Source organism: Lemur catta, chromosome 6 (assembly GCF_020740605.2).
Source record: "Lemur catta isolate mLemCat1 chromosome 6, mLemCat1.pri, whole genome shotgun sequence".
Lineage (NCBI taxonomy): Eukaryota > Metazoa > Chordata > Mammalia > Primates > Lemuridae > Lemur > Lemur catta.
Window position 1 is genome coordinate 89,532,137 of NC_059133.1, and position 72,089 is coordinate 89,604,225.

A 72,089-nucleotide genomic window follows, 5' to 3' on the forward strand; every position below is an offset into this window, starting at 1 on the left:
GTTATTTTCTAAGTTTTTGATTGTAGTCATTCTAGTGTATGTGAAGTGATATTTCAAAATTGTGGGCTTTTTTTTTTAAGATTGGATCTCACTCTGTCACCCAGGCTGGAGTACAGTGGTACAATCATAGCAGCCTTGAAATCCTGGGTTCAACCTCCCAAGTAGCTGAGACTTATAGGCACATGACACCACGCCCAGCTAATTTTTTTATTTTTTGTAGAGTCTTGTTATGTTGCCTAGGCTGGTCTCGAACTCCTTGTCTCAAGCTATACTCACACCTAAGCCTCTCTAAATGTTGGGATTACAGGCATGAGTCACAGCATCTGGCTTCATTGTAGTTTTGATTTGCATTGCCCCCGTGATTAATGATGCTCACTATTTTTACATGGGCATATTGGACTTTTGTAAATATTTGAAGAAGTGCCTATTCAGGTGCTTTGCCCATTTTTAAATTGGATCGTCTTGTTTTGCTGAGTTGTAGTTCTCTACACGTTCTGCATATTAAGCCCTTCTCAGATATATGATCTGCAAATATTTTCTCCCATTTGTTAGGTTATTCTTTCACTTTCTTATAATGGCTTTTGATGCACAAAAGTTTTTATTTTGAATGAAGTTCCATTTATCCATGATTTCTTTTGCTTATGTTTTTCATGTCATACCTAAGAATCCATTGTCAAATCCAAGATCATTAAGATTAACATTAGATTTTCCTCTAGGTGCTTATAGTTTTAGTTCTTACATTAAATATTTAGGTCATTGATCCATATTGAGTTAAGTTTTGTACATGGTGTGAGGTAGGTCTACAACTTCATTCTCTTGCATGTGGATATCCAGAAGTCCCAGCTCCATTTGTTAAAAAGACACTTCTTGTCCTACTGAATTTTTGACACTTGTCAAAAGCAATTGATCATAAGGATATAGGTTTATTTCAAGACTCTCAATTCTATTCCATTGGTCTATATGTGTATCCTTATGCCAGCACAACACATGCTAAATTACTATAGCTTTGTTGTAAGTTTCACCCTTGATCCTAGCCAAAAAGGTTGAGAAACTAGGTAGTAAGTTTTAAAAATATTAATTGTGAGTCCTCCAACTTTGTTCTCCTTTAAAAATTGTTTTGGAGCTTCATATAATTTCATATAAATTTGAGAATCAGTTTTTCTTTTTCTGAAAAAATATCTGTAGGAATTTTTCATAGGAATTTCATTGAATCTGGAGATTGTTTTGGGTAGCATTCACATCAAAACAATATTAAGTCATCTTATCCTTGGACATGGGATGTCTTTCTACTTACTTGTGTCTTCTTTATTGATAATTTGTTTCAGCAATATTTCCTAGTTTTTAGTGTATAAGACTTTTGCCTCCTTGGTTAAATTTATTCCTAGTTATTTTATTCTTTTGGATGTGATTGCAAATATATTTTTTTCAATTTACTTTTCAGATTTATTATTCAGATTGCTGATGTGCAGAAACACAACAGATTTTTGTGTGTTGATCTTGTACCCGGCACCTGAAGCTTTAAGTTTTATTTTCAGAGTATACTGATGTTCTTTTCTTAGATTTTTAAACTTTAGGCATAAAAACTTTAAAAAATACCTCATAGACTTTGCTTCACATATGTCATATAGGTTTCTCTACACTCCATTTCAGTTTTAGCTATTGCATCCTCCAAAACTTTGAAAAAGTTCCACGTATAGTTCACATTCTGAACCTATATACCTGAGGACATTTTTATATAACCTGAACATTAAGAAGAGCTATGAAATAGATGTATTTTATTGTGTTTAAATACTATTGGAATCATTTTATTTCTGCCTTGCAGAGGAAAACAAAACAGCCCCCTGTCTGTCTATATTAGAAGATACACTGGGCATTGATACTGAATAAAGAAAAGAACTACATATAAAGAGAGATAAAACCAATAAGTCCATTGTAAGTTTGTTTATATCTTCAGTGAATAATAAAAATAAACAGTTAAACCATCACTATGTATTATGCTGCCATATTTTATAATTTCATAAACTATAATTGTCTTCATCCATTTGTGCTGCTATAACAAAATATCTGAGATGGGGTCATTTACAAATAACAGTTTATTTTCTCATCGTTCTGAAAGCTGGGAAGCCTAAGATTAAGGCACTGACAGGTTCAGTATCTAGTGAGGGCCTGGTCCCTGCTTCCAAGATGGGTCCTTGAACACTGTATCCTCATGTGGCAGAAAGGATGAAAGAATAAAAGGCCTAGTTAGTTCCCCTGAGCCATTTTATAAGGCATTAATCCTATCCATGATGGCAGAGCCATCATAATCACCTCCTAAAATACCCTACCTCTTAATGCTGTGGCATTGGGAAATAAGTTTCAACATGAATTTTGAAGGGGATTCAAACATTCAAACTATAGCAAGCAAGAAGCTTGAAATTTGTGCAAACCTTATATATAGGGAATTGTAATTAAGATCCATTAAGAAAGGCTCTGTAGGAAAACAATTTAATAAGAGAGCCATGATTTCTTGAATTGAATGCCAGAAATTCAATAACAATAGTACCTAAATTTGATTGACTATGTGTGGTAAGCACTGATTTAAGTGCTTTAAATATAAGGGTTCATTTAATCACAACACTTCTATGAGGTAGATAGTATCGTAGTCAATATTTCACACATGAAAAAAAGTTGAACACAACATAAGTCACACACACGACCAGGAAAAAGTGGGAACAAAATTGAACTCCAGCTGCCTGGCACTAGAGCAGAAGCTCTTAACTATTACACAGACTGTACCTTTTCAACACAGTAGATTGGAACTATAATCTGAGATAAGAAAAGAACAAAGTCAAATTAAATATATTTCAAACTTTACCCTAACTCTATTATTTAGCAAGTTCATCATTTGTCTCCATATATTCCAAATAGTCTATATACTTCACCATTTTTATACACACAGAGAAGTCAATTTACAATACAGTATCATAATAAACAAAGTGTTTTATGTTTCAATTACTGCTTTTATACTCCTCTATTAATTAAGACTTTCTCTTCCTAAAGAGACAATAGTATTTCTGAGTCATGATATCCTTCTTAACAGGACCTTTTTTATAGTATTCTGTTTTCATATGGTTCAAGTTATTTTTCTTCATCGTATCGATGCACTTAATTATTGTCTTCTCCATACAAAGCCAAGAAGTATGATATCTGTTTGAAACTCATATCTTTAGAAGTGTCTTATATTTTCTATCAGGAAGCTTTCAGACTTTTTTCTTTGATTATATTTATTTCCCTTAATATGTTGAATGTATAGGGCTTTTAAAAGTCTCTCCCATATAACAATGATGCCCATCCTTATTTCTACATTGGCACACATAGAAATTATAACATTTATATGTCACTCTAGTTAAACTGACTTGGTTGGTGAATATAGACACACAATTTGATGTTTTTAAATTCCTACATTTTCGTTATCCAACTATGATAATACAAATAAAATACAAAATATTAAGAATGATACTAAGTGCTGGATTTTTATAAAACCTGTAATGTATTTTTTCAAATTTTTGACAGAAAATTGAAATGTTCTTCGAAGTGTTATTATGTTTAAAATAACATCAAATACCTATCTTTAAGCTGTTTTAAATGATTAACTTTTCAAATTCTTAATATTTGCCATTTGCACAGGAGAATGATAACATCACAAACACTTTTAGGTTTTTTTTCTCTGAATGGTGTAAATCCCATTCTTCTCATTGACTATAACTTGGATAACTCAATCTCTTTAAATTACATTTCAAATTGTGGCCATTTAGAAAATGTCATATCTTTCTTTTTCATTGAAGATAAAATATGACTGAATTTCAAATTCAACAAAATATTTCACATTAAGTATTGCCATAGAATTATGAATTTTTTTCTCAAGTACATGCATTTTGTATTATTAGTATAAATAATTCCTTATGATTAAAATTTTGATATCAGCTAATTATCACCAGTAAGACATGTAGGTGCTCAGAAATATCATTTACAAAAATCATCTTTTGACACTGACTATCCTTTAGCAAGTATGCAAAGGACACTAATTCTCACAAAAAATATTTTTTCAAATACTCTCATTTCACAAACTATTGAAAAAACTTTGGTCAATCAATACCTTTCAATATGAAACAGCAAAGGATGATATTCTGATCCAATTATTTCAAAGAAAGCTGAAAGTAAATGAGGCCATTTCAATTGTTTTGATTCTATTTTTAGGTCTATTCTTAGAATATACATTTAACTTCTGTATATAAGAGTTTCTAAATTAATAAAAATGTATACTATTTAATCTCAGCGTTTGCCAAATAAATTCTTGATGTGAAATCTTTGGTCACCAGGGCTGGGGAACCTGCAGCCTTAAGGCCACATGTGGCCTTCTATGTCCTTAAGTGCGGCCTTTGACTAAATCCAAATTTTACAGGATGAGTCTTTCTATGTTTATTAATACATTTTTGTTTGTCTTTTATATTTTTATTTTATTATTTAAATGGATGCATTTAAAATACCAAAGAATAAAATAAGTTTCAATGAAATAATCCTCCCAGATTGACTGGCACTATTAGAACATTAGTAAACCATACCTGAAACTGTGGACCTCCAAGCTGCAACCAAACAGTCAAACGCTTCACAACAAAAAGCAGACACAACAAAGTCATTACAAGGTTAGTTAACTTTAAAATTAACAAATAGTTTTCATTTTTTGAAATTATTAAGTACATAGTTAGATTTTTACAAAATAATGTACATTTTTAAGTATATCTAATTGAAGTTTCTTGAATGTGGCCTTATTGGATTACAGCTAAATTGATGCAACCTTCCAACATGAAAAGGTTGCCATTCTGGGTTAAATCTTCTCTCTTTTCAGCCATAGTACACAAATTTACAGTGTTTTCATAACATCTTATTTTTTTCTAAAATATTTCTGCAAGATTTTGACTATTTCACTTGTATTTTGTTAATTTTAGAGAATTAAAAAATTATATTTGTCTAAGCTTTTCTTATCAAGATTTTAATTAATGCTATCAACTGAGCACATTTTTAAGTATCTCCATAATTATCAATCTGAAATACAGATTCTTATTTAATAATAATGTTTTATACACCTAACCAGTACAGTATGCAATGTGTGGGGGTTGGGCACGCTTGTAGTTCTGACTCGGGCAGCGAAAAGGCAGTATATGTAGCCAATGTGTTTGTACCCCAGTAATATTCTGAAGTTAAAAAATATATATTTCATATCTTGTCATAAGGCATCATTATCAGCTAATTGATTTGGAAGATCTCAGTCTGAATTAAAGTAGACGGCTCTGAAAACGTCTGGCAAGCTGCTACTCTTCTCCAGAAGATCTGAAACATCCCCACCATCTCTGTCTGCGGTGCTAAAATATCTGCTTCTCAGACTGCTGTGATTCTCCCTTCTAGTCACACATCTGGCTGCAACTGCTTCTGGAGAGTGAAGGTTTCTCCTTTTCTTCTACTTTCCAAAATTCACAAGAGTTCCCCTTATGACCAAGTTATACCCTGATCCTATTGGGAAGGGGATTTTGGAAGATATACTTTCTGGATTTTTCTTTCAAAGGAGATCTTAGGAGGAGTTGATTGTGTTATCAAGTTGTCAGCATATAATCCATCTCACGCAAATAGTATCAGACTTAAAGTCACCTTTCTAGGTCTATCAGAGCTCACGTGGAAAAAATAATTAAAGATACTTTTAAAATCAACAAATAGTATAGTAATTAAAGTAGATTTGATGGATATTTATAAAACTATGTACTCAAAAACGGAAACATTTCTTTTATATAAGATCCTATAAAACATGCACAAAAATTGACTGTATGTTAACACAGAAAGTAAAATCAATAAATTCCAATACAGAAGAAGCAAAAGAAAAAGAAATTGCCTCTGACCACAGTGTAAAAAATTATTAGATATTCCATTTCAACTAAAAATTGATAATGTCTCTTTAAAACGCTTGAGTCCAAAAGGAAACAGTAACCAACATTAGAGAATCTCTAGGGAAGAATGGTAATAAGATTACTATAGTAAGAATCCATAGGATGCTTTGTTGGGTTGTCAAAGGCAGTCCCCTGTTTGATGATTTGCTAGGAAGACTCACAGGGCTGGTCATATAGTCATACTCACAGCTAAGATTTATTATAATGAAAGGATACAAAGCAAAATCAGCAAAGTGAAAGGGTGAAGTTCAGAAGAAACAAGAAGCCAGCTTCCAAGAGTCTTCTCCCAGTGGAGTCACAAGGGACGTGTTTACTCTCTCCTCCAATACATTGTGACAAATGTCTACCAGCGCAACTCACCAGAAACTCACAGTACCAAGGATGTTAATTGGAGGCTAGTCACATAAGAATCCTCTGCATAGCATATACCAAAATTCCAGACTCTCAGAAGGACTGCATGTGTTCAGCATAATCCACATTGTTTATAAACACAATTTGAGCACCTTGAGGCACACTTACCAGGGAATGGTGACCACTGTCCCAAAATCTAAGATCCCAGATTTTGCAGTTCATAATTTCTCAAGCAGTACTTTCTAAGAATATCAGTCTCAGGCCTGCTATGTTAATTCTTTTCTCCAGAAATGCAGCTAAAACAATGATCAGGAGACAGTTCATATACTTAATAACATATATCAGAAAATATCCAACTCAGAAAAGTTAGGAAAAGGAAAACAAAGTAAACTAAAAGAAAGCAGAAAGAATGATCAGAGGAAAAAAGTATATGCTGAAATTTATGAGTTTGATGACACACTTTTTTGAGAGGTTAAAAAATTGACATTAATATAAGGCAATAAGTAATCTAATCAATTAAAAAATAGTCTGACAGGGAACAAATAAGAAATGCATAAGCTTAATTCTTGACAAATAAACTTTTAAACTTCTATGCAATAGATAGGAAAATATATGTTAACATTGAAATCTACAAAGATTAGAAAACATAAATATGCTGATTTCCATAAGCATAAAGGAATGAGAGAAAATATAACCAATAAGAAAAAAAAAAAGAAAGAAAAGCCTCAAGCTCACATGAAAAACAAATTCTATTAAACCTTTAAAGAACAAATAATTTCAACACTATTTAAGCTGTTCTAGAGTATTAAAGAAGAAAAAAGCTTTAAAAAAGTTTTTGAAGATTTATGTTGATATCAGAACCTATCAGACTAAATAATAACAACAACAAAAAACTACAGTCTAATTCTGTATTTTGGCTTAGGGATATAAATATCAATATAAAAATTATAAATACAATATTAGCAAGCAAATATAGTGGCAATTTTTCTAAAATAATAGAAAAAGAAGACCAAGTAGAGTTTATATCTTGGATGCAAGAATAATAAGTTAATATTAGAAATTTTGTACAAATAATTGACTATGTGTTTCCGAGTGGAATAACTATTGCAGGACAACACTTTTTATGTGTTTCCCACAAAACACATGTAAAATAAAAGTTTTGACAGTGGATCTTTTTAAACGTCTATTTTAGTGATATTCAAGTTTCTGCATAGGTCATGACTCTGTCTGAATTCTTTTCAAAGTTACTTAAAATTTTCCTTTCCAAAGTAGTTTTCTGGTGCCTGAGATTCAGTTACCATGAAAGCTTTCTCTACTTTACATAAAATTTTGGTTCCTGGTAAAATGGAAATTCTGTTTATGTTAGTACATGATGTTTGCATCTTAGTTTGTGTGGTAACACTGAAAGTGAGTTTTCCTTGCAAAGACAGTAGAGAAAATCTGAGAACTTTGGAAAATATTCTAAAATAAAATGCTCCAGTAGCCAGAAAAAAATAAAATATTTGAATTAATGAACATAAAGTATAGAAATAGTTATTAAAGCTGCACAACTTAAAGAAATATTTTTCTACTTATTTCCTATATTAGAGAACTCAGCATGATGTTAAGGTTTAATAAATATTGCTAGATGATTAGAAAAGAGAAGATATTCTCATTTATATTAACCTCTATGCCGTGTGAAGTTTCCACAAATAAAAAGAATTACTCAGATTAATAGTTAATACTCAGAAGATGACTCAAAATGCAGTGCATTAGCATATGCAGCATGAACCTGTCATAGAAATGTGCTTATATTATCAGTATTTGGGGGCAACATACCAGTTAGGGATTTTTTAACTATAAATAAGAGAAAACTTTGTCTCAAACTCTCATACACTGTTTTCAGAAAGATAAGAAAAGCTTTGTTTCACAGCAGACCTGGCTGCCTTCTGATTTTAAAAAAAGTATCCAAAACAGAAACAACAGAAGAAAATCATCCTGTCTACCACCAGATAATTTGAAATCAGTCTGTTAGTAGGGCTATTAGAGACAGAGAATTTCTCTCTCCAAGCACACCAGATGCTCTGGAAGCATCTTAATGCTGTCAGCAACTGGGAAATTCATGGGGCAATTTTGGTGAAAGGACCAAGTGGGCTGGTTAATTGAACTGGTGGGATCACAATCAAAATTCTCATTTGCCTTTATCCTCACCAGCTTGGCCATAACCAGAATCTATTTGCTGTGAATAGTACTAATGCATGATTTTCAATTAGTGCTTTATCCAGATATTCAAGTGCCGAATTTAAAAAATACATGTGTGTACACATGTGTGCATGTGTGTAGGACATTGCTTGGTATTACCAGGCCTTTGATTAAAGTCAATGGAAAACTACAATAACCCAATTTAGGCAGGACTACTAATGACCCAGGCACTTTGGGAATGAAGGTTTTTGTCACTCAACCAAGTAAAAAGAAACACAACGAGCTGAAGTGCTTGCTGAGGGCCAAGAGAATACATACAGAATGGGTAGTAGAAGAATATAGTTATAAATACCAGCTACAATCACATGACCAGTTTCAGAAAAAATAAATATGATTGTTTTATTACTATTATTATGATACATTTAGGGGGCACAAGTACAGTTTTGTTACATGGACGTATTGTGTAGTGCCAAAGTCTCGGTTTTTTGTGTATCCATTACCCAATTAGTGTACATAGCACTCACTGGGCAATTTCACATCCCACACTCCCCTCCCAACCTCTTACCCTTATGCCCTTCTGAGTCTTCAGTGTCTATTACTCCACTCTCCAGGTCCTTGTGTACTCATTATTTAGCTCCCAATTATAAGTAAGAACGTGCAGTTTTTCTTTTTCTATTTCTGAGTTATTTCACTTAAGCTAATGGCCTCCAGTGCCATCCATGTGGCTGCAAAAGACAAGATTCCATTCCGTTTTATAGCTGAGTAAAAGTCCATGGTTTACATCTATCACATTTTCTTTATCCAGTCATCTGTCAATAGACACTTAGGTTGAATCCATATCTTTGTTATTGTGAATAGTGCTATGGTAAAAGGAAAATGTACAAATGCAGGTATCTTTTTGGTATAATGACTTTTTTCCTTTGAGAGATACTTAGTAGTGGGACTGCTGGATCGAATGGTAGAACTACTTTTCAGGTCTTTGAGACATCTCCCCATCGTCTTCTGTGGAGGTTGTACCAATTTTTACATTTCCATCAATAGTATGTAAGTGATTCCTTTTCTCTGCATTGGCCTAGGCAAAGAATTTATGACTAAGATCTCAAAAGCAAATGCAACAAAACAAAAATAGAAAATTGGTGCTCAATTAGACTAAAAATCTTCTGCACAGCAAAAGAAATAATTAACAGAATGAATAGCCTACAGAATGGGAGGAAAATATTTGTAAACTGTGCAACTGACAAAGGCCTAATATCTAGAATCTACAAAGAACTCAAACAACAAGAAAAATCAAGTAACTCCACTAAAAAGGGAGCAATGGACAAGAATAGACATTTTTCAAAAGAAGACATACAGATGGGCAAGAAATGTAAAATTCTCAACATCACTAATCATCAGAGAAATTCAAATTAAAACCACCATGAGATACCATCTTATGCCAATTACAATGGTCATTATATTAAAAGTTAAGAAAAGCTATAATTATTATGAATATTTCCCCTTTATTTTCTTATGAATATCTATACAAACATATTCATATATGTGTATATATATCCAATATCTTTGCTTTTTCCCTCTTTTATCCCCTTATCATATAACGTATGTATTAAGTTATAAAATATGCAGGGATAGGATAAGCATCACCCAAGGGCTTTGTATCCTTTTCCAGGGAAAGTTGAGTGTGTTTTCAGTTGTACTCAGGACAGTTATATTATGTTAGGCAGAACTATGACTGTTATTTCGTTTATTTGAAGATTAAATACGGTATAAGGGAAAGTGTACAGGTGCCAACCTGGCAACAAACAGACTATGAGGATTAATTTTATGTATCAACGCAACCAGGCTACAGTGCCCAGTTGTTTCAACAAACACCTGTCTAGATGTTGATAAAAAAGTATTTTTTTAGATATGATAAAAATGTAAATCAGTGGATTTTGAGTAAAGCAGATTATGTTCCATAATGTGGGTGGACCATAATATGGTTGAGGTGTAAAGGCAAAGACACAGGTTTCTCAAAGAAAAAGAAATTCTGCCTTCAGACCACAATATACAAATATTGCCTGAATGTCTAGCCTTTGCCTAACTCAAGACTGCAACATCACCTCTTAACAGAATTTCCAGCCTGCTGGCCTACCTGGCAGGTTCCAAATTTGCCTGACCCCTCAAATGCAAGAGCCAATTCCTTGAAAAATATCTCTCTCTCTCTCCTACTTCTTTCTTTCTCTTTCTATAGATATATAGATGTAGATATCGATAGAAATGTGATATAGATATCTCCTGTTTTTCTTGAGAACCCTGAATAACGCAACTGTTTGGCACTGCTGCTTGACAGACATGTGCAGCAGAGCTGTGCTGCACACACAAACAGGGTATTGTGAACAGAGGTTCGAAACACTCAGGAATGAAGGTCCAGATCATCTCATCAGGTAAGCCACCTAGACCAGAAAAAGTTCTAGTTAAGGATCAGGAGAACGTAGCTTTCTTGCAAATTTTCTCAGAAAAAGAGACCAACTAGACCCAAGGGGTAGCTGCACCCATATAGGGTACAGTTTACACTATGAAGCAAGTGGATCTAAGAGGCACAAAGAGTGGACTCTGGTAGGTGAGGCCAGATCCCATGCTGTGACAGAGGAACTAACATTATAGCCATCAGGAATTTTGTTGATGCTCACAGCCATGACTCTTTCCAGAAAGTTCCCCTGATTGAAGGGCACTGCCTCATCAAAGTTGACATCCCTCCCAGAAACAGTCTATACCCAAAGGGTGGTTAATATGGAGATGAAAAGTTCTAGCCCTTTCCTTAATATGGGACATTTCCTAAGCTGTTTCCAATTTCAAATTTTCCCATCAAATTTCAGTTTCTTCCTGTGTCCAATTTTGAGTATCTAATCCATCACCAGTGCTGTTCTCAAGAGAACTTCCCCAGTAAATATTCTCCATGCAAATCTGAGAGTCTCAGAGTTTTTATTTTGGGAAACCGAAACTGAAACTCCTGAAGCCCAACTCCAGACATACTTTGTTTGGTGTATCTAGCGTTTCTTCATGCAGAGTCAAGTAAATTTGAATATATATTCTCATTTTCAACATTTTTAATAAGAAAGCTATATGGAATAATTATATGTTCTAATCTTCATGCAAGTTTAATGGAAACAAATATATGACCTAGTATTATGATAGTTTTCTGATTTATCAAAGAATTTAAAAATCTAACATAAATAGTTATATCTAGATTCTGGTATAGTCTACAGAATGTCTCAGTACCATTCATAGTAATTAATTCCATGACATTGATATTAAAAATACAAATAACAAAAATTTCAGTGAAATTTTTATTTACTAGCAAAAGAGTTCTTCATCAAACAAAATCATCAGGAAATATCTATTGATGTTCTTAATCACCAATTGAAAAAACATTAAAGTTTATCTTATTCTTATCACTTAATAAATTTTATCTTTTCAGAAGAACATAAGAAACATTTTGATGTGTAAATTACTATGCTCTATAGAAAAAAGAATCCACTTTCCACTTGTTTTATTTGTGTGAGAGTACAAAAAAGGTATTTTGACCCAATTTATGACCCAATTAATTAAGCCTTTACCTTGGTCTGTAAGTCTCTGTTAGAACAAGTCCTCAGGGAAAAAAAAGAGTCTGAAGCAAGGATTAATGTGTTAATTAAGGGACTGTTTTAAACTTAGTCTCACTGCTCTTATTGCTTAGATTATATTCACCCTAGTAGTAAGAGATTCACCATATAGCATCTGATAATGACAGAGCAGTTAAAAAATTGCCAATAGAGTAATTGTTCTTACATTAAATATGTCAAATGAAGAGAAACTGCCTTGGAAATTCTCCTTAGTGCTAAGGCATAGTTGATTTTAAAATAGATAAGACAGAAAACAATGTCTGTATGATAAATTTGAGTCTACATGTCTTAATTATAGGTACTCTGTTTCTTATAGAAGTCAAACCATAACTCTAACAATGCTAACTAAATATAAATTCAGTACTCTTCAGCCATTGCCTTTGTTTTCTATGTAAAGGGGTTTTAACTATAACAATTCTTTGAGATCTTCTCACCAAAGAAGTGTTATGCAGCTGGGCTAAGAAAATCCAAACTATCTGAAAATCTGGATATACTCTGCTGTTTGCTATGGCCACATCTATACCACGATTTTTGCATTGTGTGGTAACTAGATGATACCCACAGATTATTAGCTTCCAAAAATAAATTTTAATTCTCTGATTTTTTTTCATTTAGTAGTGCTGGGTAAATAAGCATTGTTCACTAAGCTTGTTCACTTTACAAGTTCTGAAGCCAGAGAAGCTATCTCCTCACATCGAGTCTACCGTGATCCAACTTCATACCCCAGATAATAATTACTTGATTGTTATTTTCTAGTATATTTCCCTATAATGATTCTTTTTGCCCTGCCTCCTAACCCAAGACAGTACCTCTTTGCTCCATCGGTTCAGATCCAACAAAATCCTATTTTTCCTAAATACAATCATTCCTGAAATCAAAACCTTAGAGACTTAAAACATATGAAAACTCATAATTTAATTTTAATGTAGTCATTGGTTCATTTTTAGAAATTATGATGCTTTTAGCGTTCTTACTTTACGCATAGTCATACCTAGCCAAAAAAATCCTCCAGATCGTATCCATAACAGATTTTTCAAAAAAGTTCCAGACAGAAATTGCATACCATTTAAGCATTTATTTATTCATTCTTTTTCATTTACAGCACTTCTTTGATTGCTATTTGGAATATAGCAGTGAACAAACAGATAAAATGTCTTGCCTTTATGTAACTTGCAGATGAACAGTAATAAAAGTAAATAAGCTGTATTAGTGACAGTTACCTTAAAGGAAAATAAAACATGAAAATGGAAATGTTGTAATTTTATATAAGGGTCAAGAAAAACATGAGTGAAAAGGTAGCATTTGAACAAGGTTGTCAATGGGTCCAGAAGCAAACCATGTGACTGTCTTGACAAGGATGTTGAAGAAAGAAGGGGCCAGAGCAAAGGAGGACTCTGCAGCAGGGCCAAGCTGGAGAGGGGTTTTGAAATCTTCGCTATGTCTGTGTCTTTCTTTAGTCCTATTAATTTTGCTTTATTTGAGTCCCAATTAGTCATCTCATACACATTTAAGATTATTAAGTCTTTTTGATAAATCGGCTATTTTATCATGAAACATCCCTATTTTCTACGGCTTATCTTGATTATGTGGCCACTTTGATAACTTAACCACTCCTGCTTCTATGTGGTTATAATTTCCATGAGTATAGCTTTTCCTATGCTTTTACATTCAACTTATGTCTTTATTTTTAAATTTTTTTCTTGTAGGCATAACATCTAATTATGCTTTTACTTAATCAATCTGATGATCTCTACCTTTTAGAGTGTTTAGTCAAACTATTAATATGTTTAATGTAATTATCAATATGGTTGGCTTTAAGTCTACCATTTTGTTCTATGTTTTTGATTTACATCATTTATTTTTGCCTGTGTCCTTTTATCTGGCTTTCTTTTGTGTCAATTGAATATATCTTCAGGTATTCCATTTTAATCTCACAATTAGCTTTTAAAATTCCATTTGTTATAATGAATTATTCTTTTTATATATCATAGAAGTCTATTTATTAACATTTTGTTTGGAATTTTTGTATCTATATACAGATTATACTAACCTGTAATTTTCTTGAAGTGTCATTGTTGAAATTTTATGTAAAGTTGTTTATACCTTATCATATTTTTATATCTGTAATACCTGTAGTAATTTGTATCTTCTTTCTATTTCTTTGGACCAACATGGGTCTATTATTTTAACTAATTGTTTTCTATTTTATTGATTTCTGATGTTACTATAAATTCTTTGCTTTAATTTTCTTACTTTTAATTTTCTAGCTGCTAGAGATGGAAACAAGATTTATTTATTTTTAGTCTTTCTTCTTTTCTAAGAGATGCATTTATGACTGTATATTCCATCAAAGACTGGCTTCAACTGAAATATGCCAACTTTAATAGATCATTTCTTCATAACAGGTTGAGCATCTCTAATCCAAAAGTGCAAAATCTGAAATACTTCAAAATCTAAAACTTTTTGAGCACCAACCTGATGCTCAATGGAAATGCATATTGGGGCTTTTTGAATTTCAGATTTGTGAATTAAGGATGCTTAACCAGTATAATGCAAATATTCCGAAATCAAAAGACATCCAAAATCCAAAACATGTATGATTCCAAACATTTAAAATAAGGGAAGCTCAATATGTATTATTTACTTCAAAATATTTTTCTAATTTTTGTTTTTATTTCTTCCTCAACTCAAATAGAATTCAGAATATTTTTGACTATTGTAGTAAGCAGTGTTTTTTTTTAGTCATCTTTTTGCTATTGAATTTTATATTTTCCTTTGTACTCAGATAACATATTTAGAAAGCTTTTAGTCATTTCACATTTGTGAGATCCTATTTTGGACTCACATATCACTAATGTTGCTAAAAATAGTTCATGTACACTTGAAAAGAATATGAATTATTCTATCGTTCGACACATCAACTTTGCTGATTGTGTTTTTCAGGTATTCTCTCTCTTTATTGATTTTTGGTCTTTTTCTATTATGACCCATTCAGTTATATATTTTATAGTCTTTCATTATGATTGTAGATTTGCTTTACTGTTTTCCTTTTAGTTCTGTAAATGTTTTCTAGATTATTTGGTGCATAAATTTTAGAATTGTTATATCTCCCTGCTAAATTGAGCATTTTTATCATTATAAAATATACTTCCCCTTTGTTCTCTCATGTAGCTTTTTATCTTAAAGTCTACTTTACATGATATTATTATAACTATACCAGATTTCTGTTGGGGAATGTTTGCTTGGTCTATGTTTTCATCATTTTGAGTTCAAGGTTTCCATGTTTTTATGTTTAAATTGTTTTGCTTGTAAGCAGTATATTGTTGGAGTTTTAAAATCTTGGCTTTCAATATTAGTTTTGTACTTAAAATATTTAGTCCATTTACATTTAAGATAATTATATTTTTCTTTCTAGAAATTTTGTCCCCAAATGTTCCCATTATTTTCTGACAGTCTCTTGTTGCTGCCCTTTTCTGAAATTGCATCCTATTTTTTTAAACAGTGTATATATATAGTTAATAAATCTATACATAATCTTAACTGGTTGTTCTAGTCTGTGCAGCCTATGTGAATTCTAAGTTTGCTGCTTGCTTTTTATTTGTTTGTTTGTTTGCTTTGTTTTGCTGACCATAATATATAATCTGTCCCTATGCTTGCTGATACTTCATTGTGAATTCATTGTGTAATTTTATTTATGGGAGTCATGCCACCATAAATGGGAAGAAGCTCTTCCATAAAGTCTATTCATTTTTTAAATAAAAACAAATATAGTACCTATCTTAAGGGCTTGAGTTTTCTTTCTGTGACGTTAAAGTGAGAAAATGATCATAAAGTTGTTAACATAGTGCTGGGAACACAATAAAGAATCAGTAAATGTTAGATTTCATTTCAATTTTTTCATCAATATATTGATTTACCTGATTGTTTCCTGCTTCCTTCATTAGAATGTAAACTCCATAAATGACAAAAGCTTTGAGATCCTGTCTACCACTATTTTTCTCAGTGAGCTAAAGAGAAATTAGTATATTTAGACATTTAGTAAACACTTATTGACAAAATGAATAAATGGGTGCCATCAACGTAAAATATGTTAAATGAAGAGACTATTCCTAAGAGCCTTTCATGTCAATAGTGGTCAATATACTCTTCTGCATTCATGAATGTAATGAGTATAAAAACCACAGCAAAAATTTTGTGAGATAATATTTTAGAAAGTTGCCATACCCAGAGTTGAGCTTAAATTTTAATTAAAACTTAAACTAATCATTCAGAGTGTCTGCAACGGCTAAGTTTATTTATTACTTCTACATAGTAGTTTTCACTTATATATCTAAACTCTGATTATAAACAACATAAATGATGATTTGATTTTCAAAAATATGAAGTCAAATTTTTATTTCTATTGTGTTTTGTATCCTGTAGGTACTTCTTTGACATCCGTTCTCTACAATTCAATGTAATAAATGCAAAATAGTCTCAGGAGGACAGGTAAAATCCATGAAACAGAAACTTTCATTTGCATCTGAACAAACTGTAGCCAGGCATTCACTCTGGACATGCACTTTCTAAACAAGCCACGTTTTATAGATGTAATTGGAGGGGTCTCCATGAAGATATTTCTTATTCCATCACAAGGCTTTACTGGGGCACTTTTTTAGTCTTTATATAACGAAAGAGAAGAAAATCACTCTTCCATCAAGCAGCCAATATATGCCTCAGTCTGCAGCAGGTAATCTAAAACAGATATAAGAGAAGCAAAGTTAAGGATTGGCAGATATGCTAAGCGTAGTGGAAGGCATCTTCCTTTTCGTTGCAATTATTGAGTCAATACTGGGAGTTTTAGGGAATGGGATTATTGGATTGGTAAACTGCACTGACTGTGTGAAGAATAAGTTCTCTATGCTTAGCTTTATTCTCACTGGCCTAGCTATTTCTAGAATTTGTCTGATATGGCTGATAATAATAAATGGATTTATGCAGTTATTCTCTCCAGATACGTATTCGTCTGGTAAACTAATTGAATATATTAGTTACATGTGGGCAATTATCAATCAATCAAGTATCTGGTTTGCCACAAGCCTTAACATCTTCTATTTCCTGAAGATAGCAAATTTTTCCCACTATGTATTTCTCTGGTTGAAAAGCAGAATCAATAGAATTCTTCTTCTTCTGGTGGGATCCTTGCTTATTTCGTGGTTACTTACTTTTCCACAACTTGTGAAGAGTTTTAATGATCATAAAATGAAGACTAGAAACACAACCTGCCCATTCAAGACCGTTAAAAGTGAATACTTTATTCATCAGGTTTTGCTAAATCTCGGAGTCATTTTCTTCTTTATACTATCCTTAATTACATGTTTCTTGTTAATCATTTCCCTCTGGAGACACAATAGACAAATGCAATCGAATGCCACAGGATTCAGAGACCCCAGCACAGAAGCTCATGTGAAGGCAATGAAAGTTTTGATATCTTTCATCATTCTCTTTATCTTGTATTTTATAGGCTTTGCCATACTAATGTCATATTTTGCTGCTCCAGAAAACAAACTGCTGGTGATTTTTGGAATGATAACCACAACCATCTATCCCTGGGGTCACTCATTTATCCTAATCCTAGGAAACAGCAAACTAAAGCAAGCCTCTTTGAGGCTACTGCAGCAATTAAAGTGTTGTGAGAAAGAGGAAAGTCTCAGAGCCACATAGACAAGCTTGGGGAGAAATGGATGTTCTAGGAGAATAATCCAGTGAAGACATCCTTGAAGATCTATTTCACTTGCATCGCATTCTTATATTGCTTTTTAACTGTGTTATTGAGCATCACTGAAATCTTCCATCATGGGTTTGACTACATCTTAGGGAATCCCACTGTATGAGGAGATTTTAATCTCACATCCAAATTCAGTGGTTTAGTCAGATTCCTGCCCTGCAAGTTCTGGCCACATACCTCCCTAAGGGAAAACATACACTTAGAGACTGTTCACTGGAAAGATATGACAGTGAGAATAAGCATCTAAAACAAGACTTTTCTCTAAGCACAGCACTCGGGGGGGGGGGGGGATAAAAAGAAAAAGAAATTTAAAAAAATCAAACAAGACTTTTCATTGTGTTTTACCTGATTTCCCTGAAGAACTGACATCCATTCTCCAAGAAGACCCAAAGAAAAAGAAAGTAAGACCAAGAAAATTATGATCTATCTTGACATTTAGAACATGGAAGTGAGGGACAGACGGGGGTGCTTCTTCTGTCTATGCTAGTTCAATTCTTTAGAAAGGTTGCTTTGACTTTCACTGTTTAAAATCTAACATCCTTTTTCACTAGTGCATGTTTGATGTAGTAGCAGCAATCATAGCAGTAGATACAGTTTGGTGAAAAATAGCGAGGGAAACGGAGTATCCTGGGGGGAGATTGGGTCAGAGCACTGATGAAATGAATCTTTATACTCTTCAGATACAATGATTTGAGATGCAGCAAGGTCATGAACCCATTAGAGTTAGAGTTGAGTAAAGATTATACTACGAGTACCGATGCAAAGGACTCGACATAGTCCCTGACCAAGGGACACAAGATTGAACCCGGGATAATATCTGTGTGAAGTATGAAATGTTCTGCTCTAGAGTTTCATACACACACACACACACACACACACACACACACACACACACTCACACACACATTCATAAAGACTTGCACTCACAGACATATTTCAAATGTGGATTTTTAAAATATATTTTTATGCCCAACCCAGGATATGAACTGAGTGAAATTTTGGCAACTTGCAAAACTGCCTGATAGCTAGAATATACCTAAATATAAAGGCTTAATCCATGTTCTACGTGAGATTTCCAAATCAATACTTTTTATATTTTTAAACTAATAAGTTTGGAGTGTACAGACAGTTAATAGATAATAGAAAAAAATAATGCTACTACCCAATTTCAACCAAACATACAAGGTTGGCTTATTTGAAATTATATCATATAAATAATTATGTCCTCTATGTAGATTACATTAGAATGTATCCATTTTTCCATAAAAATGATTTGTAATCATCATTTTTGAGAATGAGTAATAGCTCATAATACAGATGTATAATAATATATTTAATCTTTATCATATTGTTTATATTTCTGTTGTCTTCAGTTCTCCACTGATACAAATAAGCGTAATATGAGTATTGTAGAACATGAATACTATTCATTCATTCAGGAAATTTTTTTTTAATGCTAAGTCTACTACATGATTGGGACATAGTACTGAACAAGGCACCAATATAATGAATAATATATTCTAGTAGTAAAACAAAGAAACAGCAAAATTGTATTTAGAGTATTGAGGCAGAAAAACTAAAGGATGCTAAGCGAATGACTTGACTTGGTCCTAAGAGAAGAGAAGGTGTCACTGAGGTTAAGATGGTTTAATTTGAAATCTGCAGTATGTGTAGGAGTTATGATGGGCAGAGCAGGAGAAATTGGGGGTGGGAAAGCAGCATGTGCAGAGGTCTCGTGTCAAGAAGGGCTAGAGGACGTTCCAGGAACTGAAGATCCAGTATGAGTAGTATATAGAGAGAGCAGAATAGTAATTACATTTTTAAGGGAAATTCCAATGGGGAGGAATTTGATCAATCTCTTGCAGAACTGATGAATTTCCTTGCAGAAATAGTGAACCAAAACTTTAATTGGGAAGAAATGACCATCTTATTCTAATCACAAAATCAAGCACGGTTATTATTTTCAATGCTGTTACTTTAATTGCAAAAACATCTCTTTAATTCTCATATATTTGATTACTAGTGAGGTAAAGCATTTTTAGAGGATTATTAACCAATAGCATATGCTTTGGGAGAATTGTTCATTTGTTTTCTTCTTATCTTTTCATGTCTGATGGTTTTTCTTTACAATGTTGTGACTACTTTATACATTAACACTCTGCCGTATGTGCATTATGATTTTTTTCTTAATTTGCTCTTTAATAAACAACTTTGTGATGTCTGGGGAAATAGGTTTGTAATTAATATGAACTCAAATAGATTTATGTTTTTCTTTATGTTTTCTCCTACTGCTATTTTTGCCAATATTAGCTTAGTTTTATTGATACCTCTTCCTTTATCAATTATCAATAGCTCTAGTTTTTACTATAAAATAACACAGTATCATTGCATCTAAAATTAGAAAACACACAAAGGTATGAAGGAGAAATTGATTATGCACATTTGCAATACTCAACTAATCATTGTTAATATGTTTCTACATATTTTAAGAAAGATTTCAACATACATAAATAGATAATAGGTAGATAAAAGGTATGTTGCTTAGAAGTCTGTTTTGATTAGATTTATATATAAACTGGGTAGATGAGTTATCTGTGGATAGCAGGTTTAGAGATAATTTTTATTTCCTTTTAGTCTTCCATAATTTTCTATGCAATAATTTATGTAATCAGAAATATAAAATTAAATAAAACATGAGATACGGGAAAAAAATTTGGTTAACTTTCTGTGAGAAACAAGGGGAAGATTCCTCCCCAGTGTTTGCAAGAACTGTGTAAGTACTAACTCGGGTGTTTGCTGCCTTTGTAGGCCTAATTATATACTTTGTTGCTTGCACTGATTTTGATTATGTTGGCTTGGTCCTCATGTATTTTGTGATTCTATTTTGAACGCCATTTCATTAGAATTTTATCTATCAGAGTTCTTTGAGATCAGGTTTACAGTGTACTCTGTCGGAAAGGATTTGAATTTGTTTGCAAAGGCTGACTGGGTTCACTACCAGTCTTAAACTTCTTTAAGCTAAAATTTTCATTTTGTAATTTCTTTTTTTTTTAAATTTCAGCTTATTATGGGGGCACAAAAGTTTGTAATTCCTTAGGCTATACAGAGTACAAATTCTGGTTCTAAATATGTATGCATGCAAGGCATTAGTCATTCTCAGAATGACAGATCTTTACATTCCTCTTTCAGTTCAGTGTTATGGTTATGAGGTAAGCACTTCTACTTCTAACCTTTTGCTGGACGTATATTATTTTCTCATTTTCCCATTAAGGTCTTGCCTTTCAGGAGTCTGGGTTTCTTGATGGTATCAAATCTCACTTCCAGCTTTGGAGAGAACCAAGCCAGGTATCTTATCCTATGTGCCCATGGTCCCTTAAAACTTAAGCACTGGTTTACAAATCCATAAAGACACACAATAGAATACTATACAGGGCAGCGTGGTGGCTTGAGCCTGTAATCCTAGCACTCTGGGAGGCAGAGGCTGGAGGATTACTTGAGCTCAGGAGTTTGAGACCAGCCTGGGCAAAAGCAAGAGTCTGTCTCTACCAAAAATAGAAAAAAAATAGCCAGGCGTGGTAGTTAGTACACACCTATAATTCCAGTTACTTGGGAACCTGAGGCAGGAGGATCACTTGAACCCAGGAGTTTGAGGTTGCTTGGAGCTATGATCATGACACCACAGCACTCTCCATGTGGGGTTAGTGAGTGAGACTCTATCTCAAAAAAAATAATAATTATAATAATACTATTTAGCCATAAATATTAAAAAAAGAGAATGAAATCTTGTCATTTGCAGCAACATGGATGAAACTGGAGGACATTATGTTAAGTGAAATGAGCCAGGAACAGCAAGTTAAACACTGCATGTTCTCACTCTTATACAGAAACAAAAAATAGTGATCTCATAGAAGTAAAAAGTAGAATGGAGGATACTAAAGGCTGGAAAGAGTAGAGTGAAGGCAGAGTTAGGGAGAAATTTGTTAAAGGATACAAAATTATACCTGGATAGGAGGAATAAGTTCTGGTGTTCTATACCAATGTAGGATGACTATAGTCAACAATAATATTCATATATAGTTTCAAATAGCTAGAAGAAGGATACTGAATGCTCCAAATATAAAGAAATGATAAAAGTTTAAGATGATGGATATACTAATCACCCTGATCTGATCACTAAACATCGTAGGTATGGAAACAGCACCATGTACTCCACAAATATGTACAATTATTATGCATAAAGATAGGAAAACAGTCCATTGTTTCGCAAGAGTGATAATATCTTGAATCAAAATCACCATGATGACCAATATTTGACTCCTGCATATCAAGGTGTTCTGCAGCAAGGCCTTAAGACAATGCCTGTAACATGTATAACCCCTCAGAAAGATGCGTATCTAACTTCCCCAGGGGTCGTGAGTTTCAGCAAGAAAGTCTGACACATAACCAGCTGCACATGTCTTTATCCTAAAAGCTTGCTATATAAAGGATACTTTTTGAAGGGCAGTTACCTGAGATATTGCTTCTGTTCCTAAGTCCCTATTAAATATTTCCTTCTGAGAAACTGGATGTGTCAGCCTCTTTCTTCAGTCTCTCAGCTCCCTCAGCCTTTGGTGGTAGATTTGCATACACCTGCTCACCGTGGAGCATTTGAGGAGCCATCCAGAAGCTGAGCGGCCAAGGATTGGGTAAGGGGGTGGAGCGTCTGAGGGGGAAGTCCCAGGATGGCCAGCCGCGTCTGTGTGAGGTGGGGTGGCACGTCTGTTGGAAGCTTAAGGACCTTTGCGTGAGCGCAGGGTTGCCCCCACAATGCCTGTCGGCCTAGAGCAGTTACTAACTGAAAGCTGTATAGCACCCTGCAGTAAGGGAGGGCCACTGAGAGCCACAGCATGGGGTCGGCCACTTCTGTGGGCTGTTCATTTGGCAACAAATGCCCAACTAGCAGCAGAAGTGAAAATGAAACAGCCAAGGGAGGTATTGCAACTAGCAAAGGACATGTGCCTTTCCACTTTTCTCCTTGCATCGAACTTAGCGGGCAAAATTGAAGACCAAGAGACAAAAAATTGAAACGTTATCATGTCGATTTTTCTGCGCAAGGGGAAAGAGATGGAAACAACCAAAAATCAGAGCTATCATAGCTAAGCCCAGTGGGGATGTGAAGCCCTGGAATCCCTGGGGATGTTATGGAGAGGAAGACTCTGGTGACCTAGAAGCTACAGGTGAGGAGGGCAAAGAGGGCCACTGGCAAGTCACCCCTTGTGCAAAGGAAAGGGAAACTTAACAACCGCAGCAAATGTGGCCCAACCAATGAGGGAGACTCACCACCAGGGAGTACCCTGCTGCAGGACTCTTAGAGAGTGCAGAGGCCTTCAAACAACTACCTGCGGGACCCCTGACAGCTTGGAGGGTCGTACTGGTGGACACAGTGGGTGATGGGGTTTCCTTAGCTGGAAATGAAGCAGACAAAATGAGTAACGTCACCACCCACGCAGCCATGCAGCAACACCTTCGTAACACATGGCAAACAAGGAATGATCCTTAGGGACATTCATTGCGTAGAATAGCTTCCACTGCCCGATATTTGGTAATTATTTCCCCTTGTTCCAGAAAACATTTTAGGCATAGGTTTCTGTTAAGAAAGACTTTGTAAACTTCAGAGGGAGAATTCAGATCAAAGGTGCACATGGTAAAGGCTATTCTCAGGGGAGAGGCAAAATGGGAACCCCTACAACTCCCTGGCCCTAGCTGGGTTGTCAAAGTTAAACAATACAAATTGGCTGGCGGGAGGGCACACTGAAAGAAATGCAACTATTGAGGAACTGGGAAAGGTGCACATATTACCTACCCAGCAAAAAGTCCCTGTTCCCTCTGGCCTGCACACAGACCAGACAGAACCTGGCAGATGAGTGTGGATTACTGGGGCTTGAACAAGGTAACCCCAGGCAAACACGCTGCAGTTCCTAATATTACTCAGGTAGTCAACACAGAGTGTCTGCGCCGGGGATACATCGTGCTGCCTTAGATTTGGCAGATGCCTTTTTTAGCATTCCTCTCTCCAAGCAATCACAAGGCCAGTTTGCTTTGACCTGGCAAGGTTGCCGGGGGACCTTTCCACTGTTGCCCCAGGGATACCTTCTCAGTCCTAGGATTCCTCATGGAACAGTGGCTAGAGAAGTGTCTTTGTTCTCATTCTCATCTTCTCTTCCCTGATTGCGTTATATGGATGATGTTATGTTAACCTCGCAAGATTTAAAGTGTTACAGGAGAGTCTTACAACACTGTGTGCTCATCTATGGGAATGGGGCTGGGCAATCAACTGTCAGAAGATTCAGGACCCAGGGCCTGTAGAGGAGTTTTTAGGGTCATGTTAGTTTCCTTTGATACCAGGTACAGTAATTGACAAAGTCCAACAATTTCCAACTCTGAAAAAAGTAAAAGAAATCCAAACATTTATTGGTCTTTTGAGTTATTGGAAAGGATTTATCTCTCCTTTAGCCCCACGTTTGAGACCACCCTATAGACTTATTAGAAAAGAGGCACATAGGGACTGGGACACACCTCAGCAAGAGGCTTTTGAACAGGCTAAAGTGTTAGTGTGGCAGACAGGAGCCTCAGCCACCCCTTTAGAGGGTCTCGCTGTGACTACATACTGAGCATATGAGTTGCGTATTGTGGCAACCACAGTATAGTAAATCAGTTCCTTTAGGATTTTGGTGGTAATTATGGAAAGGAGCCAAAACCAGATGCTCTGGCATTGATCAAGTGCTAGCAGTATATTATGCTTTACAGCAGGTGGGACTGTTAAGAAAGACCCTTACTGTGACTGTGAGAATGGGTCTACCAATCAAGGGATGGACAGAAGGACTGTGCAAACACTCCACCTCCACTGTAGCTCAAACATCTACCTTGAATAAATGGCATGCCTATTTATAACAACAAAGAGTTCTAGCAGTAAGTCCCTTAAGCCCAAGATTGCATGCTGTATTAGGTCCTGTTACCTCTGAGCAACCAAGGAACACCTTTCTACCCCTTTTTACTACAGAGCCTGACCCAGAAAGAGAAGGAGTACCCATCCCAGATGATGCTTGGTATATAGATGGCTCCAGCAGGGCAAACGCCTGTACTTACACTGCTGATACAGGTATACATCAGTCAGTGGGCTGAGTTGGGAGCTGCTTGGCTAGTAATCACACATGAGCCCTGGCCCCTAGTTCTTTGTGCTGAAAACTGGGCTGTATTTGAAGGCCTAATTATGTGGCTAGCCCAATGGGAGCAAGAAAAGTGAATGATTATGCACAAACTCGTATGAGGCATGAATATGTGGTAAGACATATGGGAGAAGCTGCAACACCCTGCAGCTGATTTAACTGTATTTCTTGTGGCCACACATAAAAAGACTCCAAAAAGGCTGTCCATACAATGGAGGGGTGGAGTGCAGGAGAACAGGCTGTTGCATGGCAAGAGTGATGCCACATTGAAGCACAGCTGCCATGATGACTGATCCCGCATACCAAGGTGTTCTGCAGCAAGGTCTTAACACAACGCCCATAGCATAAATAGCCCCCCATAAAGATGCTTATCTAACCTCTGTAGTGTTCGACAGTTTCACAGTCTGAGATGCGACCAGCTGTACCTGTTTTCCCTAAAAGCTCACTATGTAAAACATATTTTCCATAGGGTGGGTGTGGAGATCCACTGCCTGGCAGCCACACTGAGGGATGGCTTCTGTTCCTAAGTCCCTGTTAAATATTTCTCTCTGAGAAACTGGATTTGTCAGTCTCTTTCTTTGGCCTTTTAGCTTCCTCAGCCTTTGGAAAAGGGTTTGCATATACCTGCTCACCACAGAACAGTCAGTTAAAAAAATTAAAAAATTAAAAACACTTCAGCACTGGTCTAAAGGAAATTGTTAATGCTCCAGGGACTAACTCTAATGTTCAGCACTATTTTCTCTCCCAGGATTTGCACTTTTCCACCATTTTGGACAACTGAAAATTTTTTCTTTTTTTTCCTTTCCTGCCAGCTGAGCCATGCACTTAAAATATTTCTGATGGCCTACTTTTCATGGTATTTATGTGTTCTGGACTGAGGGATTTCTCTAGACATCTGGTTTGCCATTCTTGAATGCAAAAGTTGGTTGTTCTTTCGCTAGTTTCTTTTCAATCTGGTTTTTTTTTTTTTTTTTAGTAAATGTATTTACTGTATTTCATGTGGCCAGAGATAAAAAAGACTCAAAAAAAAACTGTGCATACAATGAAAGAGTGGAGTACAGAAAAACATTACATGTTTTCTGCCTATATATCAACTTATATATATTACACAAATGTCAGCAAATGGTTCTTATACTTCCATTCAACTCAAAGAATTTCACAATATCCTTTATAATTTCCTTTTAATGAGAGGGTTATTTAACAAAATAATTTCTAGCTATACGAGGTTTTTAAAGGTAATTTTTTTCTATTGACATTTAATTTTATTGAAGTTGGATCAGACAACACGTTTATATGATTTTTGGCCTAGGGTAAGATTTATTTGGCCTAATATAAATCTATTTTTGTAAATTGTCTATGTTTTCTTGAAAGGAGTTTTATGGTATTAAAATTAAATTTATATACATTAAATAAACCATATTAATGATACTACTTCCCTATATAGTTGCTTAATATATGCCAATATGAAACAGTTAAATTAATAAATATATTCATAATTATTGATTTCTTTGTTTTTGCTCATAATTCTTTATGTCTGCATTTAACTTGAAGCAATGTTAATAATTTCATTTTGATCCATGGTCATTACATTTAGTCGTTATTTTTACTGATATTAAAAACTCTGTTGTCACTCATGGAAGTTTTTGCTGTAGATTTTATTTTGCCTTTGGTAAAATTCCTTAATTTTGTTCCTTTGCTTTGCATTTTATTTTATTTGTTTAATTTATATATGATATTTGTACATATATGGGACATACTGATATTTTGTTACATGCACAGAATGTGTGATAATCAAGTCAGAATATTTAGGGTATCCATCACCTTGAGTCTTTATCATTTTTAGAGTATGTGTTTTTCATATCTGTATTTTCAATATATCTGCATTTTTCCTTTTTGAGGTGTCTCTTGTAGAAAACAAATCTCTGATTTTTGATACTTTATTTTATAATATAATCACAGAATCATTGAGTAAGCATTTTTATACTTATTGTAATTGCAGTTTTTTTAAATTTTCTTTCTACCTCCTCATTTCTGTTTTTTCTATTTTTCATGCTTTCTTACAGTTTTTTTCTTCTTTCCTGTTTTCTGTTGATGTCAAATTTTCATGTGATAGTTTAAAAATCTATATCTTTATCTTCATTTCAAATAAAATAAGTTTAAGTTGTTGTTATCTATTTCCAGTCTTTGCCATGCTGCATGTTTTTATGGTCTAGAATTTTAGGATTTTCCATTTACGTATTTATTTTTTAAATGTTTTGCTATAAGATATATACAACAAATTTGTCATTTTAGCCATTTTAAGTATGCAATTCTGTGGAACTAATTACATTCTTAGGGTCATGCAAGTATCACCACTATTTCCAAACATTTTCATCACCCCAAACAGAAACTGTGTATTCATTAAGCAATAATTCCCCATTGTCCCTTTCCCACAGATCCTGATAACATCTAATTTGCTTTCTGGTTTTATGAACTGGCCTATTCTAGATATTTCATATAAGTGAAAAAATCCAAAATTTGTCATTTTGTGTTTAGTTTATTTCACTCAGCATAATGTTATCAATGTTCAGCAGCATGTACCATGTATCAGAGTGTTATTCTTTTGTATGACTGCATAATACCACATTCTCTTTATATATTCATCTGGTTAATGGGCACATTCCACTTTTTGGCCTGTGAATTATGAGGCAATGAACACTGGCCTACAGGTTTCTGTTTGAGTCTCTGTTTTCAACATACACCAGAAGTGGAATTACTGGATCGTATAGTAGTTCTTATGTTTAGCTTTTTGCAGAACCACCAAACTGTTTTCCACAGTAGCTATACCATTTTATATTCCCACCAAGAATGTATGAAGATTCCAATTTCTCCACATCCATGCCCATTCTTGTTATTTTCCAAGATTTTGATTGTAGTCACTCTAGTGTATGTGAAGTGATATTTCAAAATTGTGGGCTTTTTTTTTTAAGATTGGATCTCACTCTGTCACCCAGGCTGGAGTACAGTGGTACAATCATAGCAGTCTTGAAATCCTGGGTTCAACCTTCCAAGTAGCTGAGACTTACAGGCGCATGCCACCACGCCCAGCTAATGTTTTTATTTTTTGTAGAGTCTTGCTATGTCACCCAGGCTGATCTTGAACTCCTTGTCTCAAGCTATACTCACACCTAAGCCTCTCTAAATGTTGGGATTACAGGCATGAGTCACTTCATCTGGCTTCATTGTAGTTTTGATTTGCATTGCCCCCGTGATTAATGATGCTCACTATTTTTACATGGGCATATTGGACTTTTGTAAATATTTGAAGAAGTGCCTATTCAGGTGCTTTGCCCATTTTTAAATTGGATGGTCTTGTTTTGCTGAGTTGTAGTTCTTTACACATTCCATATATTAAGCCCTTCTCAGATATATGATCTGCAAATATTTTCTCCCATTTGTTAGGTTATTCTTTCAGTTTCTTGTAATGGCTTTTGATGCACAAAAGTTTTTATTTTGAATGAAGTTCCATGCATCCATGATTTCTTTTGCTTATGCTTTTCATGTCATACCTAAGAATCCATTGTCAAATCCAAGATCATGAAGATTAAAATTAGATTTTCCTCTAGGTGCTTATAGTTTTAGTTCTTACATTAAATATTTAGGTCATTGATCCATATTGAGTTAAGTTTTGTACATGGTGTGAGGTAGGTCTAAAACTTCATTCTCTTGCATGTGGATATCCAGATGTCCCAGCTCCATTTGTTAAAAAGACACTTCTTGTCCTACTGAATTTTTGACACTTGTCAAAAGCAATTGATCATAAGGATATAGGTTTATTTCAAGACTCTCAATTCTATTCCATTGGTCTATATGTGTATCCTTATGCCAGCACAACACATGCTAAATTACTATAGCTTTGTTGTAAGTTTCACCCTTGATCCTAGCCAAAAAGGTTGAGAAACTAGGTAGTAAGTTTTAAAAATATAAAGTGTGAGTCCTCCAACTTTGTTCTCCTTTAAAAATTGTTTTGGAGCTTCATATAATTTCATATAAATTTGAGAATCAGTTTTTCTTTTTCTGAAAAAATATCTGTAGGAATTTTTGATAGGAATTTTATTGAATCTGGAGATTGCTTTGGGTAGCATTGACATCGAAACAATATTAAGTCATCTTATCCGTGGACATGGGATGTCTTTCTACTTACTTGTGTCTTCTTTATTGATAATTTGTTTCAGCAATGTTTCCTAGTTTTTAGTGTATAAGTCTTTTGCCTCCTTTGTTAAATTTATTCCTAGTTATTTTGTTCTTTTGGATGTGATTGTAAATATATTTTTTTCAATTTACTTTTCAGATTTACGATTCAGATTGCTGATGTGCAGAAACACAACAGATTTTTGTGTGTTGATCTTGTACCCTGCACCTGATTTTAAGTTTTATTTTCAGAGTATACTGATGTTCTTTTCTTAGATTTTTAAACTTTAGGCATAAAAACTTAAAAAAATACCTCATAGACTTTACTTCATATATGTCATATAGGTTTCTCCTCACTCCATTTCAGTTTTAGCTATTGCATCCTCCAAAACTTTGAAAAAGTTCCACGTATAGTTCACATTCTGAACCTATATACCTGAGGACATTTTTATATAACCTGAACATTAAGAAGAGCTATGAAATAGATGTATTTTATTGTGTTTAGGTTGAAATACTATTGGAATCATTTTATTTCTGCCTTGCAGAGGAAAACAAAACAGCCCCCTGTCTGTCTATATCAGAAGATACACTGGGCATTAATATTGAATAAATAAAAGAACTACATATAAAGGGAGATAAAACCAATAAGTCCATTGTAAGTTTGTTTATATCTTCAGTGAATAATAAAAATAGACAGTTAAACCATCACTATGTATTATGCTGCCATATTTTATAATTTCATAAACTATAATTGTCTTCATCCATTTGTGCTGCTATAACAAATACCTGAAATGGGGTTATTTACAAATAATAGAAGTTTATCTTCTCATAGTTCTGAAGGCTGGGAAGTCTAAGATTAAGGCACTGACAGGTTCAGTATCTAGTGAGGGCCTGGTCTTTGCTTCCAAGATGAGTCCTTGAACACTGTATCCTCATGTGGCAGAAAGGAAAGAATAAAAGGCCTAGTTAGTTCCCCTGAGCCATTTTATAAGGCATTAATCCCATCCATGAAGGCAGAGCCATCATAATCACCTCCTAAAAGACCCTACTGTTTAATACTGTGGCATTGGGAATTAAGTTTCAACATGAATTTTGAAGGGGATTCAAACATTCAAACTATAGCAAGCAGGAAGCTTGAAGTTTGTGCAAACATTATATATAGGGAATTGTAATTAAGATCTATTAAGAAAGGCTCTGTACGAAAACAATTTAATAGGAGAGCCATGATTTCTTGAATTGAATGCCAGAAATTCAATAACAATAGTACCTAAATTTGATTGACTATGTGTGGTAAGCAGTGATTTAAGTGCTTTAAATACAAGGGTTCATTTAATCACAACACTTCTATGAGGTAGATAGTATTATAATCAATATTTCACACATGAAAAAAAGTTGAACACAACATAAGTCACACACACGACCAGTAAAAACTGGGAACAAAATTGAACTCCAGCTGCCTGGCACTAGAGCAGAAGCTCTTAACTATTACACAGACTGTACCTTTTCAACACAGTAGATTGGAACTATAATCTGAGATAAGAAAAGAACAAAGTCAAATTAAATATATTTCAAACTTTACCCTAACTCTATTATTTAGCAAGTTCATCATTTGTCTCCATATATTCCAAATAGTCTATATACTTCACCATTCTTATACACACAGAGAAATCAATTTGCAATACACTATCATAATAAACAATGTGTTTTATGTTTCAATTACTGCTTTTATACTCCTCTATTAATTAAGACTTTCTCTTCCTAAAGAGACAATAGTATTTCTGAGTCATGATATCTTTCTTAACAGGGGCTTTTATAGTATTCTGTTTTCATATGGTTCAAGTTATTTGTCTTCATCATATCGATGCATTTAATTATTGTCTTCTCCATACAAAGCCAAGAAGTATGATATCTGTTTGAAACTCATATCTTTAGAAGTGTCTTATATTTTCTATCAGGAAGCTTTCAGACTTTTTTCTTTGATTATATTTATTTCCCTTAATATGTTGAATGTATAGGGCTTTTAAAAGTCTCTCCTATATGACAATGATGCCCATCCTTATTTCTACATTGGCACACATAGAAATTATAACATTTATATGTCATCCTGGTTAAACTGACTTGGTTGGTGAATATAGACACACAATTTGATGTTTTTAAATTACTACATTTGCTTTTTATTATCCAACTATGATAATACAAATAAAATACAAAATATTAAGAATGATAATAAGTGCTGGATTTTTATAAAACCTGTAAACTATTTTTTCAAATTTTTGACAGAAAATTGAAGTGTTCTTCAAAGGGTTATTATGTTTAAAGTAAATCAAATACCTATCTTTAAGCTGTTTTAAATGATTAACTTTTCAAATTCTTAATATTTGCCATTTGCACAAGAGAATAATAACATATCACAAACACTTTTAGGTTTTTTTTCTCTGAATGGTATAAATCCCATTCTTGTCATTGGCTATAACTTGGATAACTCAATCTCTTTAAATTGCATTTCAAATTGTGGCCATTTAGAAAATTTCGTATCTTTCTCTTTCATTAAAGATAAAATATGACTGACTTTCAAATTCAACAAAATATTTCACATTAAGTATTTCCATATAATTATGAAGTTTTTTCTCAAGTACATGCATTTTGTATTATTAGTATAAATAATTCCTTATGATTAAAATTTTGATATCAGCTAATTATCACCAGTAAGACATGTACGTTCTCAGAAATATCACTTACAAAAGTCGTCTTTTGACACTGACTATCCTTTAGCAAGTATGCACAGGACACTAATTCTCACAAAAAATTTTTTTTCAAATGCTCTTATTTCACAAACTATTGAAAAAACTTTGGTCAATCAATACCTTTCAATATGAAACAGCAAAGGATGATATTCTGATCCAATTATTTCAAAGAAAGCTGAAAGTAAATGATGTCATTTCGATTGTTTTAATTCTATTTTTTAGGTCTATTCTTACAATATACATTTAACTTCTGTATATAAGAGTTTCTAAATTAATAACAATGTGTACTATTTAATCTCAGTGTTTGCCAAATAAATTCTTGATGTGAAATCTTTGGTCACCAGGGCTGGGGAACCTGCAGCCTTAAGGCCACATGTGGCCTTCTAGGTCCTTAAGTGTGGCCTTTGACTAAATCCAAATTTTACAGGACAAACCTTTTTATGTTTATTAATACATTTTTATTTGTCTTTTATATTTTTATTTTATTATTTAAATGGATGCATTTAAAATACCAAAGAATAAAATAAGTTTCAACGAATCCTCCCAGATTGACCAGCCCTATTAGGACATTAGTAAACCATACCTGAAACTGTGGACTTCCATGCTGCAACCAAATAGTCAAACACTTCACAACAAAAAGCAGACACAACAAAGTCATTACAAGGTTAGTTAACTTTAAAACTAACAAATGGTTTTCATTTTTTGAAATTATTGAGTATATAGTAGTTAGATTTTTACAAAATAATGTACATTTTTAAGTACATCTAATTGAAGTTTCTTGAATGTGGCCTTATTTGATTACAGCTAAATTAATGCAGCCTTCCAGCATGAAAAGATTCCCCACTCTGGGTTAAATCTTCTCTCTTCTCAGCCATAGTACACAAATTTACAATGTTTTCATAACATCTTATTTTTTTCTAAAATATTTCTGAAAGATTTTGACTATTTCACTTGTATTTTGTTACTTTTTAGAGAATTAAAAAATATATAATTTGGCCGGGCTCAGTGGCTCACGCCTGTAATCCTAGCACTCTGGGAGCCGGAGGCAGGCCGATTGTTTGAGCTCAGGAGTTCGAGACCAGCCTGAGCAAGAGCGAGACCCTGTCTCTACTAAAAAATAGAAAGAAATTATATGGACAGCTAAAAATATATATAGAAAAAATTAGCCAGGCATGGTAGCCCATGCCTGTAGTCCCAGCTACTCGGGAGGCTGAAGCAGAAGGATCACTTGAGTCCAGGAGTTTGAGGTTGCTGTGAGCTAGGCTGATGCCACAGCACTCACTCTAGCCCGGGGAACAGAGTGAGACTCTGTCTCAAAAAACAACAACAACAAAAATATATATATATATACATATATATATATAATTTGTCTAAGTTTTTCTTATCAAGATTTCAATTAATGCTATCAACTGGGCGTATTTTTAAGCATCTCCATAATTATCAATCTGAAATACAGATTCTTATTTAATAATAATATTTTATACACCTAACCAGTACAGTGTGCAATGTGTGGGGGTTGGGCACGCTTGTAGTTCTGACTCAGGCAATGCAAAGGCAGTATATGTCACCAATGTGTTTGTACTCTGGTAATGTTCTGAAATTAAAAAATATATATTTCATATCTTGTCATAAGGCATCATTATCAGCTAATTGATTTGGAAGATCTCAGCCTGAATTAAGGTAGATGGCTCTGAAAACGTCTGGCAAGCTGCTACTCTTCTCCAGAAGATCTGAAACGCATCCACCATCTCTGTCTGCGGTGCTAAAATATCTGCTTCTCAGACTGCTGTGAATCTCCCTTCTAGTCACACATCTGGCTGCAACTGCTTCTGGAGAGTGAAGGTTTTTCCTTTTCTTCTACTTTCCAAAATTCACAAGAGTTCCCCCTATGACCAAGTTATACCCTGATCCTATTGGGAAGGGGTTTCTGGAGGATATACTTTCAGGATTTTTCTTTCAAAGGAGCCTTAGGATGAGTTGGTTGTGTTATCAAGTTGACAGCATATAATCCATCACACACAAATAGTACGAGACTTAAAGTCATCTTTCTCAGTCTATCACAGCTTAAGGGAAAAAAATAACTAAAGATACTTTTAAAATAAAAAAATAGTATAGTTATTAAAGTAGATTTGATGGATATTTATAAAACTGTGTACTCAAAAAGTGAAGCATTTCTTTTATATAAGATCCTATAAAACATGCACAAAAATTGACTATATGTTAAGACAGAAAGTAAAATCAATAAATTCCAATACAGAAGAAGTAAAAGAAAAAGAAATTGTCTCTGACCACAGTCTAAAATATTATTAGATATTGCATTTCAACTAGAAATCGATAACATCTCTTTAAAATGCTTGAGTCAAAAAGGAAACACTAACAAACATTAGAGAATATTTAGGGAACAATGATAACAAGGTTACTATACTAAGAATCCATAGGATGCTTTGTTGGGTTGTCAAAGGCAGTCCCATATTTGATGATTTGCTAGGAAGACTCACAGGGCTGGTCGTATAGTCTTACTCACAGCTAAGATTTATTATAATGAAAGGATACAAAGCAAAATCAGCAAAGGGAAAGGGTGAAGTTCAGAAGAAACAAGGAGCCAGCTTCCAAGAGTCTTCTCCCAGTGGAGTCACAAGGGACGTGTTTACTCTCTCCTCCAATACATTGTGACAAATGTCTACCAGTGCAGCTCACTGGAAACTCAGTGCCAAGGATGTTAATTGGAGGCTAGTCACATAAGAATCCTCTGCACAGCATGTACCAAAATTCCAGACTCTCAGAAGGACTGCAGATGTTCAGCATAATCCACATTGTTTATAAACACAATTTAAGCACCGTGAGGCAGGCACTCTTACCAGGGAACGGTGACCACTGTCCCAAAATCTAAGTTCTCAGATTTTGTAGTTCATAATTTCTCAAGCAGTACTTTCTAAGAATATCAGTCTCAGGCCTGCTATGTTAATTCTTTTCTCCATACATACACCTAAAACAATGATCAGGAGACAACTCATATACTTAATAACATATATCAGAAAATATCCAACTCAGAAAAGTCGGGAAAAGGCAAACAAAATAAACTAAATAAAGCTGAAAGAATGATCAGAGGAAAAAAGCAAATGCTGAAATGTATGATTTAGATGGCACACTTTTTGAGAGGTTAAAAATTAATATTAATATATTGATATTAATAAGCCAATAAGTAATCTAAGCAATTAAAAATAAGTAACCTAATCAATTAAAAAATAGTGTGACGGAACAAATAGCAAATGCATAAGCTTAATTCTTGGCAAATAAACTTTTAAACTTCTATGCAATAGGTAGGAAAATATATATTAACATTGAAACCTAGAAAAAATAGAAAACATAAATATACTGATTTCCATAAACATAAAGTAATGAGAGAAAATTTAACCAAAAAATAAAAAAAGAAAAGCCCCAGACTCAGATGAAAAACAAATTCTACTAAACCTTTAAAGAACAGATAATTCCAACACTATTTAAGCTGTTCTAGAGTATTAAAAAAGAAAAGCTTTAAAAAAGTTTTTGAAGTTTTATGTTGACACCAGAACCTATCAGGCTAAACAATAACAACAACAAAAAACTACAATCTAATTTCATATTTTAGCTTTGGGATATAAATATCAATATAAAAATTATAAATAGAATATTAGCAAGCAAAAATAGTGGCAGTTTTTCTAAAATAATAGAAAAAGAAGACCAAGTAGAGTTTATATCATGGATGTAAGAATAAGTTAATACTAGGAATTATATACAAATAATTGACAAGATCTATAAATCCAAAGGAAAAAAGTATATTATCATCTCCATAAGCTTGGAAAAGATATTTCACAACTGTATCACTCATTTTTGAGAGGAATGCCTGATAAAATAGTTATATTTAAAATCTACAAATATTTAATTAACATATTACTAATGGAGGTGTCATAAATTTCACCATTCCTGCACATTTCAAACCTTTGATGATTGAGTGAATGTTGGCAATTCTCCCACGTACCAGGTATTGCTTTGGTGTATTATGCTGGGAGGGTGGGAAATTCGGAGGCTTCCACTTGGACCTTTGACCACATTAGCTCTGACTTCACGGGCATAAAAACCAGTGTGGGGATATTTCTTGTTTTCAGGCATGTCATTCCAATTATACATTCAGGATATATAAAAATAACCATGGAGTGGGCCCGTGAAACCTAGGTCCTGTTGTGATTTAATACGTGATCAAAATTTTTATTGGTTAACCATAGTGGTAGTTGGGGTCCTCAAGAATTAGTGTCAATTCGGAGTTAATGTCCACTAACCCATTAAAGTCTGGGTATTTTTTAGAGTCATCCTGGTAAGTGGCAGCAAGGGATGTCTTGGAAGACCATTCATAGACTGTATTAATGCCTGTGGCAGGGCTGCAGGGCCTTTCCTCAAGAGTATCTGACCTCTTTTCAGTCAATGGACTCTGCATTTGTAAAGTGACTTAGAACTGGAAACTAGGTAAAATCTATGTCTTTCCTTTATGGCAACTCAAGTCAGTTTTCTGGTCATCAGATGCAAAATTTCTGCTGTTGTAAAGATAAGCAGGATCTTAGTAGGCTGCTCATCTCTTTCATTCTAAAGACCACAACCTATTTGCAACTACCAAAGATATCTGAGGCTCCAAGTGTTCTAGTCACCACTTAGTTCTTGCTGTTCAATATATTATTTATTTCCATCTTGTCCCCACTGGTTAAGCACTGACACTGCAGGATCCCATCATCCCCACTGAAATCAGGACACCCTTCTCAAGCATCTACCACCATCGTACCTTCTACTGAGAAGACAGACACTGCAAAGCTTTTCAAGGATACTGGTAATTCCCTTAGTGAAGTATTTCTTGATGCCCTAGTAAATGCAGTGCCTTTTGGGTTCCCTCAGGTCATATAATGGGGAAAGGGTGAAGGTCACATATGGTAAATTCACCTTAATATTCTTATCATCCTACACCTTTAGATTCTTTACTCTACATTCTACAGTTCTAGCAATTAACTGTAAATAAGAATTTATTTAAAAATTTAGTCAACCAAGCAAGTAAACTGGCTACACAAGCTAACACATTAAACCCACAATCTGTGATAGAGACCAACTACCAATATACTGACCAGGATCCATCTCCAGATTAAATTTCAGCCATATTTTCCAAGTAATTGATTCCTTCTTGAAGTTCCTGGTCAACAGCTCAGATTGATGAATCCAAAATATACAGAGCTTAAAATGAGAAAGATTGTGCAAATCCAAGAAATCAGATCCATTCTTATTTGCATCTTTGAGCCTTTCAATTGTCACTACACAAAAAGGAAATTACTGGCCTCAATCCGTGTAGTCTTTAGGCAGTTCTCGCCCAGAGCAGAACAAGCTATCTTCTTGACCTGGATTGCAGCTAACAAAAAGGAAGGATAAAGACAATTGCAGCATGGCCTAAGGGGGGTGGCACACAGATATACCTTTCTTCCCTGGTCAGCTGAAAGCCAATTCATCATCAGTGACACTCAAAATCAGAACTCTCTGCTGATGTGCCAAGTACAATACAAGCAGTACATATGATTTTGGTTGCTGGTGAATTGACTATAGCAATTTGGGGAAATGGATTCATTGTACTAGTTAACTGCATTGGCTGGCTCAAGAGAAGAGATATCTCCTTGAATGGCATCATCCTGACCAGCTTGGCCATCTCCAGAATTTGTTATGTGTAATATCATTTGATGGCTTCATTATGCTGCTCTCTCCACCACACAATGGTGACCGAGCAAGCATTTTGGATATTGTCTGGACACTTGCCAATAATTTAAGTGTCTGGTTTACTTCTTGCCTCAGCATCTTCTACCTGCTCAGGATAGCCAATGTATTCCCCCATTTTTCTTCTGGCTGAAGCTAAAGATCACTAGAGTCATCTTTGGGATCCTTCTGAGGGTCTTTTCTCAACTCCTTAATTATTAGCATTTCAATGAATGATGGTACGTGACATCACTTCTTCAAGGCCAGTCATGAAGAAAACATTACTTGGGAATTCAAAGTGAGTAAAATCCCAAATGCTTTCAAGTAGATGACCCTGAACCTGGGAGGTATCATTCCCTTTATTCTTTGCCTGATCTCATTTTTCTTGTTACTTTTTTTCCTATTTAGACACACTAAGCAGATGAAACTTCATGCCACAGGGTCCAGAGACCCCAGCAGAGAAGCCCACATGAGGGCCATGAAGGCAGTGATCATCCTTCTGCTCCCGCCCATTGGGTACTATGCAGTCTTTCTTGTAGTAAACTAGCTTTCTGATTCCTCAGGGAAAACTAATCGTGATAATTGGTGGCATAGTAGCTATCATTTTCCCATCAAGTCATCCTTCATCCTGATCATGGGAAACAAGCTCAGAGAAACTTTTTCTGAAGGTGTTCAGATTTGTGAAGAATGTCTGCAAAGGAAGGAAGCCCTTATTCCATAGAGACCCTTAGAGAGTATCTTTGAATACAAGGAGAAAGAAATCAACAAAAGACTTTCGCTCTTCTCCCAAGTGTTTGCATTCATTTTTTTCTTATATGTTATTGGAAATCATTAATATCTTTTGTGTTTCATCACATTTCTGTCTTGTTTAGTTTCGATTCTAACGTCACCACTGAACCACATATGTTTTCTTTGTCTTCATAGGAAAAATGAATCTAAATCCCACACTAACATTTCATGTTATTGACTAAATGCAAAGAGGTTCTACTTCTTTTCTTTCTGACATATACTGGCAAATGCCTTGAACTCAATGAGTAGAAGAATTTCAGGCAAACAGGCCATGGGGAAGAAATTTTAGAAATCATTAGCCTTTCCTATAAAAAATCAATCATGTAAAAAAACTCTCTTCTTTGAACTGAAAACCAGTTTTTATCTTTACTGCCCTATCCCCTCCATTTCTGGAAAGGTTTATCTGGATGAAAAGGGGAGAAAAAGTGTCTTTGGTGAGATTCTGCATAGGATGATATATGATGTAAGAAAAGTATGATTTCAAAAATGAAAGTTATATTTGTATCATATCCTTCTCTAACTGTTTAAATGAAAACAAAAGATTGTTATCCTCGGACTAAAGGTTGACTTTCTACAATCTAATTGTACTAATCACTTTCGAAATGAAAATTCATTTCCATCTAGGAGACCCAATTTGTGAATAATACACAATTTATAGTGATGAAAATGAAGTTTCATTTACACATTTTGATTTTATGAAATACTTATGTTTTTATTTGCTTTTTGTGACTTCCTATTCAAAACTCAGTTTGATGGGTCCAAATATATAGAGCTATAACAAGAAGGTTATTGCAAATTATGAAATGAAATCTCTTTGAATTTGCATTAGAGCAATTTAAGCCAATCATTTCAGTAAGGGTAATAATTATAATTTCCCCAGACTATAAATAACTAGGCAACCTGTTTGTTTGAAGCAATCAGTTAGTATAGTCTTCATGAATGTAGAAACAATTCTATTTTAGAGGAGAGCTGGATACTTCTGGAATGATATCAAAGTCAAAATAATGAAAGATGAAAACATTATTGCATGATTTGAAGAATTTATTTATCACATTCCAAGTCATCTGTAAATTAGCTCATTTGCAGTGATATTTGAGATCAGACTGTTCTCTCTACAAACATGTTCTGTACTGAAGAAAACATCTTTGAGATCGTAATAACCGGAGAATTCATAATAGGAATGTTGGGGAATGGATACATTGGATTAGTTAACTGGATTGACTGGATTAAGAAGAAAAAGATCTCCTCGATTGACTTCATCCTCACTAATTTAGCTATTTCCAGAATTTGTTTGATCGGTGTAATGGTTCTAAATGGGATAATAATGGTACTTTACTCAGATGTTTATGCAACTAATAAACTAATAGTAATCATTTATACCTTCTGGACATTCTTCAACTACTTAAGTATATGGTTTTCCACTTGCCTCAATGTCTTCTATTTTCTCAAGATAGCCAGTTTCTCCCACCCTCTTTTTCTCTGGCTGAAGTGGAAGATTGACAGGGTGGTTCATTGGATCCTGCTGGGGTGCTTTGCCATCTCCTTGCCAGTCAGCCTTATGACAGGATTGGAATTGAGTCATGACTATAGGTTTTATAAAATTGCACAACGTAAAAGAAACATCACTGAAATGTTCCATGTGAGTAGAATTCAATACTTCGACCCAGTGACTCTCTCTCACCTGCTTACAGTTGTTCCATTTGCTGTGTCACTGATCTCATTTTTGTTTTTAGTAAGGTCCCTATGGAGACATACTAAGCAAATGAAACTCCATGCTACTGGCTGTAGAGACCCTAGCAGAGAGGCCCATGTCAGAGCCATAAAAATCGTGACTTCATTTCTCTTCTTCCTTTTTTTGTACTATGTGTTTTCTCTTGTGGTGACCTTTAGCTATCTTATGACAGAACACAAGTTAGTTGTGATGTTTAGTGAGATTGTATTAATCCTCTACCCCTTGGGTCACTCACTGATTTTAATTATTATAAACAACAAACTGAGGCAGGCATTTGTCAGAATGCTGATGTGCAGAAAAATAGCCTGCACGATATAAAATCTTAGTTTTACAAATGGACTTAAAAACCAAATCTTATTACCTAATAAAAAATCACCTAATATAAAAACTTCTTATAAACTCATTCTCATTTTTTCCCAGCTATTTCATTTGTTTTGGATTCATAACTTTAACTGTTATCGGGATCAAGTGGCAAAGTAATGAATACATCCTTTATGTCTCTTTACAGCCCAGGCATGCTCATGTTTATCCTCGCTTCCCTCCAAGAATTTCTGAGCTCACGTGTCTCTTCCTGCCTTCTCAATGTAAATGTTAGTCATGTATTGCCTCATTAAATTCTTTTTGGATTTTACTTTGGCCCATGGTAAAGTGCACCTGGGCTACACTTACTGGCTTCTTTTTTTCTTTGCTATACATTTTTATTGCTAGCCCTTAACTGTGCCCCTCTCATGGCTCGGCTGAGTCACTCCCATTGGCTTATGAACCAGAAACTCAGATCTCCCCTGGCCTGTCTGTTGGTTCAGTTTCCGGAATGTTGCTTTGGATGGTCTCCCAGGTAATTTTTTCTGTTGTCCTTATTCTGGTTGTCTTTATTCTGACGTTTTCTATTCATTTTCCTAAATGACATTTCTTCTCAAATAACTTGCTTTTCAGGCAGCACCTGCGTAGGAATGGAACCCATTCAAGCATCTCCCTCTAAGGCATGTTCCTAAATGTTCTTCACAATCTGTATAAAAGGACAGGAATAACTAATGTCAGACTGCTCATTTGGGTTCTTTTCTTTAACAAGATCCTGCGAGGGTTTTCACTCAATACTTAACAAAAGAAATTAATCGAGAAGAAATTAGTACTCACTATAGAATAACCACATACTCTTGCTAAAAGCAGCAATGTATGTCTATAACAAATACAGAGTAAATTACAAAAAAAAAAAGGAGGAAAAGGAGTTGTTAATAAAATTTCATTCCACTGTGAACACCAAATTCCTCTTCGCTGTAATATTATTGAAACGTTTGGTCTGGCATGTCTCAGGTTGTATGGTTCTGACCTGGCAGTGCATTTTTGCTTTTACTACCAACATTTTCTACATCCAGTTCTGGTATCTTTCAATCCACTCATTTCCTTTTACTATAACTAAAATACTAATTACTTGAAAATTATCAATTGTTTTTCTTGACATTATATAAAATTCACTTTGTAAAATAGAGACATTTTATAGGCCTAAGTATATAAACTTCCTCAAGTATAATTCTAATATTCTAGTTATTTATGTTCCTATTTGTTGTATAAGACAGGAGAATTCAAGATTTTTTTTTTTTTTTTGAGACAGAGTCTCACTTTGTTGCCCAGGCTAGAGTGAGTGCCGTGGCATCAGCCTAGCTCACAGCAACCTCAAACTCCTGGGCTTAAGCGATCCTCCTGCCTCAGCCTCCCGAGTAGCTGGGACTACAGGCATGCGCCACCATGCCTGGCTAATTTTTTGTATATATATTTTTAGTTGTCCAGATAATTTATTTCTATTTTTTTAGTAGAGACGGGGTCTCGCCCAGGCTGGTCTCGAACTCCTGACCTCGAGCGATCCACCCGCCTCGGCCTCCCAGAGGGCTAGGATTACAGGCGTGAGCCAGAATTCAAGATTTTTGATGGAATATGTTAATATGGTCTACAAAGTACCTATAAATACCTATGTTGGGATGGACTTTATATTTTTCTTCAGGTTTAGAGGAAATAAATGTTTTATAGGATTAGTACTTCTGGGAAAGTGTCATTCTGTTAGTCTGAAGTTTTTTCTTCCGTGTGTGGGGAGCGCGGATGCCATTGCAAGATGGCGCCGATTTCCGGTGGCCTGGCTGAGGTAAACAAGTGTGGCGCATGCGTAGTACATCTGTAGGTCTGTTACATAAGTATGCATATGAGGTTTTCTGGCTTGGCCTATTGGTGACCGCTTGTGATTGACTTTGACCTATCTCTGTTACTTCCTGTTTCCCTGAGGGTATATTACTGTGTGAGAGCTTGTGCTCAGGGTCTTCCGCATCTTGAAGCTTAGAGGGATCCCCAATAAAGCACTGTAGAAGAACTCCTGTTGCCGCGTCTTCCTTGCTGGCGAGGCGGGCGCGACAAGTGGTGCCGAAACCCGGGAACTGTACCACCAGGGCACCAGCGGAGACGACCTCTTGTGAGGTGAGTTCAGAACTACAGTGTGGGACGGCCAATTTCCCCGCCCCCAAGAGAGACATGGGCAACATACCACTACGCCGGTTTCTGTGGCCTCTGAAAACTCTGCTTGCTGAAAATAAAATCCATGTTGACGATCATGACCTAAAGAGATTGTTGAGGGAGGTGGACCGGGTATCCCCTTGGTTCCTAGCCTCCGGCTCGCTCACCATACCATCTTGGAGGAAGGTGGGTCATGATCTACTCGAGGCGTTAGATTTAAGGCCTGGCGTCTTGATACTTCATAGGTTAGTTATGGATTGCCTAAAGTGCGATCCGCAGGGTTTGCAGAGTGCAGCAGAACAGCTTGCGGAAGTGCAGTCTCAGCTCTCAGAAGGAGGGAGAGGGGAAGGAGTTGCAACGGTTAAGGACGATCAGTCATGTCAGGTAGAGAACCGGCGAACGGGTGACGACCCGCTGTTGCCAGAATTTGCAGATTTGCATTTGTCCGAGGCGGAAGGTGAATCGTCCGCCTCGGAGGGGGAAGAAGCTACCCCCTCTTTTCAGCAGTTGAGAAAGGAAATACGGGGACTTAAAAAACAGGATGTGGTCCAGCCGAGAAGGCAGGCCCCACCCAGGCTCGATATAGAGACCTGGCCTCCCCCGTATTCCCTGCCCCCACCTACAGCGCCCCTCGTTGGGCCCGCACCGGGGGGTGGAGCGTCTCTCCTCCCCCCAGAAGCGCGGAGAGAGCTAGGATTTGCTTTCCCTGTGTATGTGGACAACAATAATCAGAGATATTGGCAACCTGTGGACCATAAGCAATTAAAGGAATTTGCAGAGGCGGTCCGCAACTGGGGGCATAGCGCCGCCTACACTTTAGTAATGCTGGAGAGGCTCGCCACTAGTGCCCTAACGCCCACGGATTGGCAGCAGGTGGTGCGCGCGGCGCTAACCACGGGCCAATATCTAGACTGGAAGTCCATGTATCATGACGGGTGTGCCGCGCAGGCCCGTGCGAATGCAGCCCAGGGAGGAGGCAGGGCAGCGTGGACTTTTGACATGCTCACTGGACAGGGGCAGTAGGCCAATAATCAAACAGCTTACCCGGAGGAGGTGTATCGCCAGGTAAATCAGATAGCCATTAAGGCTTGGAAGTGTTTGCCCAAACGGGGGGAGGTGCGTGGCAATCTGACAAAAATTGTCCAGGCTCCGGCAGAGCCGTTTTCGGATTTTGTGGCCCGCATGATGGATGCCGCGGGAAAGATTTTTGAGGACCTAGACTCGGCCTTGCCGTTGGTTGAGCAACTAGTTTATGAGCAGGCCACTTCAGAATGTCGGAATGCCATTACGCCATGGAAAAGTAAAGGCTTAAATGCATGGCTGAGGGCTTGCAGGGAGATTGGGGGTCCTCTGACTAACCAAGGCCTGGCGGCCGCGGTCATAACAGCACAAGCCCAGCAACAACGCTGTTGCTACAACTGCGGCAAGCCCGGTCACTTAAAAAGACAGTGCCGAGCGCCAAGTAAGGTGAAGCAATCATCTTCACAGCCGGGGATTTGCCCCGTGTGCCAGAAAGGCCGGCACTGGGCCGCAGAGTGCCGATCCGTTAAAGATAAGGACGGCCGGCCCATCTCCCGTGGGCCTAGCGGCAGCGCGGCTGCACCGCCAAAAAACGGGAGGCGGGGCCCACGACCCCAGGGCCCGCAAACATATGGGGCAATGCTGGCACAGGACACCCCCCAGGGGCCCCCGGGCACATCTCTGCTGACCCCGGGGACTCGTCCCTCCTTGATCCCGGCGCTACCGGGGGGGAACCTAGGAGGGCCACCCCCGGTTCCGCAGGATTGGACCTCCGTGCCACCACCCTCACAGTTTTGACACCTGGGTTAGGATGTCAACCTATCCCTTCAGACTTTAAAGGACCTCTGCCCAATCATACTGTGGGATTAGTGCTTGGGAGGTCATCGGCTACCTTAAAAGGGCTGATTGTCCACCCGGGGGTTATAGACTCAGACTTCCAGGGGCCAATAAAGGTCATGTGCTCATCACCTCGGGGAATTATCTCCATCCACCCCGGAGACCGATTTGCTCAGCTTCTGCTCCTCCCTAGCCTTCACGCTTGGTTCCCCAGCAAGCAGGAGCCACGTGGTAGTAAGGCGTTCGGGTCGTCCGGAGGCACTTGTACCTTTCTGTCTTTGGATTTAAACACCCGTCCGACCCTTGTATTGACTGTTCAGGGAATGAAATTTGAGGGTTTGCTGGATACGGGAGCAGACACTAGTATCATATCTGAGCGGTGGTGGCCTAAAGGCTGGCCGCTCACCCGCTCAGAGGCAACTTTACAGGGCCTGGGTTACGCTTCGGCCCCAGCCGTGAGTGCCCGAACTCTGTCTTGGAGTGATCTTGAAGGCGGTAGGGGTAGTTTTAAGCCTTTTGTTCTCCCCTTACCAGTGAATCTCTGGGGCAGAGACGTCCTGAGACAGTTAAACCTTAAGTTAACAAATGAGTATTCTGCTCAGAGCCAAGACATGATGAGTACCATGGGATGGGTCCCGGGTAAGGGCTTAGGAAAGAATTTGCAAGGCAGGTCAACACCACTTATGCCTACTCCCAATCCCGGTAGACAGGGGCTGGGTTTTTCCTAGGGGCCGCTGACACTGCCTTGCCCATTCCCTGGGTTTCGGAGGACCCGGTGTGGGTGTCTCAGTGGCCATTACCCTCCGACAAACTGCTTGCAGCCCGTGAGTTGGTACAGGAACAGCTCACTCTTGGGCACCTTGAACCCTCTCACTCGCCTTGGAACACCCCTATTTTTGTGATTAAGAAAAGGTCAGGAAAGTGGCGCTTACTGCAGGACCTAAGGGCAGTCAACGCCCAGATGTGCCTAATGGGGCCTGTCCAGCGAGGGTTGCCCCTTCTTTCTGCCTTGCCCAAGCATTGGAATCTGATCATTTTGGATATTAAAGACTGTTTTTTCTCTATTCCCCTTCACTCATCTGACAAAGTTAGATTTGCATTTACACTCCCTTCCACGAACCACGAGCAGCCTGATGAAAGGTACCACTGGCGGGTCCTGCCTCAGGGCATGGCTAACAGTCCCACTCTATGCCAGATTTACGTGAGCGCGGCTCTCCAGCCTGTTCGACAGAGGTACCCTAAGGTAAGAATCATCCATTACATGGATGACATTCTACTATGCCATCGGGATGCCCAGTTGTTGCTTCAGGTCTTTGCCTTCCTTCACGCTCAGTTAAAGGAAAGGGGGCTGTCCATAGCTCCCGATAAAGTGCAGGAAGGGGCGGTGGGCTCATTTCTTGGCAGTAGCATCCTTCCCGATAAAATTGTACCTCAAAGGCTGTCCATTCGAAGAGATGCTTTGAGAACTTTAAATGATTTCCAGCGATTATTAGGAGACATCAATTGGCTTCGGCCTTTTTTGGGCCTTACCACTTCTGAACTAAAACCTTTATTTCAGATTCTTGAGGGAGACCCTCATATCACATCCCCTAGAACCTTGACTCCGGAAGCCCTAGAGGTCTTACATAGGGTTGAAGAAGCCATTAAGAATGCGCACCTAGTACGCATTCGTCACCAGGACCCTTTTCTTCTATGTCTGCTCCCCTCTCCTACCCTTCCTACAGCAGTGCTCTGGCAGGATGGTCCCCTTCTCTGGGTACATCCTCAAGCCTCTCCGGGAAAGGTGATTGGTCACTACCCGACTTGTGTAGCTGACCTCGCATTGAAGGGCCTTCACTTGGCTCTCTCCCACTTCGGGCGCTACCCAGAGAGCCTCATCTGTCCATACACTTCTAACCAGATAGACACCTTATGTGCCACTCTTGATGCATGGGCAGTGCTGCGGTGCGCTTTTCCAGGAGGCATTGACAATCATTACCCCAAACATCCCCTATTACAATTTGCTATGAGAAATGACCTCATTTTCCCGAAGGTGACTTCGGCACACCCACTGCCTAATGCCCTGGATGTCTATACTGATGGCTCTAAAACAGGCATTGGGAGTTATGTTGTCCGGGACCAGGTGTTTACTAAGCAATTCCCTTACGCCTCCCCTCAGCTGGTGGAGTGTGCAATAGTTGGCCTGGTTCTCAGCACCATCACCGATCCCATTAATATCATCTCAGACTCTTGCTACATGGTTAACGCAGTGAAGGTTTTGGAAACTTCCCCTTATATCCTTCCTAAAAGTACAGTTTTCTCCTTATTCACGGACCTCAGAAGCATCATCCTGAGTAGGACCAACCCATTCTCTATTCAGCATATCAGAGCACACTCCCTCCTGCCTGGACCCATGGCGGCGGGAAATGCAATGGCAGACCAGGCCACCCGCACTCTTTGGGTGGCTGATAACCTTGCTGCCGCCAAAGATTTTCATACACTTTACCATGTGCCAGCTGAGACCTTGCGTCTCCGATTTCACATCTCGCGTGCCGAGGCGCGTGAGATTGTCTTGCAGTGCCACGCTTGTGCTCCTTTTCACAATGTCGCGCATACGGGAGTAAATCCCAGGGGTCTGCGACCATTGCAATTGTGGCAAATGGACGTCACTCATATTCCCTCTCTAGGAAAAACTTCCTTTGTTCATGTGTCCATAGACACCTGTTCTGGTATCCTCCATGCCACGCCACTGGCGGGGGAAAAGGCCAGTCATGTCATCATCCATTGCTTGGAGGCTTGGGCTGCCTGGGGCAAGCCACGTACTATTAAAACAGACAATGGCCCCGCTTATACCTCCAGAGTTTTCCAACAATTTTGTGCTCGCCTCGGAGTCAAGCATCTCACTGGCCTCCCCTACAATCCTCAGGCACAAGGCATTGTGGAGCGTGCTCATGGCACGCTCAAGGTTTATTTACAAAAACAGAAAGGGGGAGATGCCCTGGAGGCCATACAGAGGTCCCCTAAAGGCACCATTTCCCTTGTCCTTTTTACCTTAAATTTTTTGACTTTGGACGTGACCGGCCGCTCTGCGGCAGAGAGACACACGTCCCCCCCGGTGGCTCACCGCGAGGCGGTAAAATGGAAGGACGTCTTAACGAGCCAGTGGAGAGGCCCGGATCCGGTTATAGCCAGATCCAGGGGAGCTGTTTGTGTTTTCCCGCAGGATCGTGAGGACCCTATTTGGGTTCCGACGCGCTTGACCCGCTCAGTGCACACCACGGCTGAGGAGGACGAGCGTCCGGCGGGCCAGGATGGCGTCACTGCAGATGCTGATGCTGGCGGGAGTCCTAACGACGGCGACGGCGGTACCGGAAGCGCGCTGGGCCCTGATGGATGTCTTCCCTCTGCCGATGCCCGTCCGGCATGACGCCACAGTTTTTCCCCGCTTTTTTACCACCAACGAGTCTTTAGAACTACCTTTCCTCCCGTTTGATATCCCTGTGGAGGCGCCCTCGGCCACGATGCTGTATCGGCAGCGACGCGACTTTGGCATCACCGCAGCCATAGTTGCCGCCGTAGCGGCCGCGGTGGCTGCCGCGGCGACGGCTGCAGTTGCGCTCACCACTTCGGTGCAGACGGCCACCACCTTGAACAACTTATCGTCGGGGGTGGCGACCGCCCTGGCGACCCAATCCAACGTCAACGCTCAGCTGAAAGGAGGCATCATGATTCTCAACCAAAGAGTGGACTTGGTTCAAGAACAAGTGGACTTGTTGATGCAGGTCATGCAGCTCGGATGCGAGTGGCGCCTGCCTGGCATGTGTGTCACCTCTATCCCTTTTCAGAACGCTTCCCGGGCAGCTAACCTATCACGAACCCTGTCACAGCAGTTGTTGGGTACATGGTCCAGTGAGTTTGAGACTCTGCTGGAACAGCTGCAGGCTAGTATAGTTCACATCAACTCTACGCGAGTCAACGTGGACTTTGCCCAAGGACTGTCGGATTGGGTGTGGCAAGTGGCTAACCATGTGAAAGAGTGGGCGGGAATGGGCTGTTTGTTAGCCTTGCTCGTGACTGTGGCCCTGATAGGATTTGTGGCCCTTACCCGTATGGCGCGTCGCAATCGGCGCAGCCAAATGTTGCTGCAACAAGCCTTTGCCGCACTGCAACTCGGCCAGGACCCCCACGTGTGGATGGCCAGGTTATAGGCGTTCCGCGACTTGCCTGCTCTCCCCCCTCTCTCGGCTGTAAGGTACCTCCATGACGGGAATGCGTGGGTCCCGCGCCTGGAGGCACACCAGTTGGTGCCAGGCCGGGAGGCAGCCCGCGTAGCCTAAGACAGAGGCCTTACCCACGGCCGCCTTTATAACCAGCCTCTGCACGCCTCCGAGTTCGCTCATTGCACGAGGCGAGGTGGTTTCAAGTCTGGCAGGCCTTCTTAAATAATAAAGTAGGGGGAGATGTGGGGAGCGCGGACGCCATTGCAAGATGGCGCCGATTTCCGGTGGCCTGGCTGAGGTAAACAAGTGTGGCGCATGCGTAGTACGTCTGTAGATCTGTTATATAAGTATGCATATGAGGTTTTCTGGCTTGGCCTATTGGTGACCGCTTGTGATTGACTTTGACCTATCTCTGTTACTTCCTGTTTCCCTGAGGGTATATTACTGTGTGAGAGCTTGTGCTCAGGGTCTTCCGCATCTTGAAGCTTAGAGGGATCCCCAATAAAGCACTGTAGAAGAACTCCTGTTGCCGCGTCTTCCTTGCTGGAGAGGCGGGCGCGACATCCGTGTTTTGTTTTCTGTATCTCCAATGTTTCAAGTATCTTTAATGAACATAGTGACTGAGGTTCGAAGTAGTAGGCTTATGACAAAATGCTATCTGGTAGAATTATTTTTCTTAACTATAGCACTGCCATAACTTCCATGCTATACAATACTGGCATGCATAAAATCTATAGTTATTTGCAAAATCATAGCAGAAAAATTAATCTAAAAAATATTTGGGAAAAGGTGTTGTCATAGTTATTGTGAACACTTCATTTACCAGGATACACTATGAAGTAGCAATGATATGGGTCAGGGATCATTTCCAAAATCAGAGGAAAGCAGTCACCTATAAACATTGCTACACAATAATTCAGTTTGTTCAAAAATCAGGGCTGCATCTCAGGAATGAAGGTTTGCCTGTTAAGGAAGGATGAGAGAAGATATGAATTTCCAGGAAGGTGTGAGTACCCAAGAATTATTCCATGGAAACGCCATGTAGTAAAATGTTTCTCAATAACTTTAAACTAAAAAAGCTATTTCAAAATAAGAAGTAGCTTGTAGAGATGTAGTAAGTTTAATCTTCAGTCTCCTGCTAGAAGGGCTAAGGAAGTAAAATGTTTCTCAATAACTTTAAACTAAAAAAGCTATTTCAAAATAAGAAGTAGCTTGTAGAGATGTAGTAAGTTTAATCTTCAGTCTCCTGCTAGAAGGGCTAAGGATCTAGATACTCAGATGCAATTTGGTATGGAGGACACTGTAGAGAATGAAATAAAGGATTTTACTCTCTTCTTTCAAATGTCCTTGATACCATCGCTACAATCAAGGTAAAGACAGTTCCAACACTTCCCAAAGCTTCCTTGAGAACATTTTAAATGAAAATGAAATATATAAAGGTAATACATAGTCTTTTTATCATGGTTCTTTCACCTTCTTATATATAGCATCACAAAATAAGCAGCCATTAAATGTCACTTAATTAAGACAATGCATTATTTTTTTTATTCACCCATCCAACATGTAAGTATTGAGTACACGCTATGCCTCAGCTAGGAACTGAAAATATAATAAGAGCATGACATGATTCAGCCATGGCTTTCAAAGAGTTCTTGGTTTGGGGAAAGAGACAAACAAATTAATCCACAATTCCAATATACTCTGATAAGTATTCTGGGAAAGAAGTAAATGGTAAAGGATGCCAGAGGAAAAGCATAAAAATCAGAAAGAGAAATGAGGAAGACCTCCAGGACGTGCTCTGTTGGAACTGAGTCCAAAAGGATCTGCAGGAGCTAGCAAGTTAGAAAGGCAGGGTGGTGGAGATGTTGGTGGTCAGCATCAGAGATGGAATTCCAGGCAGAGGGAACAGCAATGCAGAAGGCATAGTGTGACCTAAGTCCCACAATGTGCTATTTTAAGAGACAGAGTGCCACATAATTGTTCATCTAAATAACCAAAATAATGAGGTAAAATTTTTTTGCATCCAAATAATCTACATTTAATGTTAACCTTTTAAATTCCCTGAAAATATAAAACTCTCAATGTGGAGTCAAACTTTTGACTTTTTACTAATAATCAAGATTATCATTCAACAAAATGAAGATTCTTCCACAAATTTCAATTTCTGCCAGTTTTCTAATTGCTAGCAAATCCCTGAGGTTTAGGTTTGCCAGATAAAATATGGCACACCCAATTAAACTTAAACCTCAGTACTTCGTGGAAGCATTAATCTTGTACAATTTGGAACATACATTTAAAAATGTTCATTGTTTACCTGAAACTCAAGTTTGACTTGGCGTCTTGCATTTTTAGCTGCTAAATCTGGCAACCCTATTAAGGTTACTGGTATGCATCACAGATTAATGAATCCAAACTTTGTACAAGTTAGCTTCAGAAAAACAGTGCAGGACGATGAAAAGGAATTGGCCCAATTTGCATCTTAGTAAACAGTAAGTAGCTCAGCCTAAATTAACCATACGTGGAAAAGTACAACCTGCTGAGAAGGTAAATGTCATACAGTGTCCAGGCCAAGGATCGCCAACCACACCATTTGTCAAGACTAACAAGGATTTAATGAAAATAGCTACATTCTTCATTTATCATTCCAGTCTCCATCACAAGACAGACTACAATGAAGAGGTAAAGAAAATTACAGCAAAATCTAAGAAGCAGGTATAGATATCAAACTATATCAGATCAACTAGAAACATTGCATATTTCTCTACTTAAACATGCCAGGTAAAGTGGAGAGTACTTTAGTACTCATAGCAACTGGAGAATTTTCAGTGGGGATCTTAGGGAATGCATTTATTGGATTAGTAAACTGCATGGACTGGCTCAAGAATAGGAAGATTGCCTCCATTGATTTAATCCTCACAAGTTTGGCCATATCCAGAATTTGTCTACTGTGTATAATACTGTTAGATTGTTTTATATTGGTGCTGTATCCAGATATCTATATCACTGGTAAACAAATGAGAATCATTGACTTCTTCTGGACACTAACCAACCATTTAAGTGTCTGGTTTGCAACCTGCCTCAGTATTTTCTATTTCCTCAAGATAGCTAATTTTTTCCACCCTCTCTTCCTCTGGATGAAGTGGAGAATTGACAGAGTGATTCTCAGGATTCTGCTGGGGTGCTTTGCTCTCTCTGTGTTTATTAGCCTTCCAGTCACTAAGAATTTGAATGATGATTTCAGGTCTTGTGTCAAGGTGAAGCGGAAAACAAACTTAAGTTTGAGATGCAGAGTAAATAAAGCTGAATATGCTTCCAACAAGATAGTGCTCAACTTGTTAACACTGTTCCCCTTTTCTGTGTCCCTGATCTCCTTTCTCCTCCTGATCCTCTCCCTGCGGAGACACATGAGACAAATGCAGCTCAATGCCACAGGGTGCAGAGACCCCAGCACAGAGGCCCACGCAGGAGCCCTGAAAGCAGTCATCTCCTTCCTCCTCCTCTTTGTTGCCTACTGCTTGTCCTTTCTCATAGCCACCTCCAGCTACTTTATGCCAGAGACTGAATTAGCTGTGATTCTGGGTGAGTCGATCGCTCTAATCTATCCCTCAAGCCACTCATTCATCCTGATACTGGGAAACAATAAATTAAGACAAGCATCTCTCAGGGTGCTTTGGAAAGTAAAGTATATCCTAAGCTGAAGAAAATTCTAACAGCATGCGCAGATCTGAAAAGAAACTGTTATTTGCTAGGACAAATGAAGATAAGCTCTTTCTTAATTATCTCCAGTTCTTACATTAATGTTGGTTTCATGGGGTGAATTCCTCTTAAAACTTATTTTGTGTACCTGCAATTGTAATGTTGAGACTTATGTAAAGCTGACTTTGCATGTCTTTATCTCTGTCTCTGCCTCTCTGTCTCTTTGACTCTCTGTCTCCCTGTCTCTCTCTCTGTTCTCCCTGTTTCTCTCTGTTTCTCACTCTTCAGAGTTGTTTTTTAAAACATGTTTCAGGCCAGGCAACATGAATCATACCTGTAATCCTAGCACTCTGGGAGGCCAAGGTGGGAGGATTGATTGAGCTCAGGAGTTCGAGATCAGCCTGAGCAAGAGTGAGACCCCGTCTCTACTAAAAATAGGAAAACTTAGCTGGGCGTGGTAGCATGCACCTGTAGTCCCAGCTACTCGGGAGGCTGAGGCAAGAGGATCACTTGAGCCCAGGAGTTTGAGGTTGCAGCGAGTTACGATGACTCCACTGCACTCTACCCAGGGTAACAAAGCGAGACTCTGTCTAAATAAAATAAAGCATGTTTCAGAACAAATAGAAATTAATATCCTAATATTAACTGTGAGAGCAGAGGACATTTTCATATTTAGTTCTAAATCATTTCTCCAGATGCAAAGTTGTGTGACTAATTCAGAACAACTGTAATAGCATCTTCCTGTTATTTGCATCCCTATGAAAAGCAGCTGATTCATCCTCATAGTCCTGGTTAGATTTTTCTTCCCAAATCATCCAACAAGCTCCACCTTTGGAAAAGACTCAATAAGATGACAGTTCCTAATAAATTCTGTGGAATTCTATGAATGTAGCAGAATTAATACTAAGGTATATGTTGTGATTTAAATAATATTGTCACAATTCACAGATTTTTTAGGATCATGGATCAATGAATGAACTTTCTCTCTGGAGTGAGGGAGGGAAAATTTATGTACAAACTTTCTGCAAAACAAAGAGCTTAAATAGAACTATTGATTGTTTATTGAAGAAAATTTCTCCACAAAAGATATGTGCGCCAGTTTGCTTTTGGTGAATTTTGATTGCACCAGACAATGGCTGTCAAGATGCTGTGATGAGATGGGACCTTCAGTCAAAAGCTAATATATTGAGATGTTAACATTTCAAGACTGTCAAATAAAACATTGATTCAATGCATATCATCTCTACGACCCAGGGAAATACAGTTTAGATTGTATATAAGATATCTATGAGATAGTCCATCAAAAGCACAATCATTTGTGTCGTGGCAAAGATATTTTGGGGTGATCAATTCTGTACTAACCAGCCTAGAGTAGCTGTGAACTTTGTGTATAGAAAAGAAAGTTTTTTATAAATTAAGAGATATTAAATTTCTCATCAATAAATTTGATAAAAATCACAATTAGTTTTACACTAGTTCTATATGTTAATTTTTCTTCTTTGAATCTGATGGTGCAAAAGACACACAGTGATTAAATTGATAAATTACCAAAGATTTATTGAGTGCCTTGTAAGTTAAAGAAGCAACATAGGAGAACTGCCCGGTCGGCTCCGGCAGAGCGCGGTGAGCCGAGACCCGTCCCGCTGGCCCGCCCGGCCCTCGGCGCCTTCCGGGCCCTGCAGCTCCGGGTGAGCTGGGCCCCGGGACGGGCCGCGGCCTCCGCCCTGCAGACACCCGAGCCCTCGCCGTGGCTGCCCCCCGGCCCGGCCCAGGCCTTGAAGCAGCGGCGACCGTCGCTGCCAGCCCCACCTCGGGGGCCTGATGATGGGGCGCCCTCTCCGAGGCGCGACTCCGCCGGCCGCCTGGTCTCCCGGCCCAGCCCTGCCCGGCCTGGGCGAAGCCCCCTCCAAGCCTCCGGGACGGGGCGCCGTGGGCGGCGGGGCGAGAAGAACGGCGGCCGCCCAAACGCCGCGGACGCCGCCAGGGTTCGGAGCGCCCGAGAAGGCCGCTCTGGGGACGCCAGCTCGGTCACCTCCTCGGGCCGCGGAGCAGCGCAGATCCCGGTCTTGCTGTTCCCGCGCTGTCCCAGCCGGGCGAGCCCTACTTGGTCCCCGACAACGACGGACAAAGGCCTTAAGGCCTGGAAGGGGAGCGGAGCCGGCATGACGACGGGTGGAGCGGCCGGCCGGCCATCGGGCGGCTGGTCTCCGTTCCGCCACCAGACAGAAGAGAAAAACATCCCACATTTGGAAATGCCGACCGCCCTTTGCGAAGATTTACTGGCCGGTTATGGAAGAAGGCCTGTGTATGTAATATGAAAAAGCTGCTCTCAACTTTCCCCCCAACCTTTTAAAAGAAAACGTTTGCTACATCTAATCCTTCTAGATGAAAAGAGGTTGCCGACGTATGATAAAGTAGAGTTAGAAAATAACACATCTTGTAAATGCCCATTTGTTTAAAAAAAAAAATCACAGGAAAAAAAGTCTTCTGGAAATGACTTTTTTGAAATGGAATTGTTAGACCACCTCTGGAAGTGACACTTGTCCACGTTTGTTCAGTGGGTTAGAGGACATGGAGCAGAAGACCTTGAGAAGGAAGAGAAGATTCTGTGCCAGACTGGTCATATTTAGAAGATAGTTTCATATTATAAGCATTGTTTTGTGTGTGCATTTTATTCCTCATTACTGTATATATAGTTGACCAAACTAAGTACTTTTTTGAAATATCTAGGCTTTCTAGATGTTCTAAAGTGCCTGATATATGTTCAAAGTAGAAGTAGTAATACCCTTTGTGAATACCTTTTTGTTAAAATTCATATGAAATTTTTGGGGGGAATGGCCAGACCACCTCTTGAGTAGGACACATTGTGTTTGTGCAGGGGCTCAGGAGAGGAGAAGGAAGAGCTCTATGCCAGTGCTCTTATAGTGAGCCAAGATTAACCATAGTTCCTATGTCTGTGTATTTTGTCTTACCTGTGTATATGGTGTATATAGAGGACAAACAAGTCCTAATTTACATCTAGTCTTTCTAGATGTTAAAAGAGGTTGCCAGTGTATCACAAAAGTAGAATTAGTAAACTAATATATTTTGTACACTTTTGTTTTTAAATTCGTAGGAAAGGTTGTCTTCTGAAAATTTGAGCATTATGGCCCACTAGGTTGGTGGAGGAGGGAAGGGTTCTAGGCCAGAATGTACATATTTCGAAGACACTTTCAAATTATAACTGTTACATGTGTGCAGTTTATTCAAAATTGCTGTGTATATATAGTGGACAAATTAAATCGTTATCTGAAATATCTAGTCTACCTAGATGTTTAGAAGTGCCTGACGTATGTTAAATGTAGAGGTAGTAAAATATCACTTTGTAAATATCTTTTTGCTAAAATTCGCAGGAAATACTGTCTTTTGGAAATAGAATTGTTAAACCATCTCTGTGAGTATCATAGTACCGTCTATACTCGTTCAATGGTTTGGAGGAGGTGAGAGGGAAGGAATTGGCGAAGGGTAATATGCTAGTGTATTCATACTTGGACATTATCAGATATCAGTTTTCTTATGTTTTGTGCATTTTGTTTTGCTGTGTGTATATAATGTATATAATGGACAAATGAGTCCTAATTTTGCAATATCTAGTCTCTAGATGTTAAAGAGTTTGCCAGTGCATGACAAAGTACTTAGTAAAATTAGCATATTTTGTACACTTTGTGTTGAAATTCATAGGAAAGCTTGTCCTGTGTAAATTACTTTTGGATATGAATTTGTTCAGTCATTTCTAAGCATTACATATGCCTGTACTTGTCCACTGGATATAAGGCAGAGAGAAGGAAATGAGGAAATGGTTCAAGGCCAAAATGGTCATATTTTAACAATACTTCAGATTATAACCATTGCTATGTGTGTGTAATTTTCTTTAACAGTGCTGTGTACATAGTGGACAAGTTCTTATATGAAATATCTAGTCTTTCTAGATATTTAGAAGTGCTTTATGTATTTAAAAGTAGAAGTAGTAAAATAACACTTTGTAAATAGCTTTTAAAAACTGATGGGAAATACTGTGTTTGGAAGTGGAATTGTTAAACCACCTCTGTGAACAGTACACTCTCTGTTCACTAGGTTGAGAGAGGTAGGAGGGAAGAAATTGCAAAAAGTGTTTTGCTTGTGGATACTAGAGAATTTCAGCTTATCCATTGCCCTGTATGTTATGTGCATTTCATTTAACTTTGCTACATTGTATATATTATATATATACCAGACAAATGAGTCCCAATTTTATAATATCTAGTCACTAGATATTAAAGAAGTTGCCAATGCATGACAAAAGTAGAGTTAGTAAGATAACATTTTGTACACTTTGTGTTAAAATTCATAGAAAGGCTGTCTTCTAAAAAGGACTTCTGGAAGTGAAGTGATAACATCACATCTGAGTGACACATGTGCCTATATCCACTGGGTTGTTGGTGAAGAGGAGTTGGAAGAAATGAAGGATACTCGACCAGAATGTTCTTTTTTAGAAGACACTTTCAGCTATAACCATTGTTACGTGTGTGTATTCAACACCACTGTGTATATAGAGGACAAACTTGTCTTTATTTGAAACATCTAGCCTTTCTAGATGTTTAGAAGTGCACAAAGTATGTTAAAAGTAGAGGTAGTAAATAACACATTTTGTAGATATCCTTTTGTTAAAATTCATGAAATACTGTCTTCTGGGAATTGATCAAACCACTTGTCTGAACAGTACAGGGTGTTTGTGCTGTTCAGGGAGGAAGGAGAAGAAAGTGCAAAGGGTTTTATACCAATGCAGTTGTGGTGAGGCGAGACTATTGTCCCTTATGTCTGTGCATTTTATTTTACTTTGCTGTGTATATAGTGTATATAAAGGACAAATGAGTCCTAATTTACAACATCTAGTCTTTCTAGATAAAGAGGTTGCCAGTGTATGACAAAAGTAGAGTTTAGTAAACTAATACGTTGAGTAGACTTTGAGTTAAAATTCATAGAAAAGACTGTTCTTAAAAATACTTACTGAAGTGAAATTGTTAAAATCCCCTCTAAGCATTACAGATGCTTAGACCTGTCCACTGGGTTGGTAGAGGGTAGGAAGGGGAAGAGTTCTAGGCTAGAATGTTCCTACTTAGAGGACATTTTGAAATTATAGCTTTTGTTATGAGTGTGCATTCAGTGCTACTGTGTATAGCAGAAAAACTCTTAAGTCCTATTTGAAACATCTGGTCTTTCTAGATATTTAAACATGCACAACATATGTTAAAAGTAGAGGGCTAAAGTAACACCTTTGAGTGTTTTTTGTTATTTCATAGGAGTGGTTGCATTTGGGGGGGGAGGGGAGGAGGAAGTATGCAGAGAAGGGTTCTGTGCCAGTGAGTTAGATTAGTTAGCCATTGTTGTATATGTGCATTTTAGTTAATATTGCTGTGTATTAAAGGATAAACAAATCCTAATGCTCAAAGTATGTTAAAAATAGAGGTAGTTAAATAATCCCTTTATATATGTCCTTTTGTTAGTTTTTAGGAAGGACTGTCTTCTGGGAGTGACCTTTGTTAATTCACCTCTTGGAGCTAGTACTTAGTCCTGTACTTAGTCACTGGAGTGGGGGAAGAGGAAGAAGAGGACGGTGAAGGGAAGGGCTCTTTGCTAGTATCTCCATATCTAGAAGATGGTTTTAGATTATAACCATCAGTCTATATGTGCATTTTTTGTAAAGTATCTGTTTATTGTGGACAAAGTTCATTATTTTGCAACATCTAAGCTTTGGAGATGTCTTGAGGTGAAAATGTATGATAAAAAGTAGAATGAGTGAATAGCCATTTTGTGAGTATCTTTGTTATAATTGATAGAAAAGACGTATCTTGGACATGGAATTGTTAAACCACCTCTGAGCAGTGTGTATCAGGACTTGTTCATTAGTTTGGCAGCAGAGAGGCAGAGGAAGTATGAAAGGAGAGAAGTATGCAGATGGATTCATATTTACATTTTGATGATAGCCATTGACATATGTGCATCCCTTTTGGCTATACTATAAGAATATGTTAAGTAATTCAATAGAAACATACCTTCTTGCTAATACATTAATGGTATAGATCTGATAATGAATTCTCTTAGAAACATTACACTTAGTGTACTCTGTTGCTTTATATTTGATTTTAAATTGAGCATTAAGGGAATGCAGTGTTTTAATCGGAACTCTGCCGGTACTTTTATCTAGAGGCCCGTTGCCATTTTTGTCTTCTATGAAATTTTCATCCCAAGAAAAGCAGGATTACATTTTTTCCTAACAGATTGAGTTGGTGTAGTGTATTCTTGGTTATCAAAATACTCACATAGGTTTGGGATTTTCGATTGGCAAATATTCATGAAAAAGCATGATGCATACTGTATAATCTCAATCCCATAAAATTGGATGTTGCGTATGTGTCAGGATCTAGAAGGACACGTCCAACTGTAAACTGCTTGTGATTATGGATGACTTTGTTCTTTGCTTCTTGTGTTTTTCAGTTTCCTATATTGCATATATTAACTTAAAAAAAAATAAAGGTTATTTAAAAAAAAAAGCAACATAAAATTAGTTGCATGGGCTAAAGCTTACATTTCTTTTAATATTGTCTGAAACAACACCTCCCCTATACCCCATCTGAACAGATACCCAGTTTACGTGAATTTATTAGGCATGGGAACAAAAGAACCCTGAGGCTAATGGGAATCTTGGATACTCCACATGTGATGTCTCTCTGTTGTGGACCATAGAAACTTGATCAGCCACTTACATTGCAAGTGTAGCACCTCAACATTCTATTTCTCTGTGGACAGCAGCTGGCCAAAGGATGCTGAGGTAGAAATAGTAGCAGTATTAGTGATCTCCTATTATACATAATTGTCCTTACAGGTATATGTAGGATGAAGGTCTTGTAACCAAGGTAGGTGGATTTATCTTCTAAGAGTAATTTAAGAAAATACAAAGATGGCAACTTAGAGTTGAAAGGAGTATTTGCACTGTTTCTTTCACTCCCTGTATTTAGAATAGAGTTCTCAGGCTTCCTTTAAGAGAGTGTGGTGAAGGGGCTACAGAGAATACAGACACATTCCTTTCTGTTTTTATTCCTTGCATATAAGAAGATACCCATTCACACATCGAATGTCTGACTATCGGACACTATCCTGGGTGCCATAAACACAGATTACATGTGACAAAGCCCATGCTCTCCTGGAACATATAGTCAGGAAGACAAATCAGGATCAAGTAAACAATTATAAGTCATGATTAGTGCTACTGAAAAGAACTGAAGGTGAGGGATATAGATTTAAAATCAGCATAATCAGGATAGATTTACCTGAGAAAGTGAGATCTGAGCTGAGACTTGAATGACAAATATAGCCATTACAATATTCTAGAGAAATGATAGCACAAAAAGATGACAGAGCAAGTGCAATGACATTTTAGGACTAAATGTTTGAGAAAAAGCGGTGAAGGTCTGAATGACCAGAGCATGGTGAGCAATGGGTAACTGGAAGGAGATCATGAGCAAAATCATAAAAGACCTTACAGGTCATCAGAGAAAATTTAGATTTAATTTAAGTACAGTGGGAAGACATTGAAGGAATTAAAACCACGTGCAACATAATTTTATTTCTATATAGATTTAAGTTCACTTTGGCTATAGGAAGAATGGATAGTGCACGTGCTGGGGAGGAAGTCATATATAATACAATTAAGGGGATCAACTAGTAAGTTACTATAGTAAGTAGTTCATATGAGGCATCATAGGGGTTCAGACTTGGATGGTGGCAAGGGAGTTAGAGGATTTTCTTTATGGAAGAATTCTATATATTATGCTGGTAAAGCTCATAGGTCTTTCTGAGTGATTATATTAAGGAAAGAAATTAAAGGAAAAGAGGATTCAAAAAAATTTTAGATTGTTTAACAACTGGGAGTACAGTACTACCTAGGATTGAGGGAGAAACTTAACTGAGGGAGAGGAGAATAGAAATTAAAAATTCCATTTTTTGCATGTTATGTGTGACAGACCTGTGAAATAACTGAATGAAGATGTCAAATAGATAATTGAATATACGAATCTTTAAGAATAGACACCAGAGATATAAATTTGGAAGTCAGCAACATATAAATAGGATTACCAGATCAAGGGTCATTGATAATGAAGTGACACCAGATCTGAGCCCTGAGATATTTGAATCTTTAGAAGTTAGATTGAGGAGAATGAACCAGCAAAAGAAAATGACAAGGAGCTCCTAGGAAGATAAGAAAAAAAGCAAGGAAAGTGTCGTGGGATGGAAATATAATACAGAAAATTTAACACAAATGTTACTGTGTTACAAGGAGGGAGAGATGAGCTTTTCAAACTCTGCTAGGCAAAACTTAAATTCACATAGCAAAGTAACCAATTGACATAGCAAAGTAACTGTTGGATTTGGCAACAGAGATAGAATTGACACTAGCAAGTGCAATGTTAGTGGAGTTTAGGGGCAGAAGCTAGGTTCAGTGGGGAAGGTTAAGAAGAAGAATGAAATGAAAAAGAGACATGGTAGATATATAATATTTTTATTAAGTTTTGTTATTAAGGACAATAGAGAATAGAGCATGGAAACAAGTCAAAATGCTAGTGTTTTCATTAGTTTTGTTTTTATGTTTTTTGATCTAGTGAGTGTATGCAAATTGAGAGGATTTGAGAGAGAAGGCAATAATAATATAGGAGAGGGTTAGTAACTGCTGGAGCAATTATATTAAAATCATGGCCCTGACCTAAAAAGGTAAATCCTCAGACCTGAGATAAAGATATTTATGTGGATGAGTCTGAAAATATCAAACCCCTGGATTCCCTGAAACTTCAGGGCCACCAGAAGCAGATTCCTCCCCCTTGCAAGAAGAGAACGGCCATCCTACTCCTGGATACTGTTCAATTAACTCAACCGGAGGCAACTTAACAACAACTTTTCTTCTCAAGATCTGCCTTACCACTCCTCATTATTTCAGGCCAAGGTTTTAGCGCAGCCCAATTAGTTAAGTACAGTTTCTGATCCAAAAGAAAATAGCTTCACTCCAATCCTATCACGTATTGTTAACATCTCAGCAGGAATAAAAGAACATGCTGGAAATGGGTCTTGAGGATGGTGAACAAAGGGTTCCTCTTTATTTAGCTTGTATGTGGAGAATTTATCGATGTAGGGACCCTCAACTATGACTTGGGACTCAATATTCTGGCAAGGTCACAAAAATCCTAATATTCTGTTTGGATGGCTCCATGAAGCTTGGACACAATGATGGCTGCAACTTCCTTGACATACATGTAAAGAAGGGATCAGGAAGTTCAGGGAGATGGAATGACAGAATAGATTAACTACACGAGACCCAAGAACCCACCCCCTGGCTCTGTTTCCCAGGAGATCCCACAGGACATTCCCTTCGCTGAGACCACAACAAATGGCCTGGTGAGGGGAGCACCGGCATCAACGAGAATTCAGTGATGGGCTCTTCTTTGCAGGCCAGAGTTGACTGGTGGGAGAGGCTGCCAAGAAACTGGATTCCCAAGTGTCAATGAGTTTTTTGGAATTCCGAGATGCAGCACTCAACCATAATTCCCATATCGGGCAAGAAGGCCAGCCAGAGTGCTAATCAGGGTACCTTAATGCACAGGAATCTGTGGCAAGAACTAATAGAAATGGTGTTCCTAGGATTCAGATAGAAAACCAAATAAAGTGTTTCTTGAATTATGTACCAAAAAAATAAAATGCCAAGAAGTTACTGCAGTGGAAAATCACTGTTCCTCTTCAAGCTTCAAGCTCAAAATCACTCCACAAAAAGTCCATTAATTGAAGAAGAGATGAGGTCCCATTAAGGAAGGACCCAGCAAAGCCACTACAAATTTTCATGGTAAATGTTTTCCCGATCTTCAATCCTCTCCAAAGGGAGCTGCACTCATTTGAAAGAGTAAGGAAAGAGTAATTAGATATTTTGAGAGATTTTAAATACAGAATTTGACCTGACACTAATATCAGGGCAAACAAAATGTCATCATGATCTTCCCATGAGAGTGAAGGCCTAAGGGGCACAAATTCCCCAGTGGCCCCAGTGGGTTCACATACCTACCGCTTGGTTACTTCCCTAGTTCTCAAGGATAAAATTGTGATAGATATACCCAGCAGCTCTCAGACACAATATCAAGGCTCTTAAATTTTAGGCAGACAGAATGACTCAGCCAATGAATGTCAGCTAGTTTTTTTCTTTAGCTATTCAAGTTTCGAGTACATGTTGAAAGACAGGTATTAATTGGATATCAGAAAAGTAGAAATACATGTATGTCTGGATTCTTCAGAAAGTAGTTCTCTCATAGTAAGGGGTGGATGGTCAAGCTTTTGGTCAGTCTAATCCTGGCATTTCTGGGCAGAGACTGGCAATGACTGTGGTCTCTCAACCTGCTTTGTAACCAGCCATTAGTTGCATTTCAAAAGACAAAATATGTACAGGTAACTAATTTTGAGTCTCAGTCCAGGCCCATTATCACTATGTACAGGGAAAATTCTTCCTCAAATCTTATCAGGACCTCTATGTGTCTAGTAAAGGACCATATTATCTGGTATTTAAATTCTGTATGGTATAATTTAAAATATTTATTTAAATTGTACATAAAATGTCAACTTTTATGCTCCATCTCAGTTGGGTAGTAGAATGTTTTCTGTGACTGGAATTTAAGTATTACTGAAAAAATAACTCTTTTAAAGCTGTTAGAAATTTGCTGCCTGGAATTATTAAGTATGGCAGAGGAAATTTGGGGAAAATTTCTCTGCTCCCGTCAGAATCCTGTCATTAAACTCACATAGCCAAACACAAGTAAATCAACGACTTCATTGTCCTTTTTAATGTCTTAAAATAATCACTTTGGCAGGGCCCTATCTCAGCACTGAGGATACAAAGAAAATGAAACATTGTCACTATCCTTAAATAATTCAGGATCTAATGGAATATTTAGGTTGGACATAACACATAATGACAAGCACTGCCAGAAAAGTGGCAAATGAAGGTGTTATGAAAGCTTGGGGCACAGGAGAAAAGAGGCTCCCTGCAGGAGGTGGCATGTGATCTGGACCTTAGAGAGAGGAAGGGTGGGCGAAAGCAGACTGGCACACATGGCTAAATCTACACAGAGATTGTGGTATTGTCAGGGGTTTAGGAACTCTGAACAATCCAGGAAGGTTGATAAAGGAAAGATAAAGGAAGATAAAGTTGGAAATGTGGGTTAGTTCCAGACTGTGAAAGATGTTGTGAATGGCAAATTGAATCTGTTATTTACTCTATAGGCAACAGAGAGGTTTATGAAGAAGGAGTAGGATGATCATTCCTTTGAAAATATTTCAGACTAGGATATAAATTGTTCAGGATTATAAAATTTTCCTAAAGAGAAGGAGCACTTCTTTATCAAGAGATTTATTTTAATATGAGCAAACTGAAAGTTTCTCTGGTGGGCTGGGAGAGGACTCTTTCACATAATACTAGAAAAAAAATGGAAGATAGAGCCCTGAGCTGAAAAAAGTATTGCTAAACATGCAGTCTTTAACCAGGAAAGGCTAGTATTTGGGATCTCTTTCCCAAAAGAAAGACATGACATTAACTATGAATGTCCTTGACTAGTCACTAAGTTTGCATTACATAAAACTACTGATTTAGATATGCAACATAATCTTTGCTGTCCAATATTTTGCTTGAAATGATAGCAACCCATTACCAAGTAACTTATTATCAATTATCTTTAATGTCTAATGTTATTATAAGGTTTGTTCATTTTCATTTTTTTACTTTTTTAAATGCCTTCAATAAATAAATGCTTCAATGGGAAATTTGGAAAGTTCCTAGCCTGCTTGGAATAAGAAAAGAAAAATTAATTCTCTTTTAATCCTCATCTAAGTCATTTTCAAATGTTCCTACTCCCAGGTTTATATATATTCACACATTTTGCATTGTGAGGTATACACAAGTCCATCCACAGAGTGGTCATGCTATGGCTACATAGGAAGTCAATCAGGGTACAGAGAAAGAAAGATCAACTAGAGCTTAATTCTGCTTCCAAGAAAAAGGCCAGTTCTAAAGCTGATTCTCGAATTAAAAATGACAGTGAATGTGGTATTAAACATTTAATTTCTCTTTCTGTTACCTTAACCTGTAAGTTTTTCATTAATACTAAAAGTAAACTGTTTATAACCTTGATGGAAATGGCATTAGAGCCTTCATTTTTATCCTCATCTGACTTTAGAGCCAATCTTGTTCTTGGGCCACATGCATGCACATGTGTGAGTCCCTGTAGGGGTAACCATACTTTGCCACTTAGAGAAACAGAGAACTTCTCAATTGGGCACAATTCCTAGCTTGACTGTATTGAGCCCCCCAACTGAGAGATGCTTGCTTATAACACCTCTCTCTGTTGGTCTCCACTAAGGCTTTGGAGATGGAATGGAATAAGTGTGGTGTAATTAGTCAGCGCTCATTCTTTTTTTAAAAAAAAAATCAAGTAAGTGAATTTTCTCACAGTTTTAGTTTGCTAAGACTGCTGGAACAAAGTACCACAGGCTGAGAGACTTAAACAATAGAAATTTATTCTCTCACAGTTCTGGCTCCTAGAAGTCCAAGACCACGATATAGGCAAGGTTGAGTCCTTCTCAGGGATGTGGGGAAGAATCTGTTCCGTGTCTCTCTCCTTGCTTCCAGTGGTTTGCTGGTGATCTTTGGAATCCCTTGGCTTTTGCTCCATTATCCTAATGTCAGCCTTCATCTTCACATGGTGGTCTCCCTGTGTGCAAGTCTGTGTCCAAATTTCTACTTTTTATGAAGACACCAGTCATGTAATCTACTTAGTTAAGTCATCTTAACTAATTACATCTGCAACAACCCCATTTCCAAATAAGATCACATTCTGAGATACTCAGGTTAGGACTGCAACATATGAATTTCTGGAGGATACAATTCAACCCATAATACTTATCTTCCTTTACACTTTGCCTAGTTCTGGAACCATCTCTATATTTTACCTATATCATTTTCATATATGCATATATGCATAAAAACTAAGTCAACTTTGAGGGCTAAATACAGTGTAAGAGTTTTGTCTGTATGTTCATAAACTAAGGGAAAGCCCACCTGATTGACAGATGAATGGTGGGTCAGTCTCTAACAATGAGTGCTGAGGTCCTGGAAGCCCTCTTGAATCCCAGCCATAAAAAAAAATAATAATAATAAAATGGCACATATGCATCGAAAGACTGCTTGAGTCCAACAAAGTTTACAAAGTAGGTTTCTCTGTGTTTGAACTGAGAAAAGCATATGTGTATTGATAATTTGATTACTAGTTTCAAAAATAAAATCATTTGCTTTCAAATATTGTTGGTTGTTAAACCCTCATAAAATTATTAAAATCTGAGCTGCCTATAAAACTCCACAATACAGACCAGTTGGAGTCTAGTCGGGGTCCTGTACCTCCCTACCTATCTTCCTTGTCCCGTGAATAAGAATCACGATCTTAGAAGGAAAACAAGAGCCAGGGCTTTAGTGCTAACGACTTTGTTGATGTTTTGAAGTTGGAGAAAAAAAGGCCAAGATGTTTACATTGCTCAGAAGTCTATGGTCTCCCGTCAATTTCCATCAATTTCTGAAACAAAGAAAAGGATGTTAGAAATAAAAGTAGGCCAATTACAAGACATCACATTGAGCAAGAGAGAGGAGAAGAAGGAAGAAGTGGGGAGGAGGAGACGGGAAAAGGAGGAGGAGGCCAGGGGAGGAGAAAGGGAAGAAAGGAGAAGAGAGAAGTGGAGAGAACAGGAGAGGTAGAACTAGAGGGGGCTGTTGGCTAATATATGAAAAAGAGAGTGAGAAAAATCTCAGGGTAGAAATAACACTTGCTCTTATAAAAATGAAGAAGACTTTTCTATGTGTAAGGCTGAGGCAAGGAAAACTGTGGCAAGGACAAAGCCAGGCAAGGAGTTTAAGAGAAATGGGAGACAAATGAACAGAAATAAGAAGAAAGAATTACGGAATTTAAACTAAAATTCACTAGATTAATGAACAAAAACACAATTAGTCCTTCAGAAATCACTGGAGGCCACGTTTAGGTGGTTTTTCTTGTCATTGGTCAATAGGACAGCCATCATACTGACCACCTGGCCACCTCTTCCAGGCCAGCCTCTCTGGCCACCCCCCTCCTCAGCCCCCATGGCCACCCAGAGATCTCGGCCTCTTTGGCCACCTCCACCATCTGGCTCTCCACATGACTCTCCATGTGAGCTCTCCTGGCCTCCTGAGACAGTCTGGCTGCCAGAGCCATGCCGCTGACCATGCACTTTCTTTCCACTTTTGTCCTTCTTGCAACACTAACCTCTGAGTTTTTGAGGTTCGAGATGTGATTCCTCTAGGTTTTCATAAATTAATTCAACATCTGCTTAGGTGAGAGACCACAGATCCAGAAAAAGAACGATAAAAGGAAAGATTAGCCATAAACTTACATAAGGCAAATATGGACTGTACCATAGCCTACATTTAGGGAGGTGTGATATTTTGCTTTTTTAAATGATATCAGGTAGTGACCAGGGCCCAGGTCCTGGATGAGAAGAGGTAGAAAAATCCTGACTCCTCAGAGTACCCATACTTAGTAAGGCACCTCTCACTTGCCCCCTCACCGTTTACACTTCCCTGTCTTTGATGCTACTGCCACTGTTCTATAATACCGTCTATCCTGAGCTCGCTGTGATATACAGTCGGTGCTCTGCAGGATCTGCATCCATGAGTTCAACCAACCACAGATCAAAAATATACGAAAAATATACAAATAAATAAATAAATAAATAATAAATAAATAAATGCAATACAACAATTAAAAAATACAAATTAAAAATTAATACAGTTTAACACCTCTCTACAAAGCATTTATAAGGTACTAGGTATTTTAAGTCATCTAGAAATGATTTAAAGTATACAGGAGGATGTAGGTAGGTTACGTGCAAATACAACATTTTGTATAAGGGAGTTGAGCATCCACAGATTTTGGTATGGGAGGTGGATAGGAGGGGTGGGTCCTGGAACCAAACCCCCATGGATACTGAGGAACGACCACACAGTACATGAAATCATCCATAAACCACACTAGACTTCTCATGGTGTCTGAGACAAACCACCAGAGAGAGTCACTGTGTCTACCTGTGGATACACATGATATCTTAACACAAGTGTATTCAATAGGGGAAAATTATCAGCCACCCTGTCCTTCCCAATGGCAGATCAATCACACAAGACCCACTTTTCCCCTTCTGTCATCTTCTACAAACTGCTAAGGCTACAGCTTCCCAAATAGAAAGTATAAATAAAACCCACCCCAATTGTCTCCCTTTGCAAATTTCTGTGAGCTATAATGAAATTCCAGTCTTCACCATCTCTTGCATCACCTTTCAATTATTTCTTTATGATTTCATGGCTATCACTGTTACTTACAGTCATTCTCTTGTGGATTCGACATATACTTAATTGTGTGCCCTAGACATGTCAGACAATAAGATTCTAAGCTTAAAAGACAGTCTGTGCCCTCAAACTGCTTACTCTTCATTGCTGTCACACAACAAAGAAATTATGGTGTCACTCCCAACAACCTTCATAACCTGGAACTAACTCACATTTCCAAGTTTATCTTCCTTATCTTCACTTCAACTTTCCTGGATTGTTCAGTGTTCCTAAACCACTGACAATACCACGATCTCTGTGTAGATTTAGCCACGCGTGTCAGTCTGCTTTCTCCCACCCCTCCTCTCTCCAAGGTCTAGATCACATGCCATCTCCTGCATGAGGACTTCCCGTTCTTCCCCTGCTCTGAGCTTTCATAACACCTTCTTTTGCCACTTTTCTGACAGTGACTTTATTATGTGTTATGTCCAAGCTAATTCTTCCATAAGATTCTCAATTCCTTAAAGACAGTCATAATGCTTCATTTCCTTTGTATCTTCAGTGCTGAGAATAGGGTCCTGCCAGAGTGATTGTTAAATATTAAATTTTATTTAATTAATGTTGGAGGATAAAGTGTAGGTAAAGCATTTCTTTCAGGAATCCCCAAATCGGCATACCCTCACAATGACGGCCAAGTCCAGGTACGTTAGGCAAGAAAAAATCAGAAGGAAAGTAGTGAACCCACACAGGACCTGAGAGAGCTCTAAAATCTAAGGCAAATCATTTTCCAATTTTTGGTCTTTGTTCTTCTACAATGTGGAACTAAAAACTATATAGTAGAATGGTTGAGAAAAGAAGTTTTAATGGTAAAACATGATTTTTTGAAATTTATTTTTTAGCTGACACAGAACAACAGTATGTATTTATGAGGTACACAGTGATATTGCCATACTATAATGTACAGTGATCAGATTATGGTAATTAGCATACCCATCATCTCAAACATCTATCATTTCTTTGTGTTGGGAACATTCAGTATCTTCCTTCTAGCTATTTGAAACTATACATTATTAAAAATGTAGAAATTTTGGATTAGACCAGTAACCCAGAGGTTCTTAGAATCCATCTACATTTAATTCTCTATAACTTAATTGAACTCAAAATAGCTCACGTGGTAGATGGGGCTCTTCTTCTTCCTCTTCAAGTTCTCCTGCAAAGAAAGAATAAAAAAGAATGATGTTTGAAATGACCTCATAAACTGAATGGAAGGGTCATTGACAAGTCAGGAACTAGTAAAAAAATCATTAAGCCTGAAGGTTTTCTTTAAGAAACAAAATTGTTAGGTGTTAGTGCGGAAGGTCAGGTGCAGGACTGTTTCTCCTTGCTGTTCAAGAAATGTCTTCAGTTTCAGAATATGCCTTGCACATGTCCCGTCTGAGTGCTCGGCTATTTGGTGAAGTTGCCAGTACTACCAATTCCAAGTCCATGAAAGTAGTAAAACTGTTTAGTGAACAGCCTTTGGCCAAGAGGAAGGAGACTTACGACTGGTATCCAAATCACAACACTTATTTTGCACTCATGGGAACGCTAAAATTTCTTGGCCTTTACAGAGATGAGCATCAGGATTTTAGGGATGAGCAAATGCGTCTAAAGAAGCTTCGTGGAAAGGGGAAACCAAGGTAAGGAGAAGGGAAAAGAGCAGCAAAAAAGAAATAATATTGGCCCATAGAGACAGAAAATTTCTTCCTCAGTGATGGAGAAGAAATTGTATTTATCATCTTTCCACATGTTGGAGGAATGTAATCTTCCTAAGTGAAGGTTATTTGGAAGAATGCCTCATCTCCATGTTGACATCTAACCCAGTTGAATTGTGGCTGATTTCTTGAACACATTTTAATACAAAATTATTTTGGCCTTGGCTTTGTAATCTGAGGTTTACCTAATTCTCTAATGAAATGAATACATAAAAAAAAAGAAAGAAACAAAATTGTTGGTTTGTTCGTTTACTAAATTCTGCTACTTTTTTGGTAGCATAACTTATAGCCCATTAGCTCTCTCATGTACTCTGGTCCTTTCTTACATCCTTCTTCCTACACACAATCTCTTACACAGGCCATTAAAATTGACTTCAAATATTTCATTTGAAATGTATATGACTAATAATGGCTTCAAATTTCACTTACTCTGAGACAAAGTAGCATGTAAGCAGATATCAGGGCTTTATAACTAAGGAATGAAGCATTAGTGCTATAAATTTAGAGTGGAAAAAGAAATAAAATGCAAGGTAAATTCATTGAATGACTAACTATAGTACTTTAGGTAAATTGCATAGTATCTTTATGCTTCAAGTTATTAACAGTTATATGTTAATGGAGATAATTCCCTTGCAAATGTAAGGGAGTTTTGTTATCCAATCATTAGCCACCAGTTGTAGAAGGCTTTAGGTAAAAGAATTTACAAATAAGTAGGTTGTCCACTCTCAGGTGATGTTCAGGTTTATTTAAAACTCTGACACAAGAGATTCCAATGTGAAAATGGAAGAGATGACCCATATTTAACATTATTACTGAAGACCATTAAAACTTATGAATTCTGTCATTTTCTTTTGCCCTTTAGAATTCCCTAAACTCAATTTTGAGCATGTTCAAGATATAAAATGTTAAGCAAAAAAGAAAAGTATGATAGGTTCCAAAGAAGAGAGAAATGAACACATCCTTGAATAAGGTTTAACCTGGCTCTTCAAGGGGCTCTTCAGAAATAGTACCTAGGATCTTAAAAGAGAAAAAATAAGAAAAAGAAGACAAATTTAAAACACTATTTGATAAGACCCCAGCTATGCATTCAGGAAAAGGCACTTAGGTTTGGATACAAGAAGTTATTGATAAGAAAATGCCTAAGAAAATTCCAGAAAAAAAATTATAAAAGGTTTAAATGCAATGAATCAACATTTCCCAAAGTAGAACCCTGGTCATGATCATAGATTATAAACTAGGGGTAATCTATAAGTGTTTTAAAGGAATAAATAATGCAATGGAAAGAAATTAATAGTGTCTGCTTAACATCACAATTTTGCTTAAATAAATAAAAATTTAATCAGAATTCTCAATATTTCTACATGTTCAAGCATTTGATGTTGAGGACATGAGATATCTAGAGGAATTATAGAATTTTCATTCAGTTTAGATGCCCTGTTTCACACAGAGTGAATCACTGAAAATCAATATATATCAAAACAGCAGAAGTTATACCACAAGGATGCTGGCTTGGAATATCTGCAAATATTCAGGAGATATTTGCAATCACTGAAAAATAGAAATTAATATTGCCTCCTCTTTTATTGACATACTCTCTGAAAATAAAGTACTTCATTTTTGGAAGGGTCTATATCCAACTGTACTCTTTTCCATGAATTTTAACCCCGTTATCCACTGTATTGTTCCCATTTCCTCCTCTTACTATCATCTATGTGCTGAGCTGAGCTCAGGGCTAGCAAGGCCATTAAGAGCAGGACCAGCAGCATCTTGGTGGAAGTCATGGCGTCCTCCTCCCTTTATGATGTAGGAACCTCAGACACACTCCTTTATATGATAAGACCAAGAAGAACAGCTCACCCTTGAAGTCCATTGGTTGGACACTTCTCACTCTTATCTGATTTTCCACTGGGGCCTCAGCCAGACTTGCTGAGTTGGGTTTTAACTGAGGAGCTGGTCAAGCTCCTCAAGGAAAAACCATAAATTTTGTCATGTTCTTTAAGACAATTGTCCATCCCCCTCAACTATTAGTTATAAGCATTAATAATTATCTTCCATTTATTAGTATCCCACCCCGAACTATGGTTCTCTGTTCTATGACCATATCTGACATTGCTCCAGCTGTCCAAATGTCATTTCATGCCCCTTTCCTCTAGAATGAGCCAACAGAATCATCAGAAAATGAAAGGCTAAAACAACAAAAACATAATCCCAAGATGAAGGAACAAGAAAGATTAGTATAAGTTGTCTTACAAGGCTTGAAAAATGAAAGCAGTCGTCAGAAAGAGGCTAAAATCAACTTCAGACTCAGGAGACTACAGTAATTCAGA

General features: G+C 37.6%; 5 protein-coding genes across 5 annotated transcripts; all 5 read left to right on the forward strand.

Moving 5' to 3' along the window:
* Positions 1-16,927: 16,927 nt before the first annotated feature.
* LOC123640701 (taste receptor type 2 member 10-like) lies at positions 16,928-17,982 on the forward strand. The gene has a single exon (XM_045555268.1). The coding sequence runs from the start codon at positions 16,928-16,930 to the stop codon at positions 17,852-17,854; it is 927 nt and encodes a 308-aa protein (XP_045411224.1). The 3' UTR covers positions 17,855-17,982.
* Positions 17,983-23,382: 5,400 nt separating this feature from the next.
* TAS2R9 (taste 2 receptor member 9) lies at positions 23,383-38,515 on the forward strand. The gene is given in 7 exon segments (XM_045555191.1): positions 23,383-23,425; positions 37,579-37,761; positions 37,764-37,922; positions 37,925-37,986; positions 37,988-38,334; positions 38,336-38,412; positions 38,415-38,515. Coding segments are annotated over 7 exon segments (972 nt in total).
* Positions 38,516-39,703: 1,188 nt separating this feature from the next.
* Positions 39,704-40,633, forward strand: TAS2R8 (taste 2 receptor member 8). The gene has a single exon (XM_045555269.1). The coding sequence runs from the start codon at positions 39,704-39,706 to the stop codon at positions 40,631-40,633; it is 930 nt and encodes a 309-aa protein (XP_045411225.1).
* A 10,946-nt stretch (positions 40,634-51,579) lies between these two features.
* On the forward strand, positions 51,580-52,565 carry TAS2R7 (taste 2 receptor member 7). Its single transcript, XM_045555270.1, has one exon. The coding sequence runs from the start codon at positions 51,639-51,641 to the stop codon at positions 52,563-52,565; it is 927 nt and encodes a 308-aa protein (XP_045411226.1). The 5' UTR covers positions 51,580-51,638.
* A 16,800-nt stretch (positions 52,566-69,365) lies between these two features.
* On the forward strand, positions 69,366-69,973 carry LOC123640704 (28S ribosomal protein S33, mitochondrial-like). Its single transcript, XM_045555271.1, has one exon. It carries the CDS (start codon positions 69,404-69,406, stop codon positions 69,689-69,691), a length of 288 nt encoding a protein of 95 aa, XP_045411227.1. The 5' UTR covers positions 69,366-69,403; the 3' UTR covers positions 69,692-69,973.
* Positions 69,974-72,089: the final 2,116 nt, after the last annotated feature.

Excerpts from the sequence above, each read along its gene's own strand:
- LOC123640704 (XM_045555271.1), top strand. The coding sequence starts at position 69,404 with ATGTCTTCAGTTTCAGAATATGCCTTGCACATGTCCCGTCTGAGTGCT.
- TAS2R8 (XM_045555269.1), top strand. The coding sequence starts at position 39,704 with ATGTTCTGTACTGAAGAAAACATCTTTGAGATCGTAATAACCGGAGAA.
- LOC123640701 (XM_045555268.1), top strand. The coding sequence starts at position 16,928 with ATGCTAAGCGTAGTGGAAGGCATCTTCCTTTTCGTTGCAATTATTGAG.
- TAS2R7 (XM_045555270.1), top strand. The coding sequence starts at position 51,639 with ATGCCAGGTAAAGTGGAGAGTACTTTAGTACTCATAGCAACTGGAGAA.